At 45.0% G+C, this 72,089-nt stretch overlaps 1 protein-coding gene across 1 annotated transcript; it reads left to right on the plus strand.

Moving 5' to 3' along the window:
• Nucleotides 1-24,723: 24,723 nt before the first annotated feature.
• Nucleotides 24,724-48,020, plus strand: DLX4 (distal-less homeobox 4). Its single transcript, XM_040437037.1, has 3 exons — nt 24,724-25,154; nt 42,808-43,001; nt 43,456-48,020. Exons 1-3 carry the CDS (start codon nt 24,833-24,835, stop codon nt 43,696-43,698), a joined length of 759 nt encoding a protein of 252 aa, XP_040292971.1. The 5' UTR covers nt 24,724-24,832; the 3' UTR covers nt 43,699-48,020.
• Nucleotides 48,021-72,089: the final 24,069 nt, after the last annotated feature.

Consider the following 72,089-nt stretch of genomic DNA (forward strand, 5'->3'; position numbering starts at 1 on the left):
ACCCTTTCCCTGCCAGACTATCCCCTACTGCTCTCTCCCCTGGTGCACCCCTGGTCCCTTGCCTGCCAACCCTTTCCCTACACCCCTGATCACCCCTGATTAACCCCATTGTGACCCCCCTGGTAACCCTAGACACCCCTGGTTACCCTAGGAACCCCTTCCCTGCCAGGCATTAACCCTTAAGTCCCCTGTGCAGCCTGTTCCTGTGGCCCTATTTGTACCCCTGATCCACCCCTATCCCACCAACGATCCCCTACTGACCCCTGGAACCCTAACCCTGATTAACCCCTGGTGGTTACCCTGGTCCTCTGCAGAGCATGCTTCTGTTCTGCAAACAAGTCCTCTGTAGAGCATGCCTCTGTTCTGCAAACAAATAATAAACCCTCTTGTAACCCCCGTAGGGACAGTGAGTGCAGACGGGTGGGATATTGTTATATACTTGTATGTGTGAACTGTCTAGTTAGTTTATGGGTGGAATTGGGAATGTGTAGTGTAGTTTAGGATTGTATATTTAGTGCTGTATTGTAGTGTACTGCGTGCGTAGTGTATTGTAGTGTACTGCGTGCGTAGTGTATTGTTAGTGTATTGCTTGGTGTAATAAATACTGTTATATTTGTACCCTTTTGTGTAGCGTGTACTTGTTAGCGGTAGCGAGTTAGTAAGGCGCATGCAGTTAGCATAAGTGATCAGTGTAGAGCATAGCGAAGGTATGTGTTGTTAATATATAAAGGCATAAATGGGCGGAGTTATCACTAGATGGCTCCTCCCATTTATGAATATTAATTATCGATATTTGCATAAATATTGGTGATTAATATTCCCCCTTTACATTGGCGAGCCAGGCCCACTGCGTGGATTTTGCGTTTATTTTTGGTCTTAAGGCTGAAGGTCGCTAGTACTGTGAATTAGCGGGTAGGAGAGACGCGGTCAGCGGAGTGTCTGTGCGTCTAGGACCCGATAATTCATACAGGAGAAGCGATACTTCCCTTAGAGCACCAGAAATAAAACAAAATCTTTTGCAGAGAATCTATAATTGTTCTGTGTACTAATATTTTTGTATTTGCTTTACACGGTCACCGTCGCTGGGGTAAGAGAAGAAGACACGGAAAAGTACAGCACCAACAAGAATCGCTCAAGTGATTGCAAGGGAGAAGAGCACACGTCACTGGAGGAGATCCATCTTCGTGGGAGCGGCGTACAAGTCAGGCTGGTCGGGAAAATGGACTTCTTCCAAGCAGCTGCGAGGTACGGCGCCAAGGAGAAGATGGACACTCATCAAACGGTGAGTATGGACTTCCCCACACTGCAACACTTGAGCAGACACAGCACATTTAACCCCATCCTCCCCACTACATACAAGTCAGCAGAAATGCTGTGGTCCGATTTGTTAGCACAGGCTTGTAGTTACGACAAGCTTTGTGTTAACAAACGGACGGTTTTGAACAAGGCCACCAAACGGCTTCGGATGCTGGCCAAACTCGTTCATACGTTTGAGGCTAGCATCTGTAAGCCAAAGGAAGTTGCGCTGGTGTCTCGGTCAACGGAGACAATTCCTCTGGCCATTCACTGCCAGTGCTGTGCTAGTAATTCGGACCAGGTTTCGGCATTGCGGGCACAGCTGGCAGAGAATGTGCAGTCTACTGTTGACCGAGATGCGCAGGTGGCTGGGATAGAGTCACAGTTGGTAGAGCTGCAGAGGCAGAAGGAGGAAATTGAGGCTAAGTTGACTCAGTCTTATACCGAAGTCAATGCCTTCAAGGAGCGGACTGCCTCTACTGACGTGACGGTAGCCAAATTGAAGGCTCAGGTTGCTGTAAGGTCCCAGCTAATGTCTGGCATGCAACAGGTTATCACCAAGTTGGTGCCGGCCCTTTCTTTTTCCGTAAAGCCAGGGTCGGAATCTCCCAAAACGTTGCCCTGTGCAGGGCCACAAGGGGGGAGAGTAGTCTGTGACCGGTCAAATCATCAGGTCAAGCCGGTCCAGACTAACAGAGATTTTTCCCTGACTTTAGGAAAAAGAACTGTGTTGAAGAGTGCGTCCCTGAGGATGGAACAATTCAGGAGAAGGGAGCACGACTGCAGTGTAGATGGACCTGGGCCATGCAGAGCAAACATCAGATGTTTTGCATGTGGTGGCCTAGGTCACATAGCGAGACACTGCAAAACACACAGGACAGGAAACCAAGTCACGTGTTTCAGGTGTGGGAACAAAGGACACATTGCAAGGAATTGCCCTTGTGCAAGTAATTGCAATGTGTCCAACAGTATCAGCCAGGTAACAAATTGTGCAGTGGGGTCTAGTCAGCTTGGCCATAAAGGAGTTACCTCTCAGCAGCATCACCAGCTGCTGAGGGGTCAGAGTGGCCAAGCTAGGCTAGGCAACATTTGACACCCCTGTACTATTTGTTACACCGTTTGTTCCCTGTGTATGTCCATGTTATGTGTTTTGTTATCTGTTTGTAATTTTTTCTTGATGTTGATGGTGGTAGTCCTTGTCTACGGATGTGTTCTACCATGCTGATTTATGTAGTGTTGTAAGTCCCGTCTGCTGTCTTTGTTTCATTCTGTGTCCCCTTGGAGTGGAACAGTGTTATACTGTGGATCGAGAACGTATAGGTTCGCGAGCAGATAATATCACACGGGAAATCCTGCTGGTCGGGAGAAGGCATAAGGACCTTCTCCATGCAGCACACAAAGGATGATGTGATATTATTCTGGGCAACCAGGGTCTCAGATCGATACGGATAGCACTGTTGTGCTCCAGGTTTTCGGTAGGGCTGTGTTGTGCTGGGGACTGGGGCGGACAGACAACATTGGTGTAATGTTGTGCTGCGCACTTAATTCTAGTCCGGTCAGGTAGCACAGCTCTGATAGGGATTGGACGCAGAGTGTTTGGCAGCAGAGTGTGGACTGTGTTCTTGTGTTGTGGGGTCCTGGGGAACCAGGGCATGACTATGCCATTGGTTCTGCGGGCCTCCACAAGACGGGATCACAGGGGGAAATCGGCCTGGGTACACATGAGTGGACAGGGATGCGGTGCCATCAATAACAAGATGGTGCTTTGTCCACAGAACTCCAGTTATCCTAACCTAGTAGGGTGGCCATCCTTATCTGTTGGTGCAGAGGGATGTGCAGCAGAGGACTCAATCCTCTGAAGGTAGGGTGTTCAGACACCAGTGTTGGGATAACGAGGGGTCCTGTGAGATAAAGGGCAGCCCAATACCTTTCTCTACCCATGGGTCAAAGGTATTGGGGCTGGGAATTTTCACATTAATTGCACTGTTAGGGGAGAAATTCCCCTGGGAGCGCCTGGTGTTTTCTTCTGCCATAGGTGTGATTTAATATGGAGCGGAAGAAAAACCTAGGAGATGCCACAGAAGAGGCCAGCTATTCCCCCTGACACTGTTGTGAAGCTCCAGAGGATCCCACTGGATTTTGGCAACTAAGCGACCTCTGCCTAGAGGTGTTCTAGAGAAGACTGTGCCACAATCCAGCGGGAGCATTATTTAAGGCTCTGGAGGAAGACTTGGGAGATGTTCGGGTGGAAGAACTATTTCAATTGTTTCACCCAGTGAAACTTCTTCTGGTTCTGGTCATATCGGAGGGTCAAGGGACTTACTGACCAAATACACCAGAACCAGACAGAACTTTACAGAACTATCCGGAGGAGGAGGCTCAGGGCATAACTCAAACATTGTTCCTGTAGCCAAATATTGTATGGACACACTTTGTTTCCTATGAGGGTTCGGGACGTATAACTTGTACTACCCCGAAACCCCATAGCACATTGTATTTATTGATTGTGTTTGTTGTTCGATGGTGTACCCATAGACACTCTAGGTACAAATGTGTGACAGCCTATATTCGGCTGTACACATTCGCATCCTATAGTCGTTTCCCATTGACACAGGGATCTGCGACCTACCTGTGTCTTTGGAGGTGTAGAGATATGCCAGGTTGCATGAGTCTCTATGGGTACACATACATTTAATGATTTTGGTGGTGTTGGGAGGGATGTGACATGTGTTTTGTGTGAATGGGGATAAGGTTAGGTCACGATAGGGACAGGCATCATTCATTTGCCACCTTGAACCCTGGAACGGTGAGGTTCTTAAGGGAAGGGCTGGAGGTGTAGTGTGGCGGAGGTGTTCTCCGCAGTAGAATTTAGGTACTATGACATCACCGCTTGAGAGTCTGACCTGCCTTGTAAAGACCTATTAATCTGTCCACGGGAGAACCGCACCCATCAAGATGGAAACAGACGTTGGATAGAAGAAAGTTGGGACAAAGACTGTAAGGGTGAACCCGCTCCAGAATTGGGGGGGGCGAAGATACCTGAAGATCGGCAGAATTACCGAGAGACTGTGGGGGTGTGGCCGCTCCAAAGTGGGGGTGGCCAACACCAAGAGACTGTTATAGAAAGGTAAAGACTGTAAGGGTGAACCCGCTCCAGAATTGGGGGGGACGGACGAAGATACCTGAAGATCGGCAGAATAACCGAGAGACTGTGGGTGTGTGGTCAAGAAGAAGACGGTGTATCCTGTGGACGGAGGAGGAGGTTACGGTGAAGGGCAGGTCAGAGGCTGGATGAGGGATGTCTAAGTACCTAAAGATCAGTGTGCACTACAGTTCTTCCTGAACTTCCACCAAAGATGGGGTTGAAGGGGGGCAAATATATCTCAACCCGTTCCCCCATTATATTGTCGTATTATATTCCGACAACAGGGGGATTGTTGAGGAACGGTTGAGACATATGCATATATATCCATGCATGCCTGCAAACACGTGCGGGCATGTATGGTATATATGTGCATATATTAGACATAGCAGCATGGGACGATGTGCGCAGATGTGCCCAGCATCTGCGCACGTCTGCCCATGGTGATCCCCAGGGGCTCATGCTGGCCCCTGTGGGAAATATGTGCCCCCAATGTAGGGGCTTGTGCCCCTGATAATGTAGGGGCTTGTGATGTGTCCCCTGATAATGTAGGGGCTTGTGCCCCCCTGATAATGTAGGGGCTTGTGCCCCCAATGTAGGGGCTTGTGCCCCTGATAATGTAGGGGCTTGTGATGTGCCCCTGATAATGTAGGAGCTTGTGATGTGCCCCTGATAATATGTGGCCCCTTATATAATCCCCCTTAGAAGTATGTCCCCTTGTCATATCCCCATACCATATAAATCCCCCCCCCCCCCCTTACATGGACACAGATGCATCAATGTAAATGTGCCCCAAGCATTTACATTGATGTAATCTGGGTGAAGGCGCCAGGATGACCGGACAAGGTCCGGTCATTCTGGTGACCTCAAAAGGATTCAAATTCAATAGAATTTGAATCCTTTTGTTCTAATTATCTGCAGTCCTGCTGGAGATAATTAAGCATAATAGAGAGAGAGGAGATACCTCCGCTCACTCTATTATGTGCATTCTGGCATCGCAATTACCATTGCGATGTCCGGAATGCTGGGAGCTACAGTCGGGAGATCAAAGGATCTCCCGCCTGTCAGCAAGTGCACGCGGCCCTGCGGCGCGCGTGCAGGGATGCGCGGGCAGGCGCGGTGACGTCATCTCACCGCGCCGGCCCACGTGTCCTGCACTGTGTAGTGAGTGCGCGCGCGCGCCCCCTGGTGGCGCGGGAGTGCGGGCCGCCGGGGGATAAATATCCGGCGGCCCCGGCACTCTGGTACACAGGAGAGGGCCCCCCCACCTTGAGAAGCGCATCGGCGCTTAGGACGCGGCCCCTTCCTCCGGCCCAAGGAAGTCAGGATCGGGGCCCCCACTGGAGAGCGCATCGGCGCTCAGGACATCGGGACCCCCCCCCTCCGGCTTAAGGACCGACCGGACCCCCACCTGAAGAGAGCGCGCCCTGCGCTCTGGGAGAAGTACCGGACCCCTGCCGCCCCCACCCCCCAGAAGGAGGCCCCCTGGCTGGCGAGGATCACCCTGGACAACGAGCAGAAACCCTAAGTACCTCAGCAGCATTGCTGCTGTTCTTAACCCTTTCCCTGCCAGACTATCCCCTACTGCTCTCTCCCCTGGTGCACCCCTGGTCCCTTGCCTGCCAACCCTTTCCCTACACCCCTGATCACCCCTGATTAACCCCATTGTGACCCCCCTGGTAACCCTAGACACCCCTGGTTACCCTAGGAACCCCTTCCCTGCCAGGCATTAACCCTTAAGTCCCCTGTGCAGCCTGTTCCTGTGGCCCTATTTGTACCCCTGATCCACCCCTATCCCACCAACGATCCCCTACTGACCCCTGGAACCCTAACCCTGATTAACCCCTGGTGGTTACCCTGGTCCTCTGCAGAGCATGCTTCTGTTCTGCAAACAAGTCCTCTGTAGAGCATGCCTCTGTTCTGCAAACAAATAATAAACCCTCTTGTAACCCCCGTAGGGACAGTGAGTGCAGACGGGTGGGATATTGTTATATACTTGTATGTGTGAACTGTCTAGTTAGTTTATGGGTGGAATTGGGAATGTGTAGTGTAGTTTAGGATTGTATATTTAGTGCTGTATTGTAGTGTACTGCGTGCGTAGTGTATTGTAGTGTACTGCGTGCGTAGTGTATTGTTAGTGTATTGCTTGGTGTAATAAATACTGTTATATTTGTACCCTTTTGTGTAGCGTGTACTTGTTAGCGGTAGCGAGTTAGTAAGGCGCATGCAGTTAGCATAAGTGATCAGTGTAGAGCATAGCGAAGGTATGTGTTGTTAATATATAAAGGCATAAATGGGCGGAGTTATCACTAGATGGCTCCTCCCATTTATGAATATTAATTATCGATATTTGCATAAATATTGGTGATTAATATTCCCCCTTTACACAAAGTCCCTCATTCACGGCCATCAGGTCCTCTCCTTCCCTTACCCATTCCTTCCCGTCCTTGGACACATCTGTCCATGGACTTTATAACGGACTTGCCTCGTTCCTCGGGGAAGACTGTGATTCTGGTGGTGGTGGATCATTTTAGCAAAATGGTGCATTTCATCCCTTTTCCTGGTTTGCCCAATGCTAAGACGCTGGCGCAGGCATTTATTGACCACATTGTCAAATTGCATGGTATTCCTTCAGACATAGTCTCTGATAGGGGCACGCAGTTTGTTTCCAGATTCTGGAAGGCTTTCTGTTCTCGCTTGGGGGTTCGGTTGTCATTCTCTTCTGCTTTCCACCCACAGTCGAATGGCCAGACGGAGCGCGTCAATCAGAATCTGGAGACATATCTGCGCTGTTTTGTGGCGGAGAATCAGGAGGATTGGTGTTCTTTTTTGTCCCTTGCTGAGTTTGCTTTAAATAACCGTCGTCAGGAGTCCTCTGATAAGTCACCATTTTTTGGTGCATATGGGTTTCATCCACAGTTTGGGACTTTCTCGGGAGAGGGGTCTTCTGGTTTACCTGATGAGGACAGATTCTCCTCGTCTTTGTCATCTATTTGGCAAAAGATTCAGGATAATCTAAAGAGCATGAGTGAGAGATATAAGCGTGTGGCAGATAAGAGACGTGTGCCTGGTCCGGACCTGAATGTTGGTGATCTGGTGTGGTTGTCTACCAAGAATATCAGATTGAAGGTTCCCTCCTGGAAGTTGGGTCCTAGGTTTATTGGGCCTTACAAGATCCTGTCTGTCATCAATCCTGTTGCCTACCGTCTTAAACTTCCTCAGACTTGGAAGATCCATAATGTTTTTCATAAGTCCTTATTGAAACCTTATGTTCAACCTATTGTGCCCTCGCCTTTGCCTCCTCCTCTGATTGTGGTTGATGGAAATCTTGAATTTCAGGTCTCTAGGATTGTGGATTCTCGTCTTGTCCGCGGTTCCCTCCAGTACAGTAGGTGAACCCGATTTTGTGTCAATCTCGCTCTCTTTCTCGGCGAGATTGAGCACCTACGAGCCCCATCGCGGGAGCCAGTGCCGAGCTGGCTTGCCGCGATGGAGACAGAGCCGTCATAGAAGCGACGGGAGATCCGACTTGGATTCCCGCCAATTCTACACGTGTGCGGCGTTTGTTATGAATCCTGAGGGGGAAGTCCCCGCCGGATTCTAAATAAAAATCCGGCATGGGTCCCCCCCTCAGGAGCATACCGGGCCCTTAGGTCTGTTATGGGTTGTAAGGAGAGCCCCCCCTACAATCCATACCAGACCCGTATCCAAAGCACGCTACCCGGCCAGCCAGGAAGGGAGTGGGGACGAGCGAGCGCCCCCCCCCCCCCTCCTGAGCCGTACCAGGCTGCATGCCCTCAACATGGGGGGGTTGGGTGCTCTGGGGCAGGGGGCGCACTGCGGCCCCCCCACCTCAGAGCACCCTGTCCCCATGTTGATGAGGACAGGGCCCCTTCCCGACAACCCTGGCCGTTGGTTGTCGGGGTATGCGGGCAGGAGGCTTATCGGAATCTGGGAGCCCCCTTTAATAAGGGGGCCCCCAGATACCGGCCCCCCACCCTAAGTGAATGAGTATGGGGTACATCGTACCCCTACCCATTCACCTGCAAGAAAAGTGGTAAAAACACAAATAAACCACACAGTGTATTAAAATATTTTATTTTTCTGCTCCGGAGGCCGCCCCCTGTCTTCTTTATTAGCTCTTTTACCAGGGGGGGCTCTTCTTCTTCCGCTATCCCGACGGGTCTTCTCCGCTATCCGTTGTTGACTCGGCGCACCCCGGTTCTTCGTCTCGCTAAATTTTTATTTAAAATCCGAGATCTCGCGAGACGAAGAACCGGGGTGCGCCGAGTCAACAACGGAGAGCGGCGAAGACAGAAGGAGAACCCCGGAGAGTTGAGAAGACCCCCCGGATAGCGGAAAAGACCCGTCGGGATAGCGGAAGAAGAAGAGCCCCCCCTGGTAAAAGAGCTAATAAAGAAGACAGGGGGCGGCCTCCGGAGCAGAAAAATAAAATATTTTAATACACTGTGTGGTTTATTTGTGTTTTTACCACTTTTCTTGCAGGTGAATGGGTAGGGGTACGATGTACCCCATACTCATTCACTTAGGGTGGGGGGCCGGTATCTGGGGGCCCCCTTATTAAAGGGGGCTCCCAGATTCCGATAAGCCTCCCGCCCGCATACCCCGACAACCAACGGCCAGGGTTGTCGGGAAGGGGCCCTGTCCTCATCAACATGGGGACAGGGTGCTCTGAGGTGGGGGGGCCGCAGTGCGCCCCCTGCCCCAGAGCACCCAACCCCCCCATGTTGAGGGCATGCAGCCTGGTACGGCTCAGGAGGGGGGGGGCGCTCGCTCGTCCCCACTCCCTTCCTGGCTGGCCGGGTCGCGTGCTTTGGATACGGGTCTGGTATGGATTGTAGGGGGACCCCCTACGCCGTTTTTTTCGGCGTAGGGGGGGCTCTCCTTACAACCCATAACAGACCTAAGGGCCCGGTATGCTCCTGAGGGGGGGACCCATGCCGGATTTTTATTTAAAATCCGGCGGGGACTTCCCCCTCAGGATTCATAACAAACGCTGCACACGTGTAGAATTGGCGGGAATCCAAGTCGGATCTCCCGTCGCTTCTATGACGCGCTTGCTGGGATGTGCTGTCACTATTCCAGTGAGTGCGAGATCTCGGCACCATGTCGCCGAGTATCAGCGCGACGCTGTCGTGCTAAAAGCACAATATCACAAACACCTACTGTACCTCGTTCATTGGGAGGGTTATGGTCCTGAGGAGAGGATGTGGGTCCCAGTGACGGACATTAAGGCCTCTCGTCTCATCAGGGCTTTCCATAGGTCCCATCCTGAGAAGGTGGGCTCTGAGTGTCCGGAGTCCACTCGTAGAGGGAGGGGTACTGTCACAGCCAGACAGTTGAGAAGCTCTGACAGGAGCCTTTCAGATCCTCCTCCTTGAATTTCTTTGTTTTGGTTTAGTTTCTCATCTCGTTAGTCTATCTCAGCTGTCATGCTGTTGGACTAATTGCTGCCCTTTAAGTTCCTCCCCAGAATGCAGTAGTGTGCGGCTTATACAACTTCCTGGAGTGTGTGTGCATGCTGTTCCTTGTTCCCAGTCCACAGTCCCCAGTCGTCTGCAAGATAAGTTCTGTTGATGTATTTATGATTTTCTGTTTTCTGGATCCAGGTGACCCTGACTCCCTCCGTGTCTGTGTAGGGAGCCGGTGGTCGTGTCCCCTCACTATTGTAGGGTCTTCAGGTGTAAGATAGTCGAGGTTCGTGGATATGCGCCCATCCACCTTTGGGGTGGTCGCATAGGCTGAGCAATAAGGGAGAGCGGCAGGTCTCTTGCAGGGGTCTCCCCTTTTGTTCCTTAGTTGTGGATCCAGTGAGTCATTGTTTATATTACTGTCTTGTTTCCCTGTACACCATCCGTGACACAAGCATCTCCCTAGAGGCCTAGATAAAACACACAAAGGCAAATGAAGGAGAGGACTTATCTTGAGCAGAGCTGGAGCAGACAATCCTCTGCAAATCAAGAGCTCCCAGGAAAGAATTATAACCCGCACAGGCCACTGGGGGAAGGAGGGATAAATAGCCTCACTAAAAATGAAACCCATTACCCCTGAGGTAAGGTGGATCCAGCTCAAACCCAAATCAAAACAAACCAAGAAGTCAGACATGTGCAGCCAGTCTGAAAGATCTCCACACATTCACAGGGCAAGGCATGACAGGTGGGCACGGTGGACGTCACTGTTATTAAAGGGGCGAGCTCTATGAAGGTCTATTTTAAAGGGGCGGTCACTGTGAAAGTCACTGTTAAAGGGGTGGTCACTGTAAAAGTCACTGTTAAAGAGGCGGTCACTGTGAAAGTCACTGTTAAAGGAATTGTGAAAGTCACTGTTAAAGGGGCGGCCACTGTTAACCACCTCAGCCCCCAGTGCTTAAACACCCTGAAAGACCAGGCCACTTTTTACACTTCTGACCTACACTACTTTCACCATTTATTGCTCGGTCATGCAACTTACCACCCAAATGAATTTTACCTCCTTTTCTTCTCACTAATAGAGCTTTCATTTGGTGGTATTTCATTGCTGCTGACATTTTTACTTTTTTTGTTATTAATCGAAATTTAACGATTTTTTTGCAAAAAAATGACATTTTTCACTTTCAGTTGTAAAATTTTGCAAAAAAAACGACATCCATATAGAAATTTTGCTCTAAATTTATAGTTCTACATGTCTTTGATAAAAAAAAAATGTTTGGGTAAAAAAAAAATGGTTTGGGTAAAAGTTATAGCGTTTACAAACTATGGTACAAAAATGTGAATTTCCGCTTTTTGAAGCAGCTCTGACTTTCTGAGCACCTGTCATGTTTCCTGAGGTTCTATAATGCCCAGACAGTACAAACACCCCACAAATGACCCCATTTCTGAAAGTACACACCCTAAGGTATTCGCTGATGGGCATAGTGAGTTCATAGAACTTTTTATTTTTTGTCACAAGTTAGCGGAAAAAGATGATTTTTTTTTTTTTTTTTTTTCTTACAAAGTCTCATATTCCACTAACTTGTGACAAAAAATAAAAAGTTCTATGAACTCACTATGCCCATCAGCGAATACCTTGGGGTCTCTTCTTTCCAAAATGGGGTCACTTGTGGGGTAGTTCTACTGCCCTGGCATTCTAGGGGCCCAAATGTGTGGTAAGGAGTTTGAAATCAAATTCTGTAAAAAATGACCTGTGAAATCCGAAAGGTGCTCTTTGGAATATGGGCCCCTTTGCCCACCTAGGCTGCAAAAAAGTGTCACACATCTGGTATCTCCGTACTCAGGAGAAGGTGGGGAATGTGTTTTGGGGTGTCATTTTATATATACCCATGCTGGGTGAGAGAAATATCTTGGCAAAAGACAACTTTTCCCATTTTTTTATACAAAGTTGTCATTTGACCAAGATATTTATCTCACCCAGCATGGGTATATGTAAAAAGACACCCCAAAACACATTCCTCAACTTCTCCTGAGTACGGGGATACCAGATGTGTGACACTTTTTTGCAGCCTAGGTGGGCAAAGGGGCCCATATTCAAAAGAGCACCTTTCGGATTTCACAGGTCATTTTTTACAGAATTTGATTTCAAACTCCTTACCACACATTTGGGCCCCTAGAATGCCAGGGCAGTATAACTACCCCACAAGTGACCCCATTTTGGAAAGAAGAGACCCCAAGGTATTCGCTGATGGGCATAGTGAGTTCATGGAAGTTTTTATTTTTTGTCACAAGTTAGTGGAATATGAGACTTTGTATGAAAAAAAAAAAAAAAAAAGCATTTTCCACTAACTTGTGACAAAAAATAAAAAATTCTAGGAACTCGCCATGCCCCTCACGGAATACCTTGGGGTGTCTTCTTTCCAAAATGGGGTCACTTGTGGGGTAGTTATACTGCCCTGGCATTTTCCAGGGGCCCTAATGTGTGGTAAGTAGGTAAATGACCTGTGAAATCCTAAAGGTGCTCTTTGGAATATGGGCCCCTTTGCCCACCTAGGCTGCAAAAAAGTGTCACACATGTGGTATCGCCGTATTCAGGAGAAGTTGGGGAATGTGTTTTGGGGTGTCATTTTACATATACCCATGCTGGGTGAGAGAAATATCTTGGCAAAAGACAACTTTTCCCATTTTTTTATACAAAGTTGGCATTTGACCAAGATATTTCTCTCACCCAGCATGGGTATATGTAAAATGACACCCCAAAACACATTCCCCAACTTCTCCTGAGTACGGCGATACCAGATGTGTGACACTTTTTTGCAGCCTAGATGCGCAAAGGTGCCCAAATTCCTTTTAGGAGGGCATTTTTAGACATTTGGATACCAGACTTCTTCTCACGCTTTGGGGCCCCTAGAATGCCAGGGCAGTATAAATACCCCACATGTGACCCCATTTTGGAAAGAAGACACCCCAAGGTATTCAATGAGGGGCATGGCGAGTTCATAGAATTTTTTTTTTTTTGGCACAAGTTAGCGGAAATTGATATTTTTAATTTTTTTCTCACAAAGTCTCCCGTTCCGCTAACTTGGGACAAAAATTTCAATCTTTCATGGACTCAATATGCCCCTCACGGAATACCTGGGGGTGTCTTCTTTCCGAAATGGGGTCACATGTGGGGTATTTATACTGCCCTGGCATTCTAGGGGCCCTAAAGCGTGAGAAGAAGTCTGGAATATAAATGTCTAAAAAATTTTACGCATTTGGATTCCCTGAGGGGTATGGTGAGTTCATGTGAGATTTTATTTTTTGACACAAGTTAGTGGAATATGAGACTTTGTAAGAAAAAAAAAAAAATTCTGCTAACTTGGGCCAAAAAAATGTCTGAATGGAGCCTTACAGAGGGGTGATCAATGACAGGGGGGTGATCAATGACAGGGGGGTGATCAATGACAGGGGGGTGATCAATGACAGGGGGGTGATCAATGACAGGGGGGTGATCAGGGAGTCTATATGGGGTGATAACCACAGTCATTGATCACTCCCGTGTAAGGCTTCATTCAGACGTCCGGATGCGTTTTGCGGATCCGATCCATCTATCAGTGCATCCGTAAAAATCATGCGGACATCTGAATGGAGCTTTACAGGGGGGTAATCAATGACAGGGGGGTAATCAGGGAGTCTATATGGGGTGATCACCACAGTCATTGATCACGCCCCTGTAAGGCTTCATTCAGACGTCCGGATGCGTTTTGCGGATCCGATCCATCTATCAGTGCATCCGTAAAAATCATGCGGACATCTGAATGGAGCTTTACAGGGGGGTAATCAATGACAGGGGGGTGATCACCACAGTCATTGATCATGCCCCTGTAAGGCTTCATTCAGACGACCGGATGCGTTTTGCGGATCCGATCCATGTATCAGTGCATCCGTAAAAATCATGCGGACATCTGAATGGAGCTTTACAGGGGGCATCAGGGAGTCTATATGGGGTGATCACCACAGTCATTGATCATGCCCCTGTAAGGCTTCATTCAGACGTCCGGATGCGTTTTGCGGATCCGATCCATCTATCAGTGCATCCGTAAAAATCATGCGGACATCTGAATGGAGCTTTACAGGGGGGTAATCAATGACAGGGGGGTAATCAATGACAGGGGGGTGATCAGGGAGTCTATATGGGGTGATCACCACAGTCATTGATCATGCCCCTGTAAGGCTTCATTCAGACGTCCGGATGCGTTTTGCGGATCCGATCCATCTATCAGTGCATCCGTAAAAATCATGCGGACATCTGAATGGAGCTTTACAGGGGGGTAATCAATGACAGGGGGGTGATCACCACAGTCATTGATCATGCCCCTGTAAGGCTTCATTCAGACGACCGGATGCGTTTTGCGGATCCGATCCATGTATCAGTGCATCCGTAAAAATCATGCGGACATCTGAATGGAGCTTTACAGGGGGGTAATCAATGACAGGGGGGTAATCAATGACAGGGGGGTGATCAGGGAGTCTATATGGGGTGATCACCACAGTCATTGATCACGCCCCTGTAAGGCTTCATTCAGACGTCCGGATGCGTTTTGCGGATCCGATCCATCTATCAGTGGATCCGTAAAAATCATGCGGACGTCTGAATGGAGCTTTACAGGGGGTTGATCAATGACAGGGGGGTAATCAATGACAGGGGGGTGATCAGGGAGTCTATATGGGGTGATCAGGGGTGATTAGGGGTGATCAGGGGCTAATAAGGGGTTAATAAGTGACGGGGGGGGGTGTAGTGTAGTGTAGTGGTGCTTGGTGCTACTTTACTGAGCTACCTGTGTCCTCTGGTGGTCGATCTAAACAAAGGGGACCACCAGAGGACCAGGTAGCAGGTATATTAGACGCTGTTATCAAAACAGCGTCTAATATACCTGTTAGGGGTTAAAAAAAACACATCTCTCTTACCTTCCGTTCCTGTGAGCGCGCGCGCCTGTGTGCGCGCGTTCACAGGAAGTCTCGCGTCTCGCGAGATGACGCGTATATGCGTGACTGTGCGCAGCGCTGCCACCTCCGGAACGCGATCCTGCGTTAGGCGGTCCGGAGGTGGTTAAAGGGGCGGTCACTGTGAAAGTCACTGTTAAAGAGGCGGTCACTGAAAGTCACTGTTAAAGGGGCGGTGACTGTGAAAGTCACTTTTAAAGGGGCAGTCACTATGAAAGTCACTGTTAAAGGGGTGGTCACTGTGAAAGTCACTGTTAAAGGAGCAGTCACTGTGAAAGTCACTGTTAAAGGGGCTGTCACTGTGAAAGTCAATGTTAAAGGGGCGGCCACTGTAAAAGTCACTGCTAAAGGTGTGGTCACTGTGAAAGTCACTGTTAAAGGGGCTGTCACTGTGAAAGTCACTGTTAAAGGGGCGGCCACTGTGAAAGTCACTGTTAAAGGGGCGGTCACTGTTAAAGCGGCGGTCACTGTGAAAGTCACTGTTAAAGGAGCGGTAACAGTGAAAGTCACTGTTAAAGGGGCGGTCACTGTTAAAGTCACTGTTAAAGGGGCGGTCACAGTGAAAGTCACTGTTGAAGGGGCGGTCACTAAAAGTCAGTGTTAAAGGGGCGGTCACTGAAAGTCGTAGTTAAAGGGGCGGTCACTGTGAAAGTCACTGTTAAAGGGGTGGTCACTGTGAAAGTAACTGTTGAAGGGGCTGTCACTGTGAAAGTCACTGTTAAAGGGGCAGCCACTGTGAAAGTCACTGTTAAAGGGGCGGTCATTGTTAAAGGGGCGGTCACAGTGAAAGTCAATGTTAAAGGGGTGGTCACTGTGAAAGTCACTGTTAAAGGAGCGGTAACAGTGAAAGTCACTGTTAAAGGGGCGGTCACTGTGAAAGTCACTGTTAAAGGGGCGGTCGATGTGAAAGTCACTGTTGAAGGGGCAGTCACTGAAAGTCACTGTTAAAGGGGCGGTCACTGAAAGTCGCTGTTAAAGGGGCAGTCACTGTGAAAAGTCAACGTTAAAGGGGCGGTTACTGCGAAAGTCACTGTTAAAGGGGTGGTCACTGTGAAGGTCACTGTTAAAGGGGCGGTCTGTAATGACCGGCGTCATGCAAAGGGAGGGAAATGGGAAGGTCCTGTCCAAGGGAGAGGGAAAGGTGGTGACCCCTGACTCACCTTGCGGCTGGCACCTGACTGCCCTGACGTCCCTAGACGGGTTCCTCACCCGTACGCCGATCACGTGCCTAAACCCTGGCTTTCCCTAAGATGAGCCCTGTGTAGTGAACAGGGCGGTGGGATCACTAGTCCGCACCACTGACACTAAGAGGAAAACACCAAGGAGAGGACAGACAATACAGACTAACATATAATCCCAGGTGGGCGACAACAGCAGACCACCAAGGCCCAACAGGGATCCGGAGGGTAACACTCTGGAACAACAACCAGGGATCTCAGCTACTCAGCTCCAGTGGGTCAGTATAGAAGTCCAGGCAGTAAGCTCTATATCTGGCAACCAGAGAAGTGGGAGATGGGAATATAAGGAGGTTGGGATTGCTGGACAAGAAACAGCTGAGGAGGAGAAGCTACGGATCCCTGAGTGAGCCAAAAAGGATTGCAAGGTAAACCCAGAAAGCTACCATTACGAAACAGCACTGTCTTTGTACATCGAACGCGCAGCCACCCGCTGCGACTTCCTGACCCCGGGTATAACGGAGTCAGACGTGGCTCTTGACACCCTCGTGACACGGTCATTGTGAAAGTCATTTTTAAAAGGACGGGCCCTGTGGAGGTCTCTGTTAAAGGGGCGGGCACTATTGAAGTCACTGTTAAAGGGGCGGGCACTGTGAAGGTCACTGTTAAAGGGGCGGGCACTGTGAAGGTCACTGTTAAAGAGGCAGGCACTATTAAAGGGACAGGCACTGTGAAGGTCATTGTTAAAGGGGCAGGCACTGTGGAGATCAATGTTAAAGAGGCGGCCACTGTGGAAGTCAATGTTAAAGGGGCGGGCACTGTGGAGGTCATTGTTAAAGAGGGGTACTGTAGAGGTCACTGTTATGGGGGAAACTGTCGATATCTTTTTACATGAAAACATAAAATGAAATAGATGAAATATACCCGTGCAAACCCGGGTCCTTCTGGTAGTCTCTTAAATATATATATATAAAAATGAGTTTCTGTCTGTCTGTCTAGACGTCTAGACGTTCTTTATGAGCGACCAAATGACTGGACCGATCTTCACCAAATTTGGCACACAGTTACATCAGGTGTCCGGGAAGGTTTTAGACCATGTCTCCGCTCTCTAGGACGTACCGTTCCTGAGATATTCCCAAAAAATGACCTGAATTAGCCAATAGAAGCCAGCAAGCCTTTCACTTAAATCCGAACTGCCATTTACACAGTCACATGTCCCTTATTAGCTATTAGAAGCTTGCAGGTCCTACTTCAGGTTGCCATAACAACTGATCACAGGTTTTAGAAGTTCGCAGGTCCTTAAATAATCAGTCACATGACGTATGACGGCACAACTACACTGCTACATGCATGGAGGGCAGGGGCCAGTATTAAACGGACGGGCGCTGTGGAGTTCAGTGTTAAAGGGGCAGGCACTGTGGAGGTCACTGTTAAAGGGGCAGGCACTGCGGAGGTCAGTGTTAAAGGGGAAGTCACTGTGGAGGTCACTGTTAAAGAGGCAGGCACTATGTAGATCACTGTTAAAGGGTCGGGCACTGTGGAAGTCACTGTTAAAGGGGTGGGCACTGTTAAAGGGGTGGGTACCGTGAAGATCACTGTTAAAGGGGCGGCCACTATGAAGGTCACTGTTAAAGGGGTGGTCAATGTTAAAGGGGTGGGTACTATGGAGGTCATTGTTAAAGGGGCAGGCACTGTGGAGGTCACTGTTAACCCCTTAAGGACTCAGCCCTATTTTACCTTAAGGACTTGGCCATTTTTTGCAAATCTGACCAGTGTCACTTTAAGTGCTGATAACTTTAAAACGCATTGACTTATCCAGGCCATTCTGAGATAGTTTTTTCGTCACATATTGTACTTCATGACACTGGTAAAATGAAGTCAAAAAAATTCATTTTTATTTATAAAAAAATACCAAATTTACCAAAAATGTGTAAAAAAATTGCAAGTTTCAATTTCTCTACTTTTATAATACATAGTAATACCTCCAAAAATAGTTATTACTTTACATTCCCCATATGTCTACTTCATGTTTGGATCATTTTGGGAATGATATTTTATTTTTTGGGGATGTTACAAGGCTTAGAAGTTTAGAAGCAAATCTTGAAATCTTTCCGAAATTTTCAAAAACCCAATTTTTAGGGACCAGTTCAGGTCTGAAGTCACTTTGCGAAGCTTACTTAATAGAACCCACCCAAAAATGACCCCATTCTAGAAACTACACCCCTCAAGGTATTCAAAACTGATTTTACAAACGTCGTTAACCCTTTAGGTGTTCCACAAGAATTAATGGAAAATAGAGATACAATTTCAAAATTTCACTTTTTTGGCAGATTTTCCATTTTAATACTTTCTTCCAGTTACAAAGCAAGGGTTAACAGCCAAACCAAACTCAATATTTATGGCCCTGATTCTGTAGTTTACAGAAACACCCCATATGTGGTCGTAAACCGCTGTACGGGCACACGGCAGGGCGCAGAAGGAAAGGTATGCCATACGGTTTTTGGAAGGCAGGTTTTGCTAGACTGTTTTTTTTTTTACACCATGTCCCATTTGAAGCCCCCCTGATGCACCCCTAGAGTATAAACTCCATAAAAGAGACCCCCATCTAAGAAACTACACCCCTCAAGGTATTCAAAACAGATTTTACAAACATTGTTAACCCTTTAGGTGTTCCACAAGAGTTATTGGCAAATGGAGATGAAATTTCAGAATTTAAATTTTTTGGCAAATTTTCCATTTTAATCAATTTTTCCCAGTAACAAAGCAAGGGTTAAAAGCCAAACAAAACTCAATATTTATGGCCTTGATTCTGTAGTTTACAGAAACACCCCATATGTGGTCGTAAATCGCTGTACAGGCACACGGCAGGGCGCAGAAGGAAAGGAATGCCATACGGTTTTTTTTTTACACCATGTCCCATTTGAAGCCCCCACGGATGCGGCGATACCTAATATGTATACTTTTTTTTTTATTTATGTAAGTTTTACACAATGAATTCTTTTTTGAAACAAAAATAATCATGTTTTAGTGTTTCCATAGTCTGAGAGCCATAATTTTTTCAGTTTTTGGGCGATTACCTTGGGTAGGGTATGATTTTTGCGGGATGAGATGACGGTTTTATTGGCAATATTTTGGGGTGCGTGTGACTTTTCGATCGCTTGCTATTACACTTTTTGTGATGTAAGGTGACAAAAAATGGCTTTTTTTACACCGTTTTTATTTTTATTTTTTTTACGGTATTCACCTGAAGGGTTAGGTCATGTGATATTTTTATACAGCAAGTTATTACGGATGCTGCAATACCTAATATGTATACTTTTTTTTTATTTATGTAAGTTTTACACAATGATTTCATTTTTGAAGCAAAAAAAATCATGTTTTAGTGTTTCCATAATCTGAGAGCCATAATTTTTTCAGTTTTTGGGCGATTACTTTGGGTAGGGTATGATTTTTGCGGGATGAGATGTCGGTTTTATTGGCACTATTTTGGGGTGCATATGACTTTTTGATCACTTGCTATTACACTTTTTGTGATGTAAGGTGACAAAAAATGGTTTATTTAGCACAGTTTTTATATTTTATTTTTTACGGTGTTCATCTGAGGGGTTAGGTCATGTGATATTTTTATAGAGCCGGTCGATATGGACGCGGCGATACCTAATATGTTAACTTTTTTTTATTTATGTAAGTTTTACACAATAATATCATTTTTGAAACAAAAAAAAAATCATGTTTTAGTGTCTCCATATTCTGAGCCATAGTTTTTTTATTTTTTGGGCGATTGTCTCAGGTAGGGGCTAATTTTTTTGTGGGATGAGGTGACGGTTAAATTGGTACTATTTTGGTGGGCAAACGCCTTTTTGATCGCTTGCTGTTGTACTTTTTGTGATGTAAGGTGACCAAAAAATTGTTTATTTAGCACAGGTTTTTTTTTTTTTACGGTGTTCATCTTGAGGTGTTAGGTCATGTGATATGTTTATAGAGCCGGTCGATCCGGACGCGGCGATACCTAATATGTCTACTTTTTATTTTTTTCCCTATTTTTTACCAATTTTTTTTAACTTTATTTGGGGAAAATGAAAATTTTGTTTATTTTTACTTGAAACTTTTAATTTTTGGGGGGGAAAACTTAATTTTTTCAAATTTTTTTTACTTTTTTTTTTTGTCCCACTTTGGGACTTCAACTTTTGGGGGTCTAATCCCTTTTACAATGCATTCCAATACTGTATTGGAATGCATTGGCTGTATGAGTAATACTGTGTGTATTACTCATACAGCTTCCGGCCTGTGAGATCCAGGGGGCTGGATCTCACAGGCTCATCACCGGAAGGCAGCGCGATGCCTTCCTTAGACATCGCGCTGCCTTCCATGCCATCGGGTCCCCCCTACAGCTGCATGGGGACCCGATGGCACCGCCGCCCGCTGGATAAGGTAAAAGCCGCAAACCGCAGGTCTGAATTGACCTGCGGTTTGCGGCGGTGACGGGTTCCGCCCCCGGCGTTGTGACAGGATGCCCGCTTAATGATTTCAGCGGACATCCTGTTGCGATTAACCCCGGCTACGCCGCAATTGCGATTTAAAGTTAGGACGTACCGGTACGCCCTGAGTCCTTAAAAACTCGGGAAACAGGGCGTACCGGTACGTCCTAAGTCCTTAAGGGGTTAAAGGGGCGGGCACTGTTAAAGGGGTGGCCATTGTGGAGGTCACTGTTAAAGGGGCGGGCACTGTGGAGGTCACTGTTAAAGGGGCAGACACTGTGGAGGTCACTGTTAAAGGGGCAGTCACTGTGGAGGTCACTGTTAAAGAGGCAGGCACTGTGTAGGTCACTGTTAAAGGGTCGGGCACTGTGGAAATCACTGTTAAAGGGGTGGGCACTGTGAAGGTCACTGTTAAAGGGGTGGCCACTATGAAGGTCACTGTTAAAGGGGTGGACAATGTTAAAGGGGCGGGTACTATGAAGGTCACTGTTAAAGGGGCAGCCACTATGAAGGTCACTGTTAAAGGGGTGGTTAATGTTAAAGGGATGGGCACTGTGGAGGTCACTGTTAAAGAGGCGGGCACTGTTAAAGGGGCAGGCACTGTGGAGGTCACTGTTAAAGGGGCGGGCTCTGTGGAGGTCACTGTTAAAGGGGCAGACACTGTGGAGATCACTGTTAAAGGAACAGTCCCTGTTAAAGAGCCGGGCACTGTGGAGGTCATTGTTAAAGGGCCAGGCACTGTGGAGGTCACGGTTAAAGGGGTGGCTACTATAAAGGTCACTGTTAAAGGGGTGGTCAATGTTAAAGGGGTGGGCACTTTGGAGGTCACTGTTAAAGGGGCGGGCACTGTGGAATTCACTGTTAAAGGGGTGGGCACTGTGAAGGTCACTGTTAAAGGGGCAGCCACTATGAATGTCACTGTTAAAGGGGTGGTTAATGTTAAAGGGATGGGCACTGTGGAGGTCACTGTTAAAGAGGCGGGCATTGTTAAAGGGGCAGGCACTGTGGAGGTCACTGTTAAAGAGGCGGGCTCTGTGGAGGTCACTGTTAAGGGGGCAGACACCGTGGAGGTCACTGTTAAAGGAACAGTCACTGTTAAAGAGGCGAGCACTGTTGAGGACACTGTTAAAGAGGCAGGCACTGTGTAGGTCACTGTTAAAGAGGCAGGCACTGTGTAGGTCACTGTTAAATATGCGGTCACTGTTAAAGGGCCGACACTGTGAAGATCACTGTTAAAGGGGCGGGCACTGTGGAGGTCATTGTTAAAGGGGCGGGTACTGTAGAGGTCACTGTTATGGGGGAAACTGTTGATATCTTTTTACAACACACGGAAACATAAAATGAAATAGATTAAATATACCCTTGCGAAGCCGGGTACTTCTGCTAGTCTCTTATATACTGTATATAAAAATTAATTTCTCTCTGTCTTTCTAGACGTCTGTCTGTCTGGACGTTTTTTATACGCGACCAAACGACTGGACCGATCTTCACCAAATTTGGCACACAGGTATATCAGGTGTCCGGGAAGGTTTTAGACCGGACACCTTTAGGATGTACCGTTCCTGAGATATTCCCAAAAAATTACCTGCATTAGAAGCCAGCAAGCCTTTCAATTAAATCCGAACTGCCATTTATACGGTCACATGTCCCTTATTAGCCAATAGAAGCTCGCAGGTCCTACTCCAACTCCAACTGATCACAGGTTTTAACAGTTCGCAGGTCCTTAAATAATAAGTCATATGACGTATTACAGCACAACTACACTGCTACATGCATGGAGGGCAGTGGCCACTATTAAACGGACGGGAGCTGTGGAGTTCACTGTTAAAGGGGCAGGCACTGTGGAGGTCCCTGTTAAAGGGGCAGGCACAGCGGAGGTCACTGTTAAAGGGGCGGGAACTGTGGAAGTCACTGTTAAAGGGGCGGTTACGCTGGAGGTTACTGTTAAAGTGGCGGCCACAATGAAGGTCACTGTTAAAGGGGTGGTAAATTTTAAAGGGGCGGGGACTGTGGAGGTCGCTGTTAAAGGGGCAGGTACTGTGGAGGTCACTGTTAAAGGGGCAGGCACTGTGAAGATCAATAATAAAAGGGGTGGGCACTGTGGAGGTCACTGTTAAAGGGGCGGTCACTGTGGAGGTAACTGTTAAAGGGGTGGGCATTGTGGAGGTCACTGTTAAAGGGCCGGGCACTGTGAAGGTCACTGTTAAAGGGGCGGGCACTGTGGAGGTCACTATTAAAGGGGCGGGTACTGTGAAGGTCACTGTTAAAGGGGCGGGTACTGTGAAGGTCACGGAAACAAAATGAAATAGATGAAATATACCCGGGTCCTTCTGCTAGTATATATACATATATATATATATATATTGTGGAAAGGCGTACAGTGCAGGAGGGCGTGTATATCTCACCCAGATACCTCAGCTGGGTGAGATAACTAAAATCCAGAAATGTGCAGTGGTCTCAGCAAAGGATAGTTTGCTGCGACAGTTTTGTTTACGTTGTATTCTGGGTTGGTTTTTAATTGGACTAGCAGTTAGGCTTGGTAGTGGGAGCTGCCGGTCCACACCCTTCCAGCACGGGTATTCCCTCATGCCTGAGGTGAGCACAGGTGAAGCCTACCCTAATCAGTCTGGCATAAACCCACCCTCAGTGTGTCAGTCAGGGGAAGTGTGTGTGAACCTGGAGCAGAGGGTTTGTGGGTGGTCTCAGTCTGGAGGACTGAGGGGCCACAAGGCTATGCCTGATCACTTTCCGGTGTGGAACCGTGTTTGTTGAGCGGACCGACTGAGGCTTGGAGCCTGAGACCCTGAGCATAAATCTGAGACTATAGGTGAGTCAGGGAAATCATAATTCTGTTTAGGTAGAGCCTGGCCGGGCAGGAGTTTATTTTGTATAACTGTTTATGTTTACGCGTATGAGCCGCAATAAAACACAGTTTTGGCCCTTAATTCCTGGTGTCTGTGAAGATATCTGTGAGTGTGACCCCCTGAAAGAAAGCGATCCCTTACAATATAAATCCCCAAGGATTTCCAGCACATTACAATTTACTGAGGCTAGAAGTCCATGCTGAGAATTGTAGTTCTCTTGCCGCTAGACTGATCACAGCCACTGGCGTAACTATAGGGATCGCAGCGGTCGCGGTTGGGAACGGGCCCCTAAGTCAGGGGGGCCAAGAGGGCCCCCCTTGCCAGTGGTACTGTACTTTTCCCTTTATAAGATGCAGTGCATCTTATAAAGGAATACTAGCGAGCTTCCATAATGGAAGCGCTCACTAGTCTGCAGGAGGAGGGGGAGAGAAGCGCTGTGAGCGCTGTTCAGTACTTACCCCTCTTCCTGCTCGCTCTTCTCAGGGCCGGCGCTGCTGTGTCCTCGCTGCCTGCAGCATCAGGACGTACAGAGCGCACTCTGACCTGACGCTGCAGGAGGTCAGGTGACTGCAGCACGGGCCCTGAGAAGAGAAGACAGCCAGGACAAGGAGAGTTGCGGCAGGAGAGGTAAGTTACTTTATTATTTTACAGTCTGATCTGAGATCTGATATGGAGGTCTAATGGGGGGTCTGGAGAGGTCTAATGGGGGTTAGGTCATCATGGAGGATAGGTCATTAGTAGTAAAAAGAGGACAACCCCTTTAACAGTAGGACTGGAGGGAAGGGGGGGGGGCATTTCAATATTTGCCTTAGGCAGCAGAAAAACTAGGTGCACCAGCGCTGAGTGAGGGGGGGTGCCCAAGATAAACTCTTGCACAAGGGCCCATGAGCCTTTAGCTACGCCACTGATCACAGCTAGATAACCTCGGACTGTCTACAATTCAATACATTTTCAAATTACGAGAAGAATTAAATTCACACAAGTCTGGAATTACATGTTCAGCTTCATTTCTAATGTGGATGATCTGAATGTCTGCATAACTGGATCCCCTCACACCATGGATTTGTATGTACAGTTAGTTGTTTTGCAGAACAGCTCCCTCATTGCTTCCCTTGTCTTCTCTTGTTGATCAGACAGTTAGAGCAAGTTACAACCTGTAGAACAACAGCCCAGGTTGTGAGCAGCCTTCATTCAGCCAGCTGCTTGCACACAGTGCTAATTATATTAATGAGGGTTTCCCTGGGGAAGAATCTGTGACATCAGGAGAAGTACCTACCAATTACAATGTTGGAGGCGGCACCAGGAGTTTGGCAGAGCTGCCTTGCTAGAGGTACAGTACTTGGCTATCGACAGGGAAGTAAAGCTTGGAGACTGGAGAAGGTATGAGATGGAGGTTTATCATCATGGGTCACCACCACATGGTTTGACGTGATTTTGGATTGAGTGAACTCTGCTATTAGAAATGACCTCTATTACTGATACCTTCCTGGACCCCTCAAAGTCAGCCTTTCTAGACTTCAGCCATGGACCAACATCATCTCCTCAACCACAGCATTCTCCAATCTTGGCACATGGACATTATCCATCCTTGCATGGCTTTCACTCTAGCGGACATGAGGGTCTCTTCTCTCCAGGGATATCGGCCTACGGAGGCAGGTCATTCCCATACCCATACCCAACATCTCCTGCATCCAATCCTCATGGGCATCATAACGGGAACCCTTATCTCAGCTACCAGCACTACAGTGGCACACTTAGTCATGGTGGGAGACTTGAAGACCCAGGTTGGTGGCAACCGAGTAAAATATGACATCTTCTACTAATACAGTATAAAGTACAGCTAAATGCATCTCTAACTGTACTCTATAACAATAATGCATTGAGTTAATTACTAAGGGGAAATCACACATTTTAAAGTATTTGGCCAAGAGTAATCTGATTTTTTTCTCTAATCATCTGTATTTGAATGGACAACATTTAACTGTATACAATGTCAAGTTAGAAGCTTGCAGCTATTTGGTGAGTGAAAAGTACAGTTTATTATGGTAGGGGCAGTGGGGACATTTGATAAAACTATTGCAAGGGAAACCCATTGCAACTATTTACATTCCAATCAGAATTTTTCTGCTCCATTTTTTCCTTGTAGTTATTTAGACACTATGTATTACTGTATGATTATTTGGTTACTGTATGGCACTGTTATATGTTCATTGTATGAGCATGTGTGCACTTTATGGTAGCTACTTTGGCGGTGTAGTGCAATATTATTTATGGCAAAGTGTAGTATTTGAGCAGTATTATTATTCATCATAGCACGTGATCATGACCCCCTTCTTCATACAGAGTTCTGTACAGATTTTGAGCCAGCCTTTCTGGCATTCCAAATTCTAGTTTTTATAAGTTCAACTAATAATAATAATGATGATAGGAGATTTCTGACTGCCACTGTGCATTTTTTGTAAATGCATATACTGGCTGGACAGGACACAAAAGAAATGCTGGGAGTTGTAGTTCTTGCAGTATTTATTTACATGTTTCAATTAAACTTCTATGAAAAGTTAGACTTGGTCATCTATACAAATAATATTAATAATCCACTACTTGTGGTGCAATAAAAATAATAGACTGTTTACACAGGATGACTGCCAGGAAGTGTTCACTGAGTGAGGCACGTAACAATGGCAGCACTGTGGCGCATACACTGAAACAATTACAATGCCTTTACTATCACAGGCTGGTGAGTGCTCGGTTTTATATGCATCCACATAAATTTACCATTCAAAAAATTACATTTTCATCTGTGTACATCTGTCTATCCATCCAAACTATCTATCTATCTATCTATCTATCTATCTATCTATCTATCTATCTGTCTGTCTGTCTGTCTGTCTGTCTGTCTGTCTATCTATCTATCTATCTATCTATCTATCTATCTGTCTATCTGTATCTGCGTATCTATCTATCTACACACACATATCTACATATCTATCTACTAACTATCTATCTATCTATCTATCTATCTCATATCTATCTATCTATCTATCTATCTATCTATCAGTATCTGCGTATCTATCTATCTACACACACATATCTACATATCTATCTACTAACTATCTATCTATCTATCTATCTCATATCTATCTATCTATCTATCTATCTATCTATCTATCTATCAGTATCTGCGTATCTATCTATCTACACACACATATCTACATATCTATCTACTATCTATCTATCTATCTATCTAACTACCAACCTACCTGTTGTTCTGTCTATCTATTGTAATAACAATGAGTGATCACCCAACCTTTCCTAGCCATAACTCTGCATCTAAACACTTGCTGTGCAACCATGACCAATCTTTTTATCATCATGATCCGATCTCTGGTCAGACATGGTTGTAGGTGGCGAATTGTGCTCTGTTCTGTGTATGGTGCAGGTATAGATATGTAGTATCTCACTGGTTTTAGAAGAATAACCTTCTGGAATAACAGGCATACGTATAATTAAGAAGAGATTATGGAAATATTGAGAGAGTTTAGAGCTGTAATATTTTACACCTGGAAATTCTAATATTCCTAATAATATAACATGGGATGCAGCTGAAGAGTGTACTGTGATGTTCTGCAGCAGTTGTGGTATGTATTATGATGTTCTGCAGCAGCTGAGAAATGAATTATAATGTTCTTCAGTAACAGTGTATAATACTCAATGCAGCTGCTGCAGAACCTCAGAAACTGGATTTGATTACACTTTTGGCAAAACCAGAAACATTTGTCAAAACCCTCAAATTTGAAATTAAACTAAATATGTTCTAGGCAACTCAGGATCCCACCAAAAATTCTGATGGAATCGTTAAAGTTGCCCATACATATTAGATGTAAGCCCATTTAACCTGCTAGTCAGTCAGGATTGGCAGGCTGACTATCCTATGTGTATGGGACTGTCCTTATCCTCCCTTCAGGTCAAAAGTCAAGGAAAAGAACGATCAGGCATGCTGGATTTTAATGTTTTGGAATGGATCCTTTGTTCCCGTGGGGATAAACGACTGCCAGGAACTAATTTCCCTCTCCTCACTGAAAATGCATGTACACTCGGCCAAACTTGTGTATGGGCTTGCATGACAGTTATTGTATTTGTTTTGGTGGTTTAATATAAGGACGCATTTTGGTGTAAGGAGTAGTGTTGATCACGAATATTCGGAATTGCAAATTTTTATCGCGAATATCGTCACTTCGAGAATTCGCGAATATTTACAATATAGTGATATATATTCGTAATTTCAAATATTACATTTTTTTTTAAATCAGTACACATGATCCCTCCCTGCTTCTAGCTTGTGGGCCAATGAGAAGGCTGCAAAATCTTTGACTTTAGGAGTAGTGTTGATAGCGAATTTTCGTAATACAAATTTTTATTGCGAATTTTTCAATTGCGGATTTCCGCAATCAAGAAAATAATGACTTCTCGAATTTGCGAATATATGGCGAATATTCGCCCAAATATTTGTGAAATATAACAAATTTGAATATTGCCCCTGCCGCTCATCACTAGTAAGGAGGGCTGATCTCATTGGCATGTGTGGACAGTCATGTTACAGAAAAAGATTTACCATTGTAGCCGGTCAATTCCCAAAACTGTTCTACACTAGTAAGAGGGGTGTGAAGTCTTCCACCAAGTAGGAAATATGTATTTGACCTCCTGTGGGGTTAGGACCCAATGCATCGTAAAATGGAGTCTGTATTTCCTGCATACACCTATCAACATGGTTGCTCTACAGCTTCAAAGAACATTCTTGCTTTGATCATCCACTTATATTCCTGCTGTATGAAGATCTGAATAATAAGCATTTCCTATAAGTTCTGTACATTTTAGGTATCCATATGCTAGTTTGAGAACCACTGCATTTAGGGGCTGCAGAGGTAGGAGCTACACTTAAGTTCTGGAGGAGGCCCAAAGTCCTCTGCCACATGCAATGGCACATTATATGAAATCTATCTAGTTATCAAAATATTATTTAACAAAGCTGTGTACACAGAACCTCTATGTTCCATACCACAGCATCATTGGAACCCCATGGTGACTTTATCTTGTTGTATTCTTCCCAAGAAGCAAGGTTCCTAGGAGAGTGTACATTCATATCACAGCTTGCAGTGCATTATGCCACAATGTTTTTTCACACAAACTTATGAGAAGGAAGCTCCATACATCTCAGTATCAGAGTTACATGAAGGTATCAGAGAGCCCTTAGTTCTTTATAAGTGCAACTTACGAATTATTAATGGATCTCCAATACTGGTTGTATGCATGAGGCCTTGGAAATCTAGGAGAGCCATTTGTATGGTTTACATGACTGTGGATATGATTTGTACTTTTGCAACAGTTGAATTTCCACAGGCTGGAGACCTCTTCTCTAGAGAACAGTGGTTTTTGATTTCTTAGAATATATTTCAGATGTATAATATGCAGTTTGCTATTTGAATAAATATGAGAGCTAAGAACAGAGTTTACCTAAGATCATAATTGCATTTTACTATGCTTTCAATGTGACCTATCCACCATTGAGGTGCAGAGGCCTAACTTGAAGATCCTGGGCCCCATTGAAAAATCTGTAACCCTGCCCTCACCTACCATGTGCCATTTATAAGATTTGTGACTTTGGGCCCCTCGGCCCCTCCGACACAGCGGGGTGTATTGCAACCTCTGTATCCCCTATAGCTATAGCCTATATAAGACAGAGCGAATGTCGGTAGTGCGAACAAAATTGAACGAGCCTCACAAGATGTAATAAGTATGAGTGATTAAATGACAAACGAGGAATTGCTTCTTTCTCACCAATCGTGATCTTTCATCCTGCTAAAATATTTTTGTTCCTAGGTCACAGATCTGTTCGTATAATATTGAGTCGCCTACTTGCTTTAAGATCACATAGTTCCACCATTCCACCTGAAGCCCACCTTCATGAGCAAGCAAAATCTTCAATCTATAATCGTTATCTGTAAGACATCTGCTGGTCTAATAAAAGCCTTTACACTGTATTTAGACAGCCCGATGTGGCAGACGATTGTTGGGAGGGAAGCTAGCGGGGTAGACCGTTGCCAGAGTATTACATGGAGCGATGATCTCCGCAGCATGAGGAGGAGCGATCGCTATGCTATTGCTCGTCCCCATGCTGGATAGTGGTTTGCCAGTGGTAGATCGTTATTATACACCACAATCTGCTGCTTGCAAATGATAACTTTTAAACATGTCAAAAGATTTGGATTGCCCAATGATTTTCCTGTTTATCGGGCAATCAGCGCCAGTATTACACTGCAAGATGATTGCTAACGAGCGTTCATATGGCAAGTAATGGCAACATGAGGGTATCTATGTGAGGCCTCTGTATTGCATCATGCCACCATGCTCTCCTCTTAGGCCTTATTCACACGACTGAAAAATGGGCATGTGACAGCTGCTTTTTGTTGGGCATGACAGCCATTTTCAGAACAATGACAGCCTATTTGTGTATTCATATGTCCATTTTTTTTATGGACTGTGAATACTGGCCATCATAAAATCAGACATATACTATTTTGTCCATTTTCACAGCCCTACAGCCCCCACACAATTGAAGAGTACCATTTTAATGGTTGTTTTACAGAAAAGCATCCTTGAAAAATAGTTGTGACAGTTTAATCATTTTTAAGGGCTGTTTTTTCTTAACTGTCATGCAAATGTAACCTTATTGTCTTTGGCCTTTTCACAAGATATTAACTCCACATATTTTAAAGTGTGGCTCTTTCCTAGGTAGGTCTTTATGCTCCATCTTGAAGTTGAGGAAATATCTTTTGTATTCGTCAACTTTTCTATTCTTCCTTGATCACTGTTCCTATTGCTTATCATAGGTCACTCATTGTGCAACAGTGACTTCAAATCCTTACTTGAGCAATGAAGATTTTCCACATTCCAACAAGTTGTTTCCTTTTGAGGTGGCCTTTATGATCTGGACTTCTAAAAAGTCTTCATGTGTCCCTTTTTCCGGTATCCCTATATCAGATTACAACGCACTGTAAACAATAAAGGACAGAAAAACAAATCAATCATTAGTATACCTCACAATACTGGGAATATATAGCATTCCGATGTACTAATGATCACACTGAAGTCTCAGAGGGGATCCCTCACTTACAACTGCCCCCTCTATGAGCCAATAGTCAACAGAAGCTTGTAATGTGGGCTGATGTCCCTCTTTAAAAAACAATTGCAGACCAAATGAAGCTCAAACAATTCCATGTTACTGGAAGCAGCTGTATATACATTACCACATCAAGTTTTATGGATAATGTCTCTTTAAGAAGCACAATATGCTTAATAGTTTCAGTACAAATAAATAGAGCACTGAATGTTTGTCACACAAATACCACTATACTACTTTATTACTATGCTCAGTCTCACATCAATTTCTCAATGTAATTGGCGACAATTTTGAACACAAGTCTTGCACAGGGCTCCCTCTCTGTCACAGTTCCCTATGTCTCAAGTGTCCTGTCTCATTCCTCCAGGCTACTGCCCAGAAATCCTACTATTGGATTTTTAGACCACTCCTCATGTCTACTCCACATTCAGTCTACAATTAGGGCAGTATTCAGTATTCACACCTGGGTGAGTCTAGTTCAGGACTTTACTACCAGGCAACAACTCAGGCCTCCAGGACAGGTAGCCCTCATTGTACATATCTTTCTGGCCCAAAAGTATAAGGAGCCCCTTAAGACTCCCACAACATGATCTATTGACAACCTCTGCCGGGTTTGAGCAGAGTACTGCTCATCCAGCTAAGGGTTCCTCAAACTACAGTAGATTGACCATCCTACAGCCCCTGCAGACTCTACAGAGCTAACTTCCTTCTTGTCCAAACTTTATTAGCCCCCACACCACTACTAGTTACTCCTAGCTCACCATGCACAGGACCAATGTTCCAGGCCCCACTTGGCCAAGAAGCCTGCTATACTGCTCTCCTGGAAGAACTCGAACATTCTTTAGAGGTCTGCATCGTGATTCCTGACTACCAATTCGCACCTCCAAAACCTTTCCAAAGTTCCAGGCATAAAGTTCACACAGAAACACCATACTCAGATCTAGAAACTCAGGCGGTTAATCTACATTCCCCACAATGATATGAAGCTTGCTTCTTTTATGGGCTTTCTTTTGCACCATCCTGCAAGTATGGTTGCACAGTGTATCAGCATCATCACACTCTATCTCCAGCTAGTGCCAGGCTATTTCTGGTCTTAGCCAGTTCTTTATATCTCCCCTATAAGTGCCACCCAGAGGACTCTCAGCCGCATCACATGGCAATGTGACACCCAGCTGACTTTAAAAAATAAATAAACACCTGTGCAGTCTATCCATTAAAAGGCATAGTCCATTTAAAGGAACAAAACAAATAAGGGTACTCAGGTCACCATTCTTACAAGCTCACAAAAAGCATCTCTTGGTCTGGCAGGCCTGCCAGCGCATGTCCCGTACTGCCTGATTGGCCATTTATTTCAATGGCTGGCGTGTATTACTACATTTCCCCTGTGGCGGCAACTGCTATTACAAAGTATGGCAAGCACAACTTTACCTGCCGATAACATCAGGGTTTCTAAAGCAGGATTTAGTGAAGAAGAGATGCAGGACCTGTGGAAAACAGCTGATTGCAGGGCCAATGTCTATTTACAGAGTGGTAGGAAATGTCATAAGCCTAAAGTAATAGAATAAATGCTATTCTAAATTAAAAACAGTGTTCAATTTGTTTGCGGAAATTGAAGCCTCTGCTGTATCTGTTCATTCAAATACTATTTTACAAAACATGCAGTACCACTTTTCACCACTGTGGACAGAATATACTTTCCATAGAATCCAATGCAACAGTGGCACTCCTAGCAAACATTCAATTATTTCTTAAAGGGTACAGAATACAAATTTTTGCAACAGTTTTTTATTGTTCTAATTCATCTAAATAGAAATAAAGGACTTTGCTAATAGTCTGATTTAAAAATATCCTACTGTATTGTGTATACAGCTCCCTTGCAGACTTCTTGGTAAAACTGACAAAATTATCTAATCTATAAGTTAAATGTAGAAAATGTTTTTGATTTTAATGTCAATTAACAAGAATTTTTTATTAATAAAATCACCATTTGCTATACCTCATAAAATGCGACCATTTAGATCACATAAAATTCTATGCCCCGGTGTAAGAATGATGATGCTATACTTTATGTGAAAACTAATTAGAGGTTATCATCAGAAAAACAACCATCAATAATTAGAAATGACTTTCAATTTTATAATATTAGTAACAGTAGACATGGATAACCTTAAGTATGAGCCAAGAAATCTGTACTTATCTCATTATGACAGCCTATTTTTTTTACTGAAGTTGTCCTGTGGTCACCTCTTAACTGCGGGTTCAGCTTCAGAATCTTCCATCAGTTATCAGCTGTGATTACTGGGGGTTTCACTTACTGGCTATACATTTCCCCTGCCGTGACCACTGATTGAATGGCCAACCATGTAATCCATGGAAGGCCAAGTCGGCAATGGCTTTCTGTTCTGACTTATAGACGGGTTTGCCGAGCAGGAAACATCTCTATGATGTTATATGTCCTCAAAGGTAGGTAAATGGGATTGTTATCATCAACATCTCCTTTAATGAAAATTGCTATTGACCAGACGGAGACACAGTGCTCATCACAGGTTTCTAATAAAGAACATTTCTCACTCACACACACATACACTAGTCTCAAATGATTATCTGGTAAGTGGAAACTCATTTTTTTTGTAACTGGTTTAGAGTGTACGCATAAATAAATGTAATAATGGCTGGGGCATTTCCAGAGTCTCAAAAGATCAGGGGCACATGCCCCAAACATATCTATCCAGCCTGCCTCCCCCTCTAACCCTGCTGTTGAGCACTATACAACAATTGCATCCAGTGATTCCTAGGTGATGTTGTATTTGCCTATCTTCTCCTTTTGGCCCAGGCCGCCATGATGCTTCTTTCATCCACAAATTGTCTTTGCAGAGTTTGGCAAAAAAGACATCTTAAAGGGATTCTGCAGTTTGTTTAAACTGATGATCTATCATCTGGATAGATCATCAGCATCTGACCGGCGGGGGTTGCGGGTGTCGGACCGATCAGCTGTTTGAGAAGGCATTCAAGTGAAAGGAGCTTAGCCGCGCCCAGGCCAGTTGATACTAGTCGTGACGTCACTGGGCCAGCGGTAAACAGTGAGAAGGCCGCGGCGCTGCTGGAGCGCTGCTGCCTTCTCAAACAGCTGATTGGCGGGGGTCTCAGGTGTCGGATCCCCGCCGATCAGATGCTAATGATCTATCCATAGGATAGATCATCAGTTTAAACAAACTGCAAAACCCATTTAAGTTTCTCACTTTTCCATCATCATCCCCACCTTCTCAACACAAAATCTTCATCCTGTAACCTAACATTGTCTTTCTGCTGCTACTGCCAATACTATTCCTGCTGGGCTGCCCAGTGTACCTACGTACTGTTATGCAGATATATTTGTGCTATACAGATAGGACCTGTGATGACATCATCTTCAACATCACAGGTCCTGCAGAATCTAGCAAAGGAACTGCACCAAAAATGGTGTAGTTCCTAGGTTTCAAAGGTATATCTGCCAGGACCTGTGATGACATCAACACAGGTCCTTTAACCCCTAACAGCAAGTATTAGAAGTTCACAAGCAGCTCTGCATGGATCCATACAGACTGGAATGGAGTGGTAAGAGGAGGTCCTCCACTTTTCATCATTTCCCCCCCCCCCCCCGCCCCCTCCATGCCCTGTTTTTACTCATTGCTCACTCATGTATAATACTTCAGACAGTTACAGTGACCACTACCCCATGTACCTCACACACACAGTGACCATAATGTATAACTAACCACATATTTCTGTAAACACTGCATCTACATGCATCTACAGTATTATACCTTCTATGTGTCACATCAATACACTGCTCTGTGTGTGTGTATATAGATATATATATATATATATATATATATACACACATACACACTGCATATATTACACAGTATTATACATGCAATATGTACAGATATATAGTATATACCGCAGTGCACTGATATGTGAGGTACGAGGTATAATAGATGCAGTGTGTACAGATATATAGTATATACAGCGGTGTACTGATATGTGAGGTACGAGGTGTCAATACACTGCTGTATTTACTATATACCTGTACACACTGCATCTATTATACCTCGTACCTCACATATTACACTACTGTATATACTGTATACCTGTATACACTGCATATATTATACCCCGTACCTCACATATCAGTACACTGCTGTATATACTATATACCTGTACACACTGCATAAATTATACCCTGTACCTCACATATCAGAACACTAGGGAATATACTATATACCTGTACACACTGCATCTATTATACCTCTTTTGTGTGCCAGGGCTGTTTTGTAATCCCAATCTGGCCCTGATGGCATAAATTATAAAACGCAGCAGCAAGAATAGTTCATGGAACAAAAGGAGGGGCTATAAAAGGGGAATGGGGGCCCAATTTAGATTCCTGCTTTGGGGCCCAGTGATTTTTATGTACGCCCCTGCTTAAAAATGATTGTGCCTGTCAAAAAGTACCTCTGACAGTAATAGTGCCACAGACATAGTGCACCCACAGTACCAACCTAACAGTGCCAGTAAGCATGCCTAATAAGTGCTCAAAAAACAACAACTTTTAGCAAGTAGATAGTGAACCTGACAGTAATAATGCCCAAAAAGATCCGTAAAAAGTAATTATTTAAAGCCAAGGGCCCCAATAGTAATAGCCTCTACATATTACTCACCAAAATAATTCTTCTAACAAGAAATCCCTGAACAATAATAGTGCTCGCTCATGGTGCCCCTGAAAGTTACTGTACCAGGGTTCTTCTAATGGTACCAGTGCCCCATAGTGCCCCAATAGTATACTAGTCCCCCAGAGTGACCCCATTAGCAATAGTGCCCTGATAGTAATAATTATCCATCAGAGTGCCCCCATTAGTAATAGTGCCCCTAAACTTCTCCCAAAAGAAAAAATGCTCCCTCAGCATACGTGATTAGTAAGAAGAATGTCCCAAGTTAATAATGCTCCCCTAGATTGCCCCATTAGTAATAATGTTCCCCTCAAGTGCCTCCAGTATTATTAGTTCCTATTATTAAAGCTTCTCCATTATTATTTTTTTGTTAGTAATAGAACTCCCCTATAGTGCCCCTAATTTTAAGTGTACCACAGTGAAAGAACAAAGAAAGCAATACTCACCTCCCTCCCATTTCAATCTGCCTTCAGTGGTATGATAGAAGCCACATGCCTCTTCTGGCTTGAGCTGCCACAGGTGGCTGGGTCCCACCCTCTGATAAAATACAGGCCTAGGCTACTGTTCCCTGCTGCAGTACGCTATTATATAGGTGTCTTTAGAACACTGTTAAGTTTATTGTGGTGGTCGCTCATAAATTCAGGACTCTTGGCAAAAAATCCTGTGTTTATGTCCCATATGCCTGGTTCTAATGATCCAACTGTGTCATGGTCAGACAGATTGTTGGTTATTGACTGGAAAAACTGTCCCAATGTATTTGGTATTAATATTACTTTTTCAAGGAATACAATGTAACCTTTTCGATATAGACAGGAAGAGAGAGAAATAGGGAGGAAGGAAGGAAGGACGGAAAGAAGGAGGAGAGGGAGGGAGACAGGAAGGAAGAAAGAAAGTATGATATTTGAGAGAAGGATGGATGGATGGATGGATGGATGGATGGGTAAAAGAAGGAAAGGATAGTAAAGGCAAGGAAAGGGTAAAAGGAAAAGGAATGATGGATGGGGGAAGGAATAGATGGAAACTAAAGTGTTTGAAGTATCTAAAACATGTGACACCTCCTTCTAACACAGTGTTGATTTTTACTGTATTCATTTCCATTTAGAGGATAGTTACATTTGGTTCTTTATAATGTACCCTAGTATCATAGTCTGAGGTCATTGATGTCTAGAAAAGCTCTTGGTAGCTTTCTAGTATGTCCCTGGAGCCAGCATCACCTTTCGTGAGGACTAATTTTAACACCTCTAAATCCTACACCTTTATCACATTAAAACGTAACTTTTATTTTAATTTACTTATAGTAGTCAGTCACTTTAAATTGGCGATTTAAAACTTTAGCTGGTCACTCAGTTTACACTATCCGAATTTGGATGTTCCTACTATTTTCTCATAGCTAGGATGGATACATCATTTCACTGCTGGCTGCGCGCTGCCAGTGTTTCAGTGAATACAATGTCTCAGTATCTCAGATTCGTCTCGTACTATCCATTCTAGTTAAGTGTCGAACTTAAGTATCTGTAACTGTCACGGAACCATGAACCAGACGTACAACAAGAGATAAGTGAAAATAAGAAGGCTTTATTGAAAATAAAGCTGTAAAGCAAAAGTCCAAACGGATGGTGAAACCGAGCAGAGTCTTTGCGAAGCCAGAGGTCAGGAACCAGAAGGGTAGTCAGACGAAGCCAGGATCAGGAACCAGCAGGGTAGTCAGACGAAGCCAGGATCAGGAACCAGCAGGGTAGTCAGACGAAGCCAGGATCAGGAACCAGCAGGGTAGTCAGACGAAGCCAGGATCAGGAACCAGAAGGGTAGTCAGACGAAGCCAGGATCAGGAACCAGAAGCAGCAGCAGTCTTAGAAGCATGTGAACACAAGAGGACCAAGCAAGGAACTGAAGCCACAGACCTCCTATATATATGAGCTAGGCATCCAGCTCCTCCCAGGGGAAGGAGGAGCCGCAGGGTGGAAGGCTACAAGAAACCCAGAAACCAAGATGGCCGCCAGCACATGTCAAACGAAGGAGAGCAGCAAGCAGGTAAGACCATGACAGTACCTCCCCCTCAAGGGCCCCTCCTCTGCGGAGCACAAAACGGTTTCTGAGGGAAGCGTGCGTGGAAGGCTCGGAGCAAGGCAGGAGCATGGACATCTGCGGAGGGAACCCAGGAACGCTCCTCTGGACCATAACCACGCCAATGGACCAAAAACTGCAACCGACCGCGGACCAGGCGTGAGTCCAGGATATTGCTCACCTCATATTCCTCACGATTGCCCACTTGGACCGGACGAGGCCGAGGAACCGAGGAAGTGAAACGATTACACACCAGTGGCTTCAACAGGGAGACATGAAACACGTTGGAGATCCGCATGCCAGGAGGAAGCGCAAGGGCATAGGCTACCGGGTTTACCCTGCGAAGCACTCGGAAGGGACCAACAAAGCGAGGCGCCAGCTTGGGAGTGGGCACTCGAAGGTTGAGGTTGCGGGTGGACAACCATACACGGTCTCCGACCTGGTAGGAAGGAGCAGGCGCTCGTCTGCGATCAGCCTGGAGTCTCTGGCGCTGCGCAGAGACCTCAAGGGACTTCTGGATCTGTACCCAAGAAGCACGTAGGACGGAAAGGTGATCCTCCACAGCCGGAATATCCTGGGGAGAGAATACCTCCGGTAACACGGCAGGTTGGAACCCATAATTGGCCATGAAGGGAGACGTCCCAGAGGAAGAGTTCACCGCCGTGTTCCTGGCAAACTCAGCCCAAGGCAGGAGGTCAACCCAATTGTCTTGGTGATCGGAGACATAGCAACGAAGGAATTGCTCCAAGGCCTGATTGGATCGTTCTGCGGCCCCATTGGACTGAGGGTGGTAGGCCGAGGAGAAGGAGAGATGAATCCCCAACTGGGAGCAAAAGGCGCGCCAGAACCTGGACACAAACTGACTCCCCCGATCCGACACAATCTCCTTAGGCAAACCGTGCAACCGGAAGACCTCCCTGGCAAAAATCGTGGCCAACTCTTGTTCAGAGGGTAACTTCTTGAGAGGAACACAGTGGCACATTTTGGAAAACCGATCCACAATCATGAGAATGACCGTATGGCCTCGGGATGCAGGGAGGTCCACAATGAAATCCATCCCCAGGTGTGACCATGGACGCTCCCCAGTGGCTATGGGTTGCAGAAGGCCCAACGGAAGGTGCCGAGGGGACTTACTCTGGGCACAAACGGAGCATGCCGCTACATATGCGGCGATGTCGGAACGTAGGGAAGGCCACCAGAACAGACGTGAAACAGCCCAGGACAGCTGATTCTTTCCAGGATGCCCCGCGGTCTTGGAGTTATGGTAGGTTCGCAACAACCGAGTGCGCAACTCCTCAGGCACAAAACATCTGCCGTTGGGTCTCCCAGAGGGAGCACCAGATTGAGCCGCCAAAATCTGCTCACCCAGGGGAGAGGTCAGGCTGGTGCGAATGGCGGCCAGGATCTGATTCGGAGGTATGACCGAAGTCGGAATCGACTCCTCCCTGGACAGCTCGGAGTACCGCCGTGATAAGGCATCCGCCCTGATGTTCTTGGAACCGGGTAGGTAGGAGACCACGTAATTAAAACGTGACAAGAACAGAGCCCATCTGGCCTGACGTGGTGTCAATCTCTTGGCCTCAGAAAGGTAGGTCAGATTCTTGTGGTCCGTCAGGATGAGAACCGGAACCACCGAACCCTCGAGCAAGTGCCTCCATTCTTTAAGGGCCTGCACGATGGCCAATAACTCCCTGTCACCAATCTGATAGTTGCACTCCGCGGAAGACAGTTTCCGGGAGTAAAACCCACAAGGAAGCAGAGGACCCTCTGGTGTTCTACGCTGAGACAGAAGGGCGCCTACTCCCGTCTCAGACGCGTCCACCTCGAGGACAAAGGGCAACCCAGGGTTGGGATGCGACAGAATCGGAGCCAACACAAAGGCGGACTTTAGGGCCTCAAAAGCTCGGATGGCCTCGAGCGGCCAGACCTGGGAATTACTGCCCTTCCTGGTCAGATCCGTGAGAGGCTTGGCCAGCATGGAAAAGTCCCTGATGAACTTCCGATAATAATTGGCGAAGCCCAAAAAGCGCTGCAGGGAACGAAGACCACTGGGCTGGGGCCACTGTAAGACAGCCGAAACCTTCTCAGGATCCATGGAGAACCCCTCAGCGGAAATGATGTAACCTAAGAAGGTTACCTGGGATCGGTGAAATTCGCATTTCTCAAGCTTACCGAACAGCTTGTTCTCTCGTAACCGTTGCAACACTCGTCTGACATCCAGAATGTGGGCCTCCATGGATTCAGAATATACCAAGATGTCATCCAAATAGACTACCACACACTGCTGCAACAGGTCACGGAAAACATCGTTGATGAATTCCTGAAAGACTGCGGGCGCATTGCACAACCCAAAGGGCATAACCAAGGATTCGTAATGACCGGTCCTGGTGTTAAACGCGGTCTTCCACTCATCGCCCGCCTTGATCCTTACCAGGTTATATGCCGCCCTCAGGTCGAGTTTGGTAAAGACCGTGGCCCCTTTAAGGCGATCGAACAGCTCGGAAATCAAGGGTATCGGGTAAGCGTTCTTGATCGTGATGCGATTGAGACCCCTGTAATCGATGCAAGTCCTCAACTCACCGCCCTTCTTTTTCACAAAGAAAAATCCAGCCCCTGCCGGGGACGAAGATTTGCGAATGTGTCCGCGTGAAAGCGCCTCCCTCACGTACTCCTCCATGGCCTCATTCTCCGCTACCGACAGTGGATAGACTTTGCCACGAGGAGGAACGGCACCAGATTGTAACTCTATGGCACAATCATATGGGCGGTGCGGAGGTAGGGCAACCGCGCGCACCTTATCGAATACATCCCGGTACTCCTCATATTCAGGAGGCAACAGAGAGTCCGAGGAAGTACACAGCAACTTGACAGACCCATGGATGCAACTAGCCCCACACTGCGGTGACCACGAGAGGATCTCGACCGATCTCCAATCGAAAGTCGGATTATGCTTCTGGAGCCAGGGGTACCCCAAGACCACCGAGTAGTGTGGAGACTAAATAACCTGGAGGCAGACCGACTCTCTGTGAACGGCACCAATGGCTATCCCCACTGGAAGGGTCTCATGAGTCACGTGTGGCGGCAGAAGGGGTCTGCCGTCTATCGCCTCAAGAGCCAGTGGGGAACCTCGAGCCTGCAGAGGAATGGAATTGGCGGCAGCGAACACACTATCAATGAACAAACCACCAGCACCAGAGTCCACCAACGCCTGGGTCGTCACCGAGCCCCCGACCCAGGAGAGGACAACAGTGATCAGTGGTTTGTCAACACGGGAAACCGGGGACGAGGAGACTCCACCCAAGATCTGCCCCCGACAGGACTCAGGGTACGAGCGTTTCCCGGACGGTTCGGACATGCCAACCGAAAATGCCCACCGAGACCACAGTGAATGCATCGGCCCTCACGTCTCCGGAGTGCCCTCTCCCCCTCGGACAGGCGAGCAAACCCCAGCTGCATGGGTTCACCCCCAGACAAGTCATCCCCAGGAGGCGTGGGAGGAGAGGGAGGCACGGGTGGGACAGCAAACGTAGGCACCAATCTGTTAGAAGACCTCCGCAGGTTCTCCTTAAAGGAAGGTCTCTCCCTGAGTCTGGTGTCAATCAAAATCAGGAAAGAAATAAGAGACTCGAGCTCAACTGGTAGGTCCTTAGCTGCAACCTCATCCTTCAAGGCATCCGAGAGACCATGAGAGAAAGCAGCGACCAGAGCCTCATTATTCCAGCCCACCTCTGCTGCCAGGGTACGAAACTCAATGGCGTATTCAGCTACGGATCGTGAACCCTGTCTGATGGACATAAGGAGCTTCGCAGCAGAGGCAGCACGAGCCGGCACATCGAATACCTTCCGAAGAGAAGCAACAAAACCGGAAAACTCGGCAACCACCGGATTGTTGTTCTCCCATAAAGGGCTGGCCCAGGCCAAGGCCTTGTCCGAGAGCAGCGAGATCAAGAAGCCCACCTTTGATCTCTCAGTAGGAAAGGCATGTGGCAGCAACTCGAAATAAATGCCCACCTGGTTAAGGAAACCTCGGCACTGAGTTGGCTCTCCCCCAAAGCGCTGTGGAAGAGGGGCAGAACCGGTCATACCCCGAAACACCGCAGGCGCAACAACAGGTGTCGGGGTAGACTCTGGCGCAACAACCGGAGCGGCAGTAGGAGCGAGCCCAGGAGCGACAACCGACCCATCGGCAACGGGAGCGAAATGAGCCGTGCGTTCAAGCAGGGTTTGCAACGCCACAGCGAACCGACCCAACAGGTGATCCTGCTGATCAAGTCTGGCAACCAGCGTGGGTAGCGAGGATGGCCCTGTACCGTCAGAATTCATGGCTTGGTCCTAAATTCACGGAACCATGAACCAGACGTACAACAAGAGATAAGTGAAAATAAGAAGGCTTTATTGAAAATAAAGCTGTAAAGCAAAAGTCCAAACGGATGGTGAAACCGAGCAGAGTCTTTGCGAAGCCAGAGGTCAGGAACCAGAAGGGTAGTCAGACGAAGCCAGGATCAGGAACCAGCAGGGTAGTCAGACGAAGCCAGGATCAGGAACCAGCAGGGTAGTCAGACGAAGCCAGGATCAGGAACCAGCAGGGTAGTCAGACGAAGCCAGGATCAGGAACCAGAAGGGTAGTCAGACGAAGCCAGGATCAGGAACCAGAAGCAGCAGCAGTCTTAGAAGCATGTGAACACAAGAGGACCAAGCAAGGAACTGAAGCCACAGACCTCCTATATATATGAGCTAGGCATCCAGCTCCTCCCAGGGGAAGGAGGAGCCGCAGGGTGGAAGGCTACAAGAAACCCAGAAACCAAGATGGCCGCCAGCACATGTCAAACGAAGGAGAGCAGCAAGCAGGTAAGACCATGACAGTAACTGAGTGCTTGCTATATTAAAAATATTGAGCTACGCTGTACGCTGTAGCTCAATATTTTTAATATAGCAAGCACTCAGCTACAGATACTTAAGTTCAGTGACACTTAATTAGAATGGATAGTACGAGACGAATCTGAGATACTGAGACATTGTATTCACTGATACACTGGCAGCGCGTAGCCAGCAGTGAAATGATGTATCCATCCTAGCTATGAGAAAATAGTAGGAACATCTAAATTCGGATAGTGTAAACTAAGTGACCAGCTAAAGTTTTAAATCGCCAATTTAAAGTGACTGACTATTATAAGTAAATTAAAATAAAAGTTACGTTTTAATGTGATAAAGGTGTAGGATTTAGCGGTGTTAAAATTAGTCCTCACGGACACCAGTAGTAGCAATACAATAAGTATAAACACTGCATCTCCCACCATAAGGGAAAATATTAGAAAATAAATCTAGCATCACCTTTCTTCTCTGAACTGCATCATTAACTCCCTTCATCTTGAGTCTCCATCTATCCATGGAATAAATATCTTCCATTTTGACTACTTTTGACTATTAGTGATAGTAATATACTTGTTTATATCAGCTACCTATTTATTTTATCATTTGTCTTTTCAGAACCAGAGAAATCAACAGTCATAGAAAATGGAGAAATACGGATAAATGGAAAAGGGAAGAAAATTAGAAAACCTCGCACAATATATTCCAGTTTGCAACTTCAGGCATTAAATCAGAGGTTCCAACAAACTCAGTATTTGGCGCTACCAGAGAGGGCAGAGCTGGCTGCACAGCTTGGCCTAACACAGACACAGGTGAAGAACAAATGGTTTCGGTCATTTTTATGATATCAATAGAGAGTGAAGGATCCAGTAGTTGGAAGCATAACCTTCTTTTAATGAAGGTGGCAGAACTTTAGTAGTGTTGGACCGGGATTCTTGGATCCACTAGTGGAGATGAGTCTGAGGCCCATTCCATCTGTGCAGAACATATGCACATCCACTTTTAGCTACATTGTTACATTTGTTGGTTGTCATTGTAGACACAGGACATATCACCATTCAGGTCAGGTTGTTTATGCATCATTCCATAATGAAATAGTCTTTAATAGCAAGTGATTGATTCCAAAGATTGCTCTCAATTGGGTTATCTTCAGCTGGAAATATAAATGAGAACTAAGTCACATTTAGATTCCTCTTGCCCAAATATGATGCTTCCAATGTCTAATGTATGCGCCAAGTGTTGACCTGTGCCCCTTCTTTATTATAGGTGAAAATATGGTTTCAGAATAAGAGATCCAAGTACAAGAAGATCATAAAACACGGTCCTAGTATTCAGGATGGAGACCAAGCTCTCACCTCATCTTCACTCTCTCCTTCCTCTCCTAATGTTCCTCCCAGTTGGGACTTTTCTTCAGCTACAAAGACTACGGCAGTTGCTTCTAATTACTTGAATAATTATAACTCTTGGTATCAGGCTCCAGATACTTTTTCAAGACCCACAATGATGTAATGAAACTTAATGGAGGTCTGTTACATGGTCTTAATGCCAGTTCAGATGTAACTTGTCAATATGGGTCACATGAAGAAAGAGGCTATGGGCTTTTCTTGAAGTACTATCTTCCATGTTAATAGCTAAACCGATTAAAACTAGTGTGAACCCATTCATTAACTGGAGGAGAAGATTCAATACCTTAATGCACACCTAATGGAAGACAGGCAGATGGATCATTTGTTTACTATGTGAAATACAGACTATGTAACATAGAGACAACTTATGTAGCTGCTATGGGGCCCCTGGAGACAGGACAACCATTCCAGGTTGATCTAGTTTTCATTTTAATAAATGAAGAGAACCTTCACAGAAATGTGGACTACAAAGATTATACCATGTAAGCAAACCAGTAGAAATTAATCTTGATAATGGGATGTGGCCATCTGACCTTTTGTCCCAGCTGGTTAGGAGTGTGGTGGTGTCAAACAGAACCTGCACAGGGGCCTTATTTTTATTGTTACTATGGAGCCCCCATCCTCTATCTACACCACAAGTATATTACAGAGCATATAAATTATGATTGCCTCAGTAAAGAAATTAATCTCTTCATTCTATTATATACCCTAAAATTTCACAAACATGAGTGGTTGTTCCTGTGCTTCAGTGTTCAGCGCTGGGTTATAACGGTGATGGGTTGCATTATCAGGAATATTAGATTAAAATTTCCACCTTCGCTCTGACAGGTAGACATAAGTATAAGTAAAAACAACCATATATATGACCAGCTTAATGCGAATGCCCTTCTTTGAACACCATTTTTATAATCTAAAGAAGTCAAAAATTCTGTGTTGATTCATTTTCTAATACATCTATATAGCAGTTTGAGCTCAGTTTATCTAAACCTGAGCTTTGCACACATTATATTTACTGTAACTGATAAAATTCTGATTTCCTGAAGCCACCACTAGTCGGAGCTTAGGAGCTTACTACATACTGTTATACATTAAAAGGTGTTTTCCAGTAATTATACTCATTTACCTATGCCCTGTAGCCTGCATCTATTGAAAGATTCATACTTACCTGCTCCCTGCTTCTCTGGTCCTGCGCTCTGGCTTCTGTTCTTCCATCTTTGGTCCCCGACTTGTTTTCTTCCAATCATGTATGAACATGGTAACCTGCACTGCTGCAGCCAATGACTGGCCTGAGGACATGTCACTGTTCATCTCATTGGCCATGTCCATACCCAGCTGGAAGAAAACAAGCCAGTGACCAGCAGATCGAGGAATGGGAACCAGTGTGCCGGACTGAAGGGTAGAGAGCCTGTAAATATGCATCTTTGATAGGCGATACAGGCTACAGGGCATAGGTAAAATGTGTATAATTACCAGAGAACCCCTTTAAAGGGGTAGTCTAGGATTTTGATGTTGATGGCCTATTCTCAGGGTAGGCCATCAGTATCATACCAGTGGGAGTCGGACACCACCAACCTAACCCCCCCACCTGCCAATCAGCTGTTTCCTTGTAGCTATTGTGCTACAAGGAAAAAAGAACAAAGCTGTTAACTGCAGTGCTGATCTGTGTACTGCACTGGAGCTACAACTAAACAGCTGATTGGCAGTATATGGGGTGTTAGACCAGGTCAGTCTGTTATTAATGGCCTATTTTGAGGATAGGCCATAAATATGAAATTCTTGGACAACCCCTTTAAACTCAATAACTCAATAATAAAATGGTTTGCAGTTATCTAAGTACCCTCTAATGGTGTCTGCAGGCAAACAAAATGTTATCACTTAATGGTATCGCAGTGATTTGGAGCATATCAGGAAAACAGAGCTCCAACTACTGAGATAAATCAGCAGAGAATATTGGCTCTAAACATAGCCTGGTGTTAAAAGGTAGACATTGCCTATAGAACAAATCTAAGCAGTACTGGCCGTTACCTTCAACTGATCAACACTAAAGATTGGTTTTGAAGTTTTAGATCTCAAGAACATCAACTTTTTTAGAAATGTTATAAATATAATGATCAATATATCTAGTTGGTCTACCTATTTCTCCTGCAGGAGCTATGTTGAGATTCCATTGTAGGTATGAAATATACCGTAGTCGGACATGTCCAGAAGTCATCAATTATTTAACGAACTTGTATAATCAAAAGCTATGTAGGTCTGTCCTAAAAAAGTGTAGGGATTCCACAACATTTTGTTTTTCTCCTATACTATATCACCTCATAGAGAGTGTTTAATCACCGTGAAGAGTCTAAAAGAGAAGACAACACTCCTCTGGAATTCTGGGAAGAGGGTATGCAAATGAGATCTTAACAAGTTCTTCCTCTAACGCCACCAGATGTAAGGTAGCCATTCTATAAGTCAACGTTCAACTTTTTAAACAGGCCTTGAAACATAACTTGGATAATAACTAGGCCAGCCTCTCATCTGCAGACAGCTGTTTCAGGGTGATTGTCCCTTATCAGTGCAGAGCAGAGAGTACTATTTTAACTGGGTGAGAAACCTAGGTCAAAATTCATATTATATCTCCTTATGGAGAGTGTCTAATCAGCACGAGGAGTCTTATAGGCCAGGCAATGCTCCTCTGGAATTCTGGGAAGAGGATATACAAATCAACTCTTAACAAGCTCTGCTTCTAATAACACCAGATGGAGGGTAGCTATCCTATAAGCCAAAATTTGACTTTAGACAATAACATGCCCTGAACTTTCCTATATTCTACATCCACAACCTAAACTGAAATACATATAAAAGGAACCTGTCACATTGACCCTGCAAACTGATGTGCATTATAGAGCTGGAGGAGTGTAGCAGACTGATATATAGTTGCTTGGGAAAAGACTCACTATAACTTGTATTTCACTCAATTACATTTCCGCTCTTTCTGGGATTAGGAGTAAAGTGGGTGGTCTTATCAGAGATTGAAAGATTTCCTTGTATAAATTTGCATATAGTGATAGCTGTCAATCACTAGGACTGCCCACTGGGACTCCTAAGCATAGTTAGAGCAGGGACTTAATTGAAATACTGTAGATGTTATCCTGAATCATTTCCCATAAAACTCTATATCAATCGGCCTTAATAGAACATGCTGCAGATCAAAGTGCATGTTCAATGTCACAGGTTCCTTAAGTAAATCATTTTAGCAAAACTGAACTTTTTGGCTCAGGTTTACAGGGGTTTAACTCATGGACAATTGTTTATTTGGAACAAATGATCCATGAAGAGATAGGATGAAATATGCAATTTGTAAGGTAAGGTAATTGGTCACAGCCATTCTGTCTTAATTCACGTGTATTATGTGATTATATCATGGTTCATGGTACGTTACCATCTTTGCCTAGTGGAGCAAAATACATTGCTCCATCAGTTTTTGGCCACTATGAGTTATGTTCGGTAAATAATGCCAGCCATTAGTGTCTATGAACATTGTATGGTATCTTATCACACCCAGTGTTCTTCCTATAACTGAGGACTTCTGCTGTCACCATGTTTTTTGGATCTAATGGGATTCCTATGACATTGCTGAGATGCTGAGATCAATGTCATGAAACCTGTATGCTTCAGGTATCAAAATCTACTTTGTGGTAGTGAGTGACCAAATAAAATGATGCATCCCTAATATCCAGGGTAGTTCACACTTTAACCCGCCTCTTCTTCTTTGTTTCTGTACTTCTTGATTACCATTCGTTCATAGGCCACCACTGAAAGGTGCAGAATGATTGTATGAGGATCCTTCAGGTAGTAGCCAACTCTGTGGTGGTCTCATCATATCAAAAGTCTCAGTCACTAATAGTGTATGTGTATATTGATTTTCATTTCTATCTATTTTACCTCCTGAGTCGAGAAGCTTAAGATTGTGCAATGCTTAGGTATTGATGACCTACTGTATCCTCAGGATAGCTTATCAATATCAGGATCAGCGGGGGTCCGACACCTGCCACCTCCAGCTGTTTGAAGAGCCTGCTGTACTGTGTAATTACATTTTCCTCTGCCATACAAGTGAACAGGAGAGAGAGGCTTAATTATACTACGCTGCGATCTAGACGGCAAATGGGTAACATTGAAGAGGACGTGGCCTCTTCAATGATTGGTTTGATAGCCAATCTGATATTGATGACCTATCCTGAGGATAGGTCTTCAATATCTAAGTACTGCTAAAACCCTTTAACTCTACTTGTAATGAAAGCTAAAATACTTAAATAGGCCCTACATATTAGGCTGTGTTAAAATAATGTTTTTGTCTCACATTTAACGTGTGCACATAATTAAACAGATGCATCCAGTGGTATCTAACACCATAGGGTTCCACTTAAAAAAAAAATATATATTTATACAGTACAGACCAAAAGTTTGGACACACCTTCTCATTCAAAGAGTTTTCTTTATTTTCATGACTATGAAGGCATCAAAACTATGAATTAACACATGTGGAATTATATACATAACAAACAAGTGTGAAACAACTGAAAATATGTCATATTCTAGGTTCTTCAAAGTAGCCACCTTTTGCTTTGATTACTGCTTTGCACACTCTTGGCATTCTCTTGACGAGCTTCAAGAGGTAGTCCCCTGAAATGGTCTTCCAACAGTCTTGAAGGAGTTCCCAGAGATGCTTAGCACTTGTTGGCCCTTTTGCCTTCACTCTGCGGTCCAGCTCACCCCAAACCATCTCGATTGGGTTCAGGTCCGGTGACTGTGGAGGCCAGGTCATCTGGCGCAGCACCCCATCACTCTCCTTCATGGTCAAATAGCCCTTACTTTCAAAGTTTTCGCAATTTTTCGGCTGACTGACTGACCATCATTTCTTAAAGTAATGATGGCCACTCGTTTTTCTTTACTTAGCTGCTTTTTTCTTGCCATAATACCAATTCTAACAGTCTATTCAGTAGGACTATCATCTGTGTATCCACCTGACTTCTCCTCAACGCAACTGATGGTCCCAACCCCATTTATAAGGCAAGAAATCCCACTTATTAAACCTGACAGGGCACACCTGTGAAGTGAAAACCATTTCAGGGGACTACCTCTTGAAGCTCAACAAGAGAATGCCAAGAGTGTGCAAAGCAGTAATCAAAGCAAAAGGTGGCTACTTTGAAGAACCTAGAATATGACATATTTTCTGTTGTTTCACACTTGTTTGTTATGTATATAATTCCACATGTGTTAATTCATAGTTTTGATGCCTTCAGTGTGAATCTACAATTTTCATAGTCATGAAAATAAAGAAAACTCTTTGAATGAGAAGGTGTGTCCAAACTTTTGGTCTGTACTGTACGTTCACGTATATGGAAAACCATAGTGTACTATGCTTTTGCAACCTTGTTTCACCAAGTTATATGTTAAATGTAGGGCAAAAATGCGATTTGAACAGCTATTAGATAAATGTTGGCCAAACCCGCCAATTTTGGAGGACCTGTGAACCAGATGGCAGATATCAGGTGGGAGATAAGGAAAGGGCAGTTGTATTACAATTGCCCAATCCTTTAGTTTTTGGGGAGATAAGACACGACCAAAAAAGTCTGGCAACAGATTCTTCCCCTCTTCCCTTTCGGGGTGGACGATGGTCTGGGTCAGCTGAGATAACCATCAGTCAGACAATCATTCATCCTAAAGCTATCTAATGTGTATGACTACCCTTAACCTATAGTCTAAACCACCAAGGGAACTGATCTCACTAATATTTGATGTCCCCATTATTTTCATATGCCTTTGGCTTCTTATTATGACCATGAAATGTTTACAGATTTTTTTCAGGGATATTTGATGGCCATGGAAATTTGTGCATATTATTTTAAAAATTTTCTCTCTTTTTTATTATAATTATTAATGAACCATTTTATTATGGTTACATTGTTAAAATATGTTATTTATAAAGAGATGTTGATAATGTATGGATCATAACGGCAACATCTGTTATTCTTTATGGAGAACGATTCCTGATTTTTTTTTTTTTTTATAGGTAAATTGTCTGCCCTGCAATTTTATTGTATTTTTCCATTGCTTTGCATGGAATGACTTACGGGTTAATAAAATTTGTTATTAAATAACTTTAATTGTTATAAATCTGTCTCTTTGTAAATATGTAAATATATATTTTGTAGTCCAAGGTACTGTAGTAGGTCCATTTGCAGTAATAGGTTGGTTAGGGATATCACTACTATAGGTTGGTTGGGATATCAATTTAAAAGGGTTAGCCACTTTCTGGGCTTGACAATAATATATCCTATGTTGACTTTCTGTGCTCTTTTCTACATTTCTTAAGCCTTGTGCCCTTGTTGGGCAAATCATCTGTGCTATCCACACAGGAGACCTGACCATAAAATGACCTCCAATGATGGAGGGTCATGTGAGCAGGCAAAAATAATTCCAGACACATCCAGACAGATCAATGTTGAAAGTTTAGGGCAGGTGTAGTGTGTTTTAATAGAGGAAACTGAGTGATTTGCCCAGGGCCGGATTAAGAGCATCATGGGCCTGGTGCTGAGGATTTTGCTGGGCCTTTTTATGGAACTGCACTCAGTGTCTTAATTACATATATATTTTATCGATACCATTAAAGTATTTTGTTCCTGCAACTACCCCTTCATTTGGCTTCTATCTTGGCAACATGGAGGGGGACCACGGGAGGGGGACCCTGAGGGTGGGGCACCCTCAGGGCACTATAGTGTCAGGAAAACCGCTTTGTTTTCCTGACACTATAGTGATCATTTAACATGACTATGAAGATTACTGTTTTCTAGCTGCTGTGGACTGTGGACAACAGCAGCTAGAAACAGTAATTTTCATAGAGCTGTGTTATGATTTATGGACACAGCACTCAGCATGCTTAGCCAGTCAGATAGAAGGCTGGCTAAGCATGCTGAGAGCTGTGTCTAAATAACATAACACATTAAAGGGATTCTGTCACCAGGTTTCACCCCTGTCAGCTAAAAATATGCTGATGTTCAGGGCGTCTTCACGATTCCTAATGTGGGCCTATAAATGTCATCTGTGGGCTTATTTAGCTAAAAAACAGCTTTTACTAACCTGTCAGTCAAACAAATAAGGTGCCCAAGGGGATGTTAATGAATGCAAGGTGTCGGCCGCACCCGCCGCCGTTCGTGCCCAGCGCCGCCTTTCCGGACTTCTGCGCCGCATCCTAATCCTCTGTGCCGCCTCTCGCTCTCCCTCCCTCCCCCCTCCTCCTGCTGTAGGATCTTGCGCATACAGGGGTTGAGCGAAGTGCCGGCGCATGCGCACTTCGCTGTAAGAAGCCAAATGGAGAAGTCTGCACGGGCGCATCAGGCAGAGCCCTGTGCGCAAGCGCGAGATCTTACAGCAGAAGGAGGGGGGAGGGAGGGAGAGCGAGAGGCGGCACAGAGGATTAGGAGGCGGTGCAGAAGTCCGGAAAGGCGGCGCTGGGCACGAACGGCGGTGGGTGCGGCGGGCATCTTGCACCCATTAACATTCCTTTGGGCACCTTATTTGTTTGACTGACAGGTTAGTAAAAGCTGTTTTTTAGCTAAATAAGCCCACAGATGACATTTATAAGCCCACATTAGGAATCGTGAAGACGCCCTGAACATCAGCATATTTTTAGCTGACAGGGGTCAAACCTGGTGACAGAATCCCTTTAAAGAAATTACTGTTTCTAGCTGCTGTGGACTAGCAGCTAGAAACAGTAATTTCTTTAATGTGTTATGTTATTTAGACTGAGCTCTCAGCATGCTTAGCCAGTCAGTAATTTCCATAGTGCTGTTATGATTTATGGACACAGCTCTCAGCATGCTTAGCCAGCCTTCTATCTGGCTGTGCTTCTTGAGAGTCACAGTCCACAGGCTCAGAAACAGCCAGATAGAAGGCTGGCTAAGCATGCTGAGAGCTGTGTCCATAAATCAGAACAGCACTATGATAGCCCTCCCTTCCAACTGGATGAGTTTATCTGATACCTGCCCTGCTCCAGAAGCTCCTGCTGTCTCGCAGGCTGGTGTGGCTGAGCGCTGTGCCGTGTGCTGGTCGAAACTGCTGAGCAGGTTGTACACAGCGCAGCGTGCAGGAGGGATAACCGCGGGCGCACTGAGGACATATCCGGCGGGCCGGCATTACAGGAACCGCACCAGCTGCTCTGACGTCCTGCCGCCGGATATCCGGCGGCAGGACGTCAGAGCAGCTGGTGCTGTTCCTGTAATGCCGCGGCCCGCCGGATATGACCTCAGTAGTGATAGGAAGTTCGGATCTTTCAGATGAATCGGTTCATTTGAATCAGCTCATTCAAATGAACCGATTCATGAATCGGATCTTCGGTTCACTTGGTGAGTCACTGACTGCTGAGCTGACTCGCAAGTGAACTGAAGACTCTAGGTGCTGGTGCGCATGCGCAGATGCTATCCATTCGATTCACTTGCTGCTGCTGACTCAGTCGGCTCTTCAGCTCTCTAATGAGTGAGTCAGGATCAGGAAGAGTGATTGATTATAGTGATAGTGAAGGGAAGCTGAGGCTGACGCCGGACAGGAGGACTCAGGAGCTGTCACTGTGGTGTGCATTGTTGTCTGTTGTGCATTGTTACCCACAGGGACAACAGTCTGACACTGACAGTAGTACAACGAACCAAGTGAAGTGAAGTGTGAATGCACACACAGGGAAAACTATGTGCTGAACTGATAACAGTATTACAGTAACACAGTCACTGGCTGATAATAAAATAGTCCCCACAGTCCCCACTTAACGGAATCCATAAAGGAGATGTGAACCCACCCTTAGTTATATAGCTACTGAATGAGATGCCTTTAACATATATATCTCCTGAGAAGCCAATTTGATCCTAAAGGGTTAATTCAACCTGTAATCTAAACTCTGTGTCATCTGTCACTTCTCTTATCTCTCTGCTCCTGTCAAAGGCGTACATAGAAATCACTGGGCCCCATAGCAAGAATCTAAATTGGGCCCCCATTCCCCTTTTATAGCCCCTCCCACTACCCATTCCAGGCCTCTCTCTTTGTTCCATGAACTATGTTCGCTGCTGTTTTATAATTTATGCCATCAGGGCCGGATTGGGATTACAAAACAGGCCTGGCACACAAACGAGGTATAATAGATACAGTGTGTACAGATGTATAGTGTATACAGTAGTGTACTGATATGTGAGGTACGCGGTATAATAGATGCAGTGTGTACAGGTATATAGTATATTCCCTAGTGTTCTGATATGTGAGGTACGAGGTATAATATATGCAGTGTGTTCAGGTATATAGTATATACAGCAGTGTACTGATATATGAGGTATAAATTACAGCTCGTACCTCACATATCAATCCAATGCTGTATATACAATATACCTGTACACACCATCTATTATACCTCGTACCTAACATATCAGTACACTGCTGTATATACAATATATCTATACACACTGCATATATTATACCTTGTACCTCACATATCAGTACACTGCAATATATATTATATATCTGTACATATTGCATCTATAATACTGTTTAATATATGCAGAGTGTGTGTGTGTGTGTGTGTGTGTGCATATATATATATATATATATATATATATATATATATATATATATATAGATAGATGTGAGGCATACAAGGTATAATACTGTAGATGCAGTGTTTATAGAAATATGTGGTCAGTTATACATTATAGTCACTGTGTGTGTGAAGTACATGAGGTTGTGGTCACTGTACCTGTCTGAAGTATTATACATGAGTGAGCAATGAGTAAAAACAGGGCATGGAGGGGGGGTAAATGATGAAAAGTGGAGGACCTCCTCTTACCACTCCATTCCAGTCTGTATGGATCAATGCAGAGCTGATTGTGAACTTCAAATACTTGCTGTTAGGGGTTGAAGGACCTGTGATGATGTCATCACAGGTCCTGGCAGATGTACCTTTGAAACCTAGGAACTACACCATTTTTGGTGCAGTTCCTTTGCTAGATTCTGCAGGACCTGTGATGCTGAAGATGATGTCATCACAGGTCCTGGCAGATGCACTGTTCTAACCTGGGAACTACACTTTACACTGTGCAGTTCCCTTACAGGACCTGTGAAGTGCTTGCCTTGCCTCAGCTCTGATTGGTTGGTGGGCGGGGAGGGGAGGGGCTGGCAGAAGCAGCTTCCACTCTAGGATCATATTACGCTCCTCCCGAGTCCCGCCCTCAGGCTCCCTGCTGCCAGCATGAGGTGAGCGTCTCTGCATTGTCTGTGTGCTGTGTGACGCTGCGCTGTGTACAACAGAGGACTTTTAACCCTCCCGACGGCCTTTTGGCTGGGGATGGGCCTATTTTATGGTAGGGGCCTGGAGCTGCAGCTCCATCAGCCCCTACGTTAATCCGGCCCTGGATTTGCCTATCACATGACCCTCCATCGGCAACAGACAGGACCTTGGTGTGGACAACATGTAAGGGGTACAAGTTCGATAGTGGCAAACCCCTTTCAAAACAATATTGACTTGTGCATTCCAATGCCATTACTGGTGCTCTGTTGCCATCTAGGGGCAAAACCTTGCATCTTTTTTGGACATTAATTGTAGGAAGATTCTGAATGATGTCACTTCCTGGGAGGTACAGGAAAGTGCTGGCTGAGAGGCAGAGCAGCAGAGAGGAGAGAGAGCTCAGAGAATAAGATAGCATAAAGTCCTGCAAGGCTACAAATCAGGATGATATAAGTTACATAGTTACATAGTTGATACAGTTAAAAAAAGACATAAGTCCATCAAGTTCAACCAAGGGATAGGTGGGGACGCGAATCCCAGAAGGAATTGAGACTCAGATTTATACACGTTTTTATAAGCATTAATGTTGTTTACTTTTAAGAATTCATCTAAACCCTTTTTAAAACTGTCCACTGTTCCTGCTGTGACCACGTCCTGAGGAAGTCTATTCCACAGCTTCACCGTTCTTACAGTAAAGAAGCTTTGACGCTTCCGGAGACTGAACTTTTTCCTCTACATCCGGAGGCAATGCCCCCTTGTCTTTTGAGTGCATTTTATAAGGAATAGTTTTTCACCGTATTTTTTGAATGGCCCATTTATATATTTTGTAAGGGATTGTCTCTTTTCAAGGGGTCACACTCACAGATATCTCACCAGACAACGGATTTTCATGTCCAAACTGTTCATTTATTTTGACACTTTTCTCATAAAATATAGTCCAGTTATACATCACTGGGTGGGGTGAGGTTCCCTCACCACCAACACTTAAAACACAAATAAACTCCTGCCCGTCTAGGCGCTACCTAAACAAAATACGTCCCTACCTCACTCGTAGAGTACAGTTCACACATGGACATTATATGCGGCTTTCCCCAGCCAACAACAATACAGCAGCCTCCAGGCTGTGGCAATTCCAGTAACTTTTGGGGGAGTGTGGCCCAGTAGTCCTCCAGACGCTGGCCGTGCAACCCTCGTTCTCTAGGCGTCGCTAGGTCCCTCAAACTTCAGGCTATTCAAAAGCTTGTGGCCCCTCAGTCCTCCTGACTGAGACCACACACAGAGCCCTTGCTTCACAAAAAAGTCTCACTCTCCTTCCTTAGACTGACACACTGGGAGGCGCTTTATGCCAGACTGAGCACCTCCAGCTGGTCTCACCTGTGGTGGACTAGGGGTGTGGACCGGATTATACACCCCTTCCTTGCCTCTAACCTCTGTGAGATCTGTCACTATCTCACAATTTGCATAGGTTAATCATGTCCCCCCCTTAGGCTACTTTCACACTCGCGTTTTGTGCGGATCCGTCATGGATCTGCACAGATGGATCCGTTCAGATAATACAACCGCATGCATTCGTTCAGAACGGATCAGTTTGTATTATTTTTAACATAGCCAAAACGGATCCGTCTTGAACACCACTGAAAGTCAATGGAGGACGGATCCGTTTTCTATTGTGCCAGATTGTGTCACAGAAAACGGATCCGTCCCTATTGACTTACATTGTGTGTCAGAACGGATCAGTTTGGCTCAGTTTTGTCAGACGGACACCAAAACGCTGCAAGCAGCGTTTTGGTGTCCGCCTCCAAAGCAGAATGGATATGGAGGCACACTGATGGATTCTGAGCAGGGCCGTCTTTAATATCGATTGGACCCTGGGCAAAAATTTACTTGGGCCCCCTGGATCCTGCCTTCCCACACCTTAGCATGCAATCACGCCCTCCACCACAACACACACAAAAAATCCACACACCTGGTAGAGTACAGTGAATGACTGTAAATACTTCCAGTTCTGAAGACTCCAGCGGCTCAGGATCAGTGCCCTGGGCAGCTGGGCTCAGGGCTGGAAGTGGGCACCGCTCTGCAGGAAGGAGACCGGGGCTCGGCTCACCCTAGCGTTACAGTGCACCCCACAGTATGCCGTATAGCACCCTATAGTATACAGCAATCCACAGTATGCAGTATAGCACCCCACACTATACAGTATACAGCACCCCACAGTATACAGCACCCCACAGTATACAGTAGAGCAGTATAGCACCCCACAATATACAGCACATCACAGTATACAGCACCCCACACTATACAGCACCCACACTATACAGCACCCACACTATACAGTACAGCAGTATAGCACTCCACAATATACAGCACCCACAGTATACAGCACCTCACGGTATACAGCACCTCACAGTATACAGAATACTGCACCTCACAGTATACGGCACACCACAGAATACAGAAGAGCAGTATAGCACCCCACAGTATACAGCACCCCAAAATATACAGCCCCCCACAGTATACAGTACCCCACAGTATACAGCACCCCATAGTATACAGTAGAGCAGTATAGCACCCCACAGTATACAGCCCCCCACAGTATATTGCACCCCACAGTATACAGCCCCCCACAGTATACAGCCCCCATAGTATACAATAGAGCAGTATAGCACCCCACAGTATACAGCCCTCCACAATATACAGCACCCACAATATACAGTAGCTTACAGTATATTAGCATAACAGCCCCTGTCACCTTTTCCTGATGTAATCTTCACAAAAAAAGCTCCACAGTTAAGGCAAACTTCTTCTGCAGCAACACTCCTGGTATAAAGAAAGGACCTTTGATGACCTCATAGCCATGTGACCAGTAATATTGCTAGGTTACAGGTCACATGGTGATGATGTCATCTAAGGTCCTAGAGAATCACAGCTCTCACAGTACGCTGCCTGGAGTGCCGGCAGGCATGGCATGGCAGCACCCCCTGTGTAGCTGACAGCCTGACACCCCGGGCAGTGGCTAGCAGGGCTCAAGAGGCAGTTGCCTTGGGCCCCCCCAGGAGCAACTGGGCCCGGGGCAGCTGCCCCTTTTGCCCCTTGTTAAAGACGGCCCTGATTCTGAGTGGATCCTTTTCCATTCAGAATGCATTAGTGCAAAACTGATCCGTTTTGGACCGCTTGTCAGAGCCCTGAACGGATCTCACAAACGGAAAGCCAAAACGCCAGTGTGAAAGTAGCCTTAGATGTCTCTTCTCAAGACTAAATAAATTCAATTCTTTTAATCTTTCTTCATAACTAAGACCCTCCATGCCCCTTATCAGTTTAGTCGCTCTCCTCTGTACTTTTTTCAGCAGCAGTGCGTCCTTTCTATTGACTGGTGCCCAGAACTGAACTGCATATTCCAGATGAGGCAGCACCAAGGCTTTGTAAAGTGGTAATATTACATCACTGCCCCGCGAGTCCATGCCTCGTTTAATGCATAACAATATCCTGGTGGCCTTAGAAGCAGCTGATTGACATTGTATGCTGTAATTTAATCTACCATCCACAAGGACACCCAAATCCTTCTCTATTAATGACTCTCCCAGTGTTACATCGCCTAGGACATATGAAGCACGGAGATTATTACTACCAAGATGCATAATTATCCACATTGAACCTCATTTGCCAAGTTGATGCCCAATCACTCAGAGTGTTCAAGTCAGCTTGTAGTTTATCGACATCTTCCATAGACCGTACAGTTCTACAAAGTTTAGTGTCATCTGCAAAAATAGAAATGGTGCTATTAATCCCGTCCTCGATATCATTAATAAATTAAATAATAAAGGACCCAGCACTAAATCTTGGGGTACACCACTTATAACCCGGGACCATTCTGAATAGGAATCATTGACAACAACTCTGTGGACAGTCCTTCAGCCAGTTTTCAATCCAATTACAAACTATACTTTACAAGCATATAGACCTTACTTTACCTATTAAACGTCTATGAGGGACAGCCTTTGCAAAATCCAGAAACACTACATCCACAGCCGCCCCTCTGTGCAGGCTACTACTCACCTCATAAAAACAAATCAGGTTAGTCTGACAACTTCTGTCCTTGATATACCCATGCTGGTTATCACTTATAATATTATTTACAGTCACATACTCCTGTATATAGTCCTTCAAACAGTTAAACTAACTTGTCTATAATTAACTTTTTGAATATGGGCACCACATTTGCCTTGCGCCAATCACTTGGCACTGTACCGGTACCTAGAGAATCTTAAAAAATTATAAACAGGGGCACAGCCATGACTGAAACTGAGCTCTTTAAGCACTCTTGTTCACATTTACTTTATTTAACTTCTCTTGGACCATATCTACAGTTAGCCAATTGAGTATATTACTGGATGTACTAACAGCCCCAGCACCACAGATATCAGCTCCTTTCTCTTCTTTTGTATATACAGAGCTAAAAATCCCATTTAGTAACTCTACCTTTTCCTTATCTTCAATGACTACCCCCTTCCCCCTCCCTTTACCATTATTTTGTGGACCGACCTGCTTGGACCTTGGTTTTTTAGCATTTATATATTTAAAGAATTTTTGGGGATTTGTTTTGCTCTCTTTTGCCACCTGCTGTTCATTTTGTATTTTTGCTAATTTTATCATCTTTTTACAGATTTTATTAAGATCTTTGTAATCTTCAAATGCTACAGCTGACCCCTCAGATTTGTATTTTTTTTTGTAATTGTTTTATTGTTTTTTTTACAGTAGCTGTAAGCAATGGGGGTTCAATTTTATCTGTTTATACTTGTTACCTAAAGGGATAAATGTTTAGTGCAATTACTCAATGTGGATTTAAAGCTCTCCCATTTATCCTCTGTATTATTATGTGACAGTAGCTGCTCCCAGTCTATGCCCTGAAATGCTGCCCTCAGCCCAGGGAAATTAGCCTGTTTGAAATTTAGTGTCTTTGCTCTGCCTGACTGAGTTTGCTTCTTATAATTTATGGGGAATATAAGATATTGTGGTTACAATTACCTAGTGTTTCTCGAACAGTAACATTTCCAACAAGCTCTGCCTCATTAAAGATTACCAGATCCAACAGAGCATCGCCCCTAGTGGGAGCTTCTACAAACTGGCCCATAAAGTGGTCCTGCAGCAAGTTGAGGAATTTTCTCCCTTTTGTGGTTGAGGCAGAATCATGACCCCAGTCAATGTCTGGGAAATTAAAATCTCCCATTATGACCACTGTATCAGCCTGTGCAGCCCGCTCTATTTGGTTATACAGTTGCATTTCTATCTCCTCTGTGATGTCAGGGGGTTTATAGATTACACCAAGTATTATTTTTTCAGTGTTTTTATCCCTTTGAACTTCCACCCATAAGGTTTCCACATCCTCACCATCCTCACCCACAATTGCCTCTTTCACACTTGTCTTAAGATCACTCCTCACATACAGGCACACGCCCAGGGCCGGCGTCATAACCCGGGCAAGTGCCTGGGCCCATTGCTCCTGGGGGGGGCCCCCACTGAGCTGCTATGAGCACTTCCATCAATACAGATGGAATCTCTCATTGCTGTCATTTCACTTACGCAGTACCCCTTTGGTGGGCCCTGTGAGTCACATGAGGCTAGCTGCAGCAGAGACTCAGACACACCCCTTCTACACAGGACATGCTGCCTGAGGAGAGAGCCTGGCAGGGCTGGAGCAGAAGTGTGAACATAGGTTGTCAGTGAGTCTGCACTGTGAAGGGCTGGAGCAAAAGTGTGAACACAGGTTGTCAGTGAGTCTTCACTGTGAAGGGCTGGAGCAGAAGTGTGAACACAGGTTGTCAGTGAGTCTGCACTGTGAAGGGCTGGAGTAGAAGTGTGAACACAGGTTGTCAGTGAGTCAGCACTGTGACTGTCTCTTCTCTGTGGGACAGGAGGGGGGAGACTCTTCGATCTGCTGCTGGATGCTGCTTGATTCTATTTAGTTGTTTTAGTGTTTCATTAAGCAGTTTGCCTCCGTGACACCTGCCCCCCCCCCATATCCTGTCCTATCTCATCCTCATGGAGCCCCTGTTGTCTCCTTTCCTCCCTCATGTATCCAGAGCTCCTGTTCCACCCTCCTATCTCCTATTGCTGACCTGCAAAGACCTCCTGCCACTACTTGTTGTATGACTCCCCCTCAGAGCCCCTTCCACCTACTTGCTGTGTCCACCCCACCTGTCCATCCAGGGCCCCTGTCTCACTCCACTGCCTCTCATTATGGTGGCATCTGAACTGCATTCACCATAAGGACCTTCTAATATCACAGGGTCATGTGACTGTGCCCCCCACCCTGTACTGTGCCCCTCACCCCGTACTGTGCCCCTTTATACCCTGCATTGTGCCCTCTTATCACACCCTGTACAGTGCCCCTAGTCATTCCCTGTACTGTGCCCTCTTATACCCTTTTATCCGGTCACAGTATGGTGGTTTTATCATTGTATGGCGGTGTTATCACTGTATGGCGGTGGTATCCAATAACTGTATGGCGATAACTGTATCCCTTTCCCTGCCCACGCCACTTTTTTTAGACCTGGCACGAGCGAGAAAATATTCAGATTGCAGTGCTAAGGACCTTTGCGCCACATCTGTGTCAGAAATATGCCTAATATAGACGTATTTCTATATAATAAATGATCCCCTAATTGTATTATTATTCGGGGGTAGGGCTAATATCTTTATAGTATATAGATTCTAGTGTATTATACTGTGTCCTGTATTTCCCAGTAGAAAATGATCCTTGGGAAGCACAGTCCTCATCCCTGACCACCAGCACCAGGTAAGTAGCTCTGTCAGTACATGGCGGCCTCCACTCTCCACACCGCTGCTCCGCTGTGTAGTGGTGCTTATTCTGGCACTAAGGCTGGGTTCACATCCCATTTGTGCCATCCATTTAATGTATACCAAAAATGTATGCATTAACAGATGCCTCAGACTGATGCCGTACAGTGGCGTCCGTTCACCATACAGTTTCATTGTAAAAAAAACATATACGTTAACGTATGCATTTTTTACTGGACTCTGCAGGATACAAAAACGTGGAGTGCTGCACATTTGTATACATCAAACCGATAGGAAAAACGTGATGTGAACCCACTGCAGGATGGGGGGGGGGGGGCATACTAAAATTTGCTGTGGGGCCCAGTCAGTTCTAGCTACATCACTGCACATCTCCTTCTCTCCTCCAGGCCCAACACAGGGGTGACGTCATGACGTGTGTCTCACTGCTGCAGCGATCCTGAGGTGAGAAGGAGCGCAGGGATCTCCGGTTAGTGAATGACAGCAACAGGACCGCCGGCTCCCCTGCGCTCCAGCAATGATAGGTATGTGAGGGGGCCACTGGGAGGTCATTACACTGTGAGGGTCCCTTACACAATATAATGACCCCCAGTGCCCCCCATTTAGTATAATGATCACCATTGACCCTGCATTTAGTATAATGACCACCAGAGCCCCCATTCAATATAATGACCCCCAGTGCCCCCTCCATACAGTATAATATAATCCCCAGTGTGGGTGCAATTGGGGGTCATTATTCAGAATGGAGGGCCACTGTGGGGTCATTATACTATGAGGGCCCTTTACATAGTATAATGACCCCAGTGTCCCCCATTTAGTATAATGATTCCCAATGACCATCCATTCAGTATAATGACCCCCAGAGCCCCCATTCAATATAATGCCCCCCAGTGACCACCATACAGTATAATGACGCCAGTGCCACCTCCATACAGTATTCCCCCATTGTGTGGGCTACTGGGGGTCATTATTCTGAATGGGGGGTGACTGGGGGTTATTATTATGAATAGAGGGCCGCTGTGGGGTCATTATACTGTGTGTGGGGCCACTGAGGGTCATTATACAGTGTAGGGGGGGGCATTGGGGGGTCATTATACTGTGTGTGGGGCCACTGGGGGTCATTATACAGTGTGGGGGGGGGGCATTGGGGGGCATTATACTGTGTGAAGGGCCACTAGTGGTAATTATACTGTATAGGGGCCACTGGGGGTCATTATACCATTTGGGAGCCACAGGAGGACATGTAAATGTAAAAAAATGCCTCAAGGGGGCCCACTGAACCCGGCCCTGCACATGCCACCTCCTTTTCTATTGACCCTATCTTTCCTAAATAGTGTAAAACCCTTAATATTTACAGCCCAGTCATGTGAAGCGTCCAACCATGTCTCAGCCACACCAACTAAATCTATGTGTTCTTCTAGTACCATAGACTCCAGCTCCCCCATTTTGCTAGCTAGACTTCTGGCATTTGTGAAAATACATTTTAAATTACTATTACCTGTAAAGTGAATATCCGGGATTTTGGGGTTACCTTGGTTGATGTTTTTATGTAACAGGTTCTTGTTACCAGCAGTTCTATTTTTCATTCGTGTATAGTTCTGCCCAGTCTTCTCCCTACTTTCCTTGCTAACACCACTAATTCCCCACTGCCCCCTTCTATATCCCACTCTCTATCTACACTATCTACCCCCTTATTTACTATGATCCCCCACTCATGTAAAAAGTCGCAATTTTTTGCGCAAGCAAGTGCAAAAAAGTTGCAAAAGCCCTATTTTGCGACTTTTTGATGACAGTATTTTGGAGTGAAGGTATGATAAATCAGGGCCAGAGACTTTATCCAAAGCAGGCTGCACGTGGGCCTAATTTGATACTATACACCTGAAACATCATCACTGCAGGAGATACATCCTCTGCCCAGGAAGAACCAGAGGGAAACCATAAAGTTAAGTGTTATGTTACTTGGCATGTAAGGGGACTATAAATACATATACATTGTGCACTGGCTGATGACTAGGAGTGCCTTGGTGGTGGATAAAGAACATTGGAATAATCTAGAAAGAGACCATTAATAACTGTTTGAGCTACCAGTTTGAATGTGTTCCTGTTCATAAAGAAGCGATATTACCGTAGATATCTGTACTGAACCACTTGCTGAAGTTCTTGAGTAAAATATCCAGTTCTATCATACTCCATTGTGGTATCTCTCTCTCTCTCAATCTGGTGTGAACCTAAAAGGGATTACTACTATACTCCTAACAAGAATGACCTATAAACGAACACTGAGGATCGATAAGCTATAAAAATAATGTTTATTGAAATATATAATTAAAAAACATACAATGGCAGATGACAGACAAATCAATAATTGAGTGTGGTACAACCCTGGGAGAGTTTAGTAGAACAAGTGACATAACAATGGAGCCTAAAGACAAGAATCTACTGCATAAAACAAAATGTATATATGCATATACGGTAGATGTCTTAAACAATAAAAGCAGAAGGTGCAGTATATTGTAAAGTGCAAGTGCAAACTGCAAATAAGCAGTGAAAAATGGCAGCTCTGCAAGTACATGAATCATCAATTGAATAGACATCTATTTAATAAAGTGCAACAGATACCATGATAAAGTGCATGTGCAAGCCACAAACAAGTGGCGAAAAAGCATGGTAAAATCTTATTCGGAGGCTCAACAAAAATAGTATATGCAATGTAGGCATAAAAGGTCACATACCGTAATTTAAAGTGATAACTCCACAGGAGGACCGCACACCGCAACGCGCTTTTCGGTGGAAACCTTCCTCTGCGGGTAGGTTTCCACCGAAACGCGCGTTGGGGTGTGCGATCCTCTTGTGGAGTTATCACTTTAAATTACGGTATGTGACCTTTCATGCCTACATTGCATATACAATTTTTGTTGAGCCTCCGAATAAGATTTTACCATGCTTTTTCGCCACTTGTTTGTGGCTTGCACATGCACTTTATCATGGTATCTGTTGCACTTTATTAAATAGATGTCTTTTCAATTGATGATTCATGTACTTGCAGAGCTGCCATTTTTCACTGCTTATTTGCAGTTTGCACTTGCACTTTACAATATACTGCACCTTCTGCTTTTATTGTTTAAGACATCTATATGCATATATACATTTTGTTTTATGCAGTAGATTCTTGTCTTTAGGCTCCATTGTTATGTCACTTGTTCTACTAAACAGTGGCGTCTCTAGCTTTCAAATTTTGGGGGGGCACACTGGGGGCCAGGACAAAAGTAGGGGGGGCAGCTATAACAACGATACATTTACACAAGTATGCTTAGAAATGCTGCGATACTTTACCCAATACCTAAAACTGCAACAGGGAAGAAAAAGTCCTGCTGTCTGTGGTTTAAAAAAAAAAAAAAAACAATCACTCAGATTTCAACATGTCCTAGTTGCCTGTGGATGACACTTTGATAGGGAAAGGGATCTGTGGATGACACTGCTATGGGGGGGATCTGTGGATGACACATACCGTATATATGCTATATGTGTCATCCACAGATCCACCCCATGACAGTGTCATCCCCATTTCCCCCTCCATAACAGTGTCATCCACAGATCCCCCTCCCTATAACAGTGTCATCTACAGATCCCCCTCCCTATAACAGTATCATCTACAGTTCTCCCTCCCCGCCTCTCACAGGAGTGTACATTTGACATTTCTAAACTGTAATCCATATCCTGAAGTAACTTTTACTTTAAATCAGGATTAAGCGGCCGCTCATCTCTACTAGTACCTTAACCTTACACCACTCGGCTAACTTCGGTAACAGGGCCAGGCTACAGCCTACAGGCACTGCCTGTTAGTTGTTACCGAGCGAGTGCTGATTTCTGCAGGTCAGAGGATACGGATTACAGTTTAGAAGAAATGTACACTCCTGTGAGCGGTCCAGTGGCGGATCCAGAGCCTGGTCTCGAGAGGGGCACTTCCAGATTATTTTCTGTCCGCCGCCACAGAACATAGGTGCTTATAGAACAGACTAGAAAAAGGGGTTTCTGATCAGGCGCAAAATCACAGGCTCCAATACGGGGGAATACAGGGAAGCAGAGCGCATGCGCCGAGCGCTCACCTAGTAGCCAGTCTGCCTTAATCACATGACCGCACTGCAGCGGTCATGTGATTTCAGCTTATCGATCTTAGGTTCACTAATATACAGTACAGAATCGCCTATCATTATCTGTACTTCTTTCACTTATACACCACCAGCAATAATTAGCAATATATATAATAAGATTCATTAGTTGAAAAACTGTATTCTTATTTGTGACATTTTACCTATGGCTAGCCCCCTCCCATCTATGGGCAGGTCTCAGGTAACCCGTTTTTTGGCAGTTTTTTTCCTCTATATATACCTGTATCCACTATTCTTTATTGTGACTACTGTTAACCTGATGAAGGGGACATTTTGAGTCCCGAAACGCGTTGTTCTATGCATCTTCACCTTTTATGTAATTAAAGAAGATTCCTCCATAAGAGACGTATTGGAGCCTGTGATTTTGCGCCTGATCAGAAACCCCTTTTTCTACACACATCCTTTGGGGGATTGGGCATCCGATCCCAAAGATACCTCTTCTGCGGCTGCATTGACTGATCCGAAAGGTCTCTATATACCTACATACCTACAATAGAGTTGTGTCTATTATTGCACAACCTAAAAAGGTGAGCACCTCTACTTGCTTAACAATTAAGTTTGTACTGAACATACTACCCTATTGTGCGCCCCCCACACCTTTTCTTTTGTCTCTACGTTCCCCTCCTGACCGAGGGGAACTCTAGATTCGCCCGTGGTTACCAAGACTATGGAACAGACTACACAGTGTAGAGGTATACTGTATATTGTGTGGCACAGTGTAGAGGTATACTGTATATTGTGTGGCACAGTGTAGAGGTATACTGTACATTGTGGGGCACAGTGTAGAGGTATACTATATATTGTGGGGCACAGTGTAGAGGTATACTGTATATTGTGAGGCACAGCGTAGAGGTATACTGTATATTGTGGGGCACAGTGAAGAGGTATACTGTATATTGTGTGGCACAGTGTAGCGGTATACTGTATATTGTGTGGCACAGTGTATGCCATATGTGTATAACAAACATATTTCATATGAAAACTTACAATTACTTGGCTTGGCCCTTGGGGATCTCAGACGCCACTTCAACACTTTGGCCGGGGGCTCGGTGGAGCTGATGTTGTGTTTTATCCTAATGAGAAAGATTTCATAATAAGGATTTGGAGAAGGGGCAGAGGGATAGCAGAGCAGGGAGAGGCTGGTGCTGCTACTAGGGGGCTGATACCATGGGGGAGTAATAAAGCCCACCATAATGCCCCCCCCCCAGTAGAAATAATTCTCCTTATAATGTGACAATGCAAAAAATACCCCCTTGTAATGCCTCCAGTTGAGCTAATGTCCCCATAATGTGCCAGTATAAAATACCCCTTCTCAGTGCCCCCCGTAGATGACTCCATAGTACTCCATTCCCCCCTTCCCCATAGTACCCACCATAATGTGTCCCAGTATAAATTGCTACTGTACAGAGCCCCCTGTATAAAATACCCCTTCTTTGTGGCCTCAGTAGATGCCCCTATAGTGCCCACCTATAATGTGCCAGTAATAAGTGCCCCCATCATGTGCCAGTAATAAGCCCCCCATCATGTGCCAGTAATAAGCCCCCCATCATGTGCCAGTAATAAGCCCCCCATCATGTGCCAGTAATAAGCCCTCCATCATCTGCCAGTAATAAGCCCCCATCATGTGCCAATAATAAGCCCCCCATCATGTGCCAGTAATAAGCCCCCCATCATGTGCCAGTAATAAGCCCCCATCATGTGCCAGTAATAAGCCCCCCATCATGTTCCAGTAATAAGCCCCCCCATCATGTTCCAGTAATAAGCCCCCCTTCAATGTGCCAGTAACAAGAGCCCCCCTAATGTGCCTGTAAAACTATTGTAAAAAAAAAAAAAACACTTATACTTACCTCCATGTCAGCGATGTGATGCAGGCCTGTGTCCCGCGCTCAGGGCCGGTACAAGGCAGGGGCCGAAGGAGCGGGTGCCCTGGGCGCTACCATTTGCGGACAGGAGGGGGGCGCAGGTGAAGTGCCAGCAGCAGTGGCGTCGCCAGGGGGGGGCCAGAGGGGGCCACGGCCCCCCCTACATCATGCTGTGCCCCCCCATGTGCCCCCCCAACTAAAATGACCCCCCCCCCAAGTGAGCAGCCGCCGCCGGGCACAGGGAGATGAGCGCTTCCATTGCGCTCATCTCCATTGTAAACTGTCTGTGCCAGCGGAGGTGCAGGGGAGGGAGAGGCGTGTCCCTTCCCTTTCCTCTGATAGGCTGCAGGCAGGCACCGAAGTGGAGGAGAGGCCCCGCCCCCTAATTACTCCTGTTTACCTTTCTAAAGCTAAAGGACCTTTGATGATGTAATCACAGGTCCTGTAAGGGAACTGCACAGTGTAAAGTGTAGTTCCCAGGTTAGAACAGTGCATCTGCCAGGACCTGTGATGACATCATCTTCAACATCACAGGTCCTGCAGAATCTAGCAAAGGAACTGCACCAAAAATGGTGTAGTTCCTAGGTTTCAAAGGTACATCTGCCAGGACCTGTGATGACATCATCACAGGTCCTTCAACCCCTAACAGCAAGTATTAAAAGTTCACAAGCAGCTCTGTATTGATCCATACAGACTGGAATGGAGAGGTAAGAGGAGGTCCTCCACTTTTCATCATTTACCCCCCCCCCCCCCCTCCATGCCCTGTTTTTACTCATTGCTCACTCATGTATACTACTTCAGACAGTTACCACTACCTCATGTACCTCACAGTGACTATAATGCATAACTGACCACATATTTCTATAAACACTGCATCTACAGTATTATACCTTCTATGTGTCACATCAATACACTGCTCTGTATATATATATATATATATATATATATACACACACATACATGCACACACACTGCATATATTACACAGTATTATACATGCAATATGTACAGATATATAGTATATACCGCAGTGCACTGATATGTGAGGTATGAGGTATAATAGATGCTGTGTGTACAGATATCAGTACACTTCTGTATATACTATATATGTGAGGTACGAGGTATAATAGATGCAGTGTGTACAGATATATAGTATATACAGCAGTGTACTGATATGTGAGGTACGAGGTGTCAATACACTGCTGTATTTACTATATACCTGTACACACTGCATCTATTATACCTCGTACCTCACATATTACACTACTGTATATACTGTATACACTGCATATATTATACCCCGTACCTCACATATCAGTACACTGCTGTATATACTATATACCTGTACACACTGCATCTATTATACCCTGTACCTCACATATCAGAACACTAGGGAATATACTATATACCTGTACACACTGCATCTATTATACCGCGTACCTCACATAACTGTACACTGCTGTATATAATATACATCTGCATCTATTATACCTCTTTTGTGTGCCAGGGCTGTTTTGTAATCCCATTCCGGCCCTGATGGCATAAATTATAAAACGCAGCAGCAAGAATAGTTCATGGAACAAAGGGAGGGGCTATAAAAGGGGAATGGGGGCCCAATTTAGATTCCTGCTATGGGGCCCAGTGATTTTTATGTACGCCCCTGGCTGCAGGCACTAGGCCGGCAGCCTATCAGAGGCCGGCGCAATGACGTCATCGTGCCGCCTGAGCCTTACATTACAGCGTGGGACACAGGAAGAGGCTGCATCGCATCGCTGACACTTAGGTAAGTATAAGTGGGTTTTTTTTGTTTTTTTTTACAATAGTGTTACTGGCACATTGGGGGGGCTTATTACAAAACTGGCACATGATGATGGGGGTGACTTTATACTGGCACATGATGATGGGGGGGAACTTTATAGTGTCTGTGACTTTCAAAGTCCCACAGTCCTTTGTTCTATTGCTTTAAGTATATTCTTGTTTTGAAACAACATTGATTCTTTCTTAAAAACGGGGGGGGGGGGGGGGCGCAGTTTGCCATCTTCGCCCTGGGCACCAAATGGCCTTGTCCCAGCCCTGCCCGCGCTGTATGGCTCAGACGGCGCGATGACGTTATCGCGCTGCCTGCGCCGGCCTCTGATGGCATTTTAGTTGGGGGGGCACATGGGGGGCCACAGCGTGATGTAGGGGGGGCCGTGGCCCCCTCTGGCTTCCCCCCTGGTGACGCCACTGCTACTAAACTCTCCCAGGGTTGTACCGCACTTTTTTCAATTATTGATTTGTCTGTCATCTCCCATTGTATGTTTTTTAATTATATATTTCAATAAACATTATTTTTATAGCTTATCAATCCTCAGTGTTCGTTTATAGGTCATTTTAGTTATCCCTGAGTTAGCTTTTTTGCTGAGGGGCCTTTTGCCACATTGTCGCTTGACGCATCCCTTCATGTAGCCTATTTTGTATTTATATACTCCTAACAAGCACACCAACATGAGAAAATACCTTATGAAATATAATAATATACAATAATATAATGGTGCAGAATATCAACAAAGACTAAGTGCCGTATAATGATCTTACAAACACTAGTGATGAGCGGCAGGGGCTATATTCGAATTCGTGATATCTCACGAATATTTGGGCGAATATTCGTCATATATTTGCAAACTTGAGATTATTTTCTTGATTGCAAAAAATCGGCCTTGTAATATTCGCGTAATGCGCGCGAAATACAGGCGTAGGTCACTTTTGCTACATTTTCCAAGCTGCTAGAAGTTTCCTGAGACTGGAGAAAATGGTTGGCACAGCAGAACATTAAAAATAGCTTTATATGCAGTTAGAGTGCTCCAATATATTCGCAATTGCGCTAATCAGCACTAATGATGCGAATATTTTGGTGCAATACGTGAAACTTCACATTTTAGCAGGTCTGCAGGTAGGTATGGACAGCAGAACCTATCAGCTACACTATATCAGGATATAACCTACACTGACTATCTCCCACTAACTATCTGTATTATATATGTATTATAAATGTTAAAAAGTATAAATCTGAAGGTGTCGGCCCTTTAAATAGTAATGAGGGGGGAGTCGCAGAGAGCGACAAGGAGAAAGCAAAGCTGTTAAATATTTTTTTCTCCAATGTATTCACTGAGGAAAATAAACTGTCAGATGACATGCAGAATGTAAAAATAAATTCCCCATTAAAAGTGTTCTGTCTGACCCAGGAAGAAGTACATCAGCGACTTAAAAAGATTAAAATAGACAAATCACCAGGACCGGATGGCATACACCTCCGTATCCTAAGGGAATTAAGTAATGTCATATCCAGACCCTTATTTCTGATATTTGTGGACTCTATACTGACAGGGAATGTCCCACAGGATTGGCGCATGGCAAATGTGGTGCCAATATTCAAAAAGGGTCCAAAAACAGAGCCTGGAAACTATAGGCCGGTAAGTTTAATATCTGTTGTGGGTAAACTGTTTGAAGGTTTTCTGAGAGATGCTATCTTAAAGCATCTCAACGGAAATAAGCAAATAACGCCATATCAGCATGGCTTCGTGAGGGATCGGTCATGCCAAACTAATTTAATCAGTTTCTATGAGGAGGTAAGTTCTAGACTTGACAGCGGCGAATCAATGGATGTCGTGTATCTGGACTTCTCCAAAGCATTTGACACTGTACCACATAAAAGGTTAGTATATAAAATGAGAATGCTCGGACTGGGAGAAAACGTCTGTATGTGGGTAAGTAACTGGCTCAATGATAGAAAACAGAGGGTGGTTATTAACGGTACACCCTCAGATTGGGTCACTGTCACTAGTGGGGTACCTCAGGGGTCAGTATTGGGCCCTATTCTCTTCAATATACTTATTAATGATCTCGTAGAAGGCTTGCATAGTAAAATATCAATTTTCGCAGATGACACTAAACTGTGTAAAGTAATTTACACTGATGAGGACAGTATACTACTACAGAGCGATCTGGATAGATTGGAGGCTTGGGCAGATAAGTGGCAGATGAGATTTAACACTGACAAATGTAAAGTTATGCACATGGGAAGGAATAATGCAAGTCACCCGTACATACTAAATGATAAAACACTCGGTAACACTGATATGGAAAAGGATCTAGGAATTTTAATAAACAGCAAACTAAGCTGCAAAAACCAGTGTCAGGCAGCTGCTGCCAAGGCCAATAAGATAATGGGTTGCATCAGAAGGGGCATAGATGCCCGTGATAAGAACATAGTCCTACCACTTTACAAATTGCTAGTCAGACCACACATGGAGTACTGTGTACAGTTCTGGGCTCCTGTAAACAAGGCAGACATAGCAGAGCTGGAGAGGGGCCAGAGGAGGGCAACTAAAGTAATAACTGGAATGGGGCAACTACAGTACCCTGAAAGATTATCAAAATTAGGGTTATTCACTTTAGAAAAAAGACGACTGAGGGGAGATCTAATTAATATGTATAAATATATCAGGGGTCAGTACAGAGATCTATCCCATCATCTATTTATCCCCTGGACTGTGACTGTGACGAGGGGACATCCTCTGAGTCTGGAGGAAAGAAGGTTTGTACACAAACATAGAAGAGGATTCTTTACGGTAAGAGCAGTGAGACTATGGAACTCTCTGCCTGAGGAGGTGGTGATGGTGAGTACAATAAAGGAATTCAAGAGGGGCCTGGATGTATTTCTGGAGTGTAATAATATTACAGGCTATAGCTAGTAGAGAGGGGTTGTTGATCCAGGGAGTTATTCTGATTGCCTGATTGGAGTCGGGAAGGAATTTTTTATTCCCCTAAAGTGGGGAAAATTGGCTTCTACCTCACAGGTTGTTTTTTTTGGCCTTCCTCTGGATCAACTTGCAGGATAACAGGCCGAACTGGATGGACAAATGTATTTTTTCGGCCTTATGTACTATGTTACTATGTTACTATGTTGCTATATATAAGCTATCTAACTAACTATCTAATGTAGTGTGGAAAGCACAGAGCACAATAATGACACTGCTGTCTCTCTCAGAACTTAAAAAAACTGCAGAAAATGGCTGCTGGGGATGTTCTTATATAGTAAGGGGTAGGCAACTTTCCTATTGGTTGCTAGGGATGTTGCTAAGCTCATTGAAGCCTTCTCATTGGCCCACAAGCAAGAAGGGAGGTTACTGGTGAAAAAAAATTCTAGAATATTCTAAATTACGAATATATATCACTATAGTCTAAATATTCGCAAATTCTCGAAGTTCCGATATTCGCGATTAATATTTGCGATTCGAATATTCGCGCCTAACACTAACAAACACATTGACAAACAATAGCTGAAAAGTCAGCAGTAAGGGACTTA

This window comes from Bufo bufo, chromosome 6 (assembly GCF_905171765.1).
Source record: "Bufo bufo chromosome 6, aBufBuf1.1, whole genome shotgun sequence".
Lineage (NCBI taxonomy): Eukaryota > Metazoa > Chordata > Amphibia > Anura > Bufonidae > Bufo > Bufo bufo.

Bases quoted from the DNA above. Each gene is read 5' to 3' on its own strand.
- DLX4 (XM_040437037.1), top strand. From the start codon at position 24,833: ATGACCTCTATTACTGATACCTTCCTGGACCCCTCAAAGTCAGCCTTT. The intron at 25,155-42,807 runs GTTGGTGGCAAC...TTGTCTTTTCAG, and splicing joins TGGGAGACTTGAAGACCCAG to AACCAGAGAAATCAACAGTC. The intron at 43,002-43,455 runs GTGAAGAACAAA...TCTTTATTATAG, and splicing joins TTGGCCTAACACAGACACAG to GTGAAAATATGGTTTCAGAA.